The sequence below is a fragment of the Balaenoptera musculus genome, chromosome 1 (assembly GCF_009873245.2).
Source record: "Balaenoptera musculus isolate JJ_BM4_2016_0621 chromosome 1, mBalMus1.pri.v3, whole genome shotgun sequence".
Taxonomy (NCBI): Eukaryota; Metazoa; Chordata; class Mammalia; order Artiodactyla; family Balaenopteridae; genus Balaenoptera; species Balaenoptera musculus.
Genome location: NC_045785.1, coordinates 76,147,126 through 76,219,214, shown reverse-complemented (window position 1 = coordinate 76,219,214; position 72,089 = coordinate 76,147,126). Strand labels below are relative to the sequence as shown.

Here is a 72,089-nt window from a genome sequence, read left to right as displayed (position 1 = left end):
TCCTACTTGTGATGCCTAGTAAATTATATCAGGCAAAAAGTTTGAGTATTAAGACAAACACAGTGAAGCCCATTCTCCAATAGAAATAGTGAAAGCCCTCTGATAATTAAAAAAAAAAACCCAGCTTTACTGAATTGACATACAATAAATTGAACATGGTTAAAGTATACAAGTTTTGACATATGTATATGCTTGTGAAAATCCATCACCACCATTAGGGTCGTCACCTCCAATAGCTTCTTCCTATCTCTCTGTAAGCCCTCCTTTCCATGGCCAGCCCTTCCCCACTCCATTTTCCCTATCCCCATGTGACCATAGCTGTTTTCTGTCACTAAAGTTTATTTTAGATTTTCTAGAGTTTTATGTAAGTGGACTTACATACTCTTTTTTATCTGGCTTCCTTCACTCAGAATGTTATCCATGTTGTTGTGTGTACCAGTAGTTCATTCTTTTTTTTTTTTTTTTTTATAACAGGCATCTTCTTTTTTTTTTTTTTTTTAAGGAATTCCTTTATTTATTTATTTTTTATTATTTATTTATTTATTTATTTATTTTTGGCTGTCTTGGGTCTTCGTTTCTGTGCAAGGGCTTTCTCTAGTTGCGGCAAGCGGGGGCCACTCTTCATCGCGGTGCGCGGGCCTCTCACTATCGCGGCCTCTCTTGTTGCGGAGCACAAGCTCCAGATGCGCAGGCTCAGTAGTTGTGGCTCATGGGCCCAGTTGCTCCTTGGCATGTGGGATCTTCCCAGACCAGGACTCGAACCCGTGTCCCCTGCATTAGCAGGCAGATTCTCAACCACTGCGCCACCAGGGAAGCCCCTCATTCTTTTTATTGCTGAGTAGTATTCCATTTGTGGCTAGACCACAATTTGCTTATTCACCTATTGATAGACATTTGGGTTGCTTCCATTTTGGGGTTATTACAAATAAAGCTACTATGGACATTTATGTACCAGCCTTAGTATGGACATATACTTTAATTTATCTTGAATACCTAGGCGTGCAATGGTTAAATTATATGGTTTAGATTTAACTTTTAAAGACACTGCCAAACTGCTTTCCAGAGGGGTTGCACTATTTCACATCCCTGCCCCCCAACAGTGTATGAGGGTCCCAGTTCTTCTACATCCTCATCAACAATTGGTATGGTCGGTCTTTTTGATTTTGAACATACTAAAAGATAGGCATGCACTTATCTTTTAAATTCTACGTGTGAATTAAAAGTGATTTATGGCCCACCATGACAGAACTCTAATATTCTGTATTTGTCTGTACATTAACCTTTACCAGAGAACTTTATATTTTCCTATGCTTTCATGCTGCTGTCTGTCTAGCATCCTTTTGTTTCAACTTGAAGGACTCCCTTTAGCAATTCTTGTAAAGGAAGGTCTAGTGATGATGAACCCCTTAGCTTTTGTTTATCTAGGACAATATTTTTCCTTTATTTTATTTTTTAAAAATATTTATTTATTTATTTGGCTGCATCGTGTCTCAGTTGCGGCACATGGGATCTTCGTTGCAGCATGCGGGCTTCTCTCTAGTTGTGGCATGCAGGCTCCAGAGCGTACGGGCTCAGTAGTTGTGGAGTGCAGGCTTAGTTGCCCCACAGCATGTGGGATCTTAGTTCCCCGACCAGGGATTGAACCTGCGTCCCCTGCATTGGAAGATGGATTCTTAACCACTGGACCACCAGGGAAGTCCCCCTCCTTTATTTTTGAAGGACAGTTTTGTCAGATATAGTATTCTTGGTTGGCAGTTGTTTTTAATTTCAGCACTTTGGATATATCATTCCACTCACTTCTGGCCTGGAATATTTCTGCCTAAGAAATCTGCTCATGATCTTATGGGAGCTCCCTTATAGGTGATGAGTTACTTTCTCAAGAAGCAAATCATCATGTACAAGGGAGCTTCCCGGATAAACGAAAGCTGAGGGGGTTTATCATCATTAGACCCATTGATGCAGTTGCAATGAAACAGCTTTTTTTACTCATTTCAATGTGACTGTTCTTGGCTTTGAACTTGCCTTGGGTACTATGAGTTCCAAACTGGTTTCTGGAGTTTTCATAAAGGCTTTTTTACTGTATATTGTTATTTACTCAATATCTCTATTGGGGAACAAAGTCTGTGGCTTCCTATTCTGTCATTTTGCTTATGTCACTTCATAACCTATGCAGTATTTTTGCTAAAAATGTTTAACCTGAATCTAAATATGAGGAAAGAAACAAATCCAGGGACAATCTGAAAACAACTAGCATGAATATTTCAAAAACAGTAATGTCATGAAAGTCCCCCTCCCACCCCCTGCAAGAAAAAAGCAGAGAGAGTGCTTAAAGAGGACAAAAGAGGTATGATAGTCAATGAAGTGCACTAAGCTTGATGGATTCTGAATTTTTTAAAAAGCCATAAAAATCATTTTGGGTATAATGAGGAAATTTGGATATGTACTGCTTATTTAAAATCAATGGTAAATGTCTTAGGTGTGATAATGGTATGGTGAGTATATAGAAGAATGTCCTTGCTCCTAGGAGATGTATGCTGAAATATTTAAGAGGAAAATGTTATGATGTCTGCAACACGCACACAAACACACACACAATGAGCAAATATATGACAAAGTGTTAACTGTTGGTGAATCTATACGAAGGTTATAAAAGTATTCTTTAAACTTCTCATAGATTTAATTTTCAAAATAAAAAGTTGGGGGAGAACCCTATGAGACATTATTCTCATCATCCCCACTTTACAGATAAGAAAACTGAGGTTCACAGTGGTTAAGGAGCTTACTCTAGGTCACACAGTAGCAAAGCTGGGAATTCAACCTGAGTAGGTTCACACACATTTTATATTTTATTAAAGTGAATCCATAGCACTTAAGGTAGGAATTGTTGCCGTTTTTTATAGAGAAGGAATCTGAGGCCCAGTGATGAGGTGGAACCACCAGGGTCAAGGGGTATAGGAGGCTGAGCCAGAGCATCAGCTGAGGGTTTTCTCTGGGGTTTGGTGCTCATTCCATTATGTGTTGCTGAAAGAGTGAGAGGGAGAGAGAGGAATTGATTGAATGATTGATTGGACAGGGGCTAAAAGCCTTAAATTTCCTCTCCCTGATAAACTCCCCATCCTTTACTCTGGCAGTATTTTAGTAAGATCTGGGATGGGGCCAGTCACGAGATATGGCAACTCTCAGCTCAGTTTACAGTCTGATGAATCCTACGCATGTGCTGTTCTCTTTGCCTGCCCTCCTCTCCTCCCTCCCCTTGCCCCCACCTCTTTAATATTCTCTCTCTCTCTCTCTGTCTCTGTGTGTCTCTGTCTCTCTGTTTCTCTCTCTCATGCGCTCATCTTTTAGGTCTCATTTTAAACTCCATTATTTCAGGAAAATTTTCTTAACCCTCACAGGCCCCTACCCCACACCCATCCCCAGAGGTTAAGATCCCATTTCTTTCAGAGCTCCCTATTTTCATGGTTAATATTTACTGGGCACAAATTATGAGCACTTAACATGCATAAACTCATTTAGTCCTCAAAACCTAAATATATCATCCATAGCAATATATCATCCCTATTTTATGGCAAAGAAATCAAGACGTAGAAAGGTTAATTAACTTCCCTAAGATCACACCACTCGTATAAATTCAAACACAGGTATCTGGTTCAGAGCCTAACTTTTAACCACTATGTGGTAACTGTTTTTCTTAGCAGCAGTTGCAAGTATTTGTTTACTGTCTGTCTCCCCTGTGTAACTGAAAGCCCCACAGCTTGCTCACTAGTATATCCTGGCACTGAGCCTGGGGCCTGGTATCACCAGGGCCCAATAAATATTTGTTGAATGAACAGTAACGCAGGTAGGGTGATGGGGAGAGCAAGGCTTCAGGAGTCAGACTAGAGTTTATCCCTTGACCACTTACCAGTGAGGTGCTTTTGGATAGGTCAGTTGACTTTGCAGTGCAGTAGTTTTTACATCTGGAAAAATGGGAATTAAATTATTGTGTGAATTTATGGTGACTGTGTGGGGAAGTGTGTTATGAACTGCATCCCTGCATAAATGTCCGTTCTGATGGTTTATTGTACCTAATAGGTAATAGGAGCTTGGTTCTTTCCACTTCCAAAGGAGAAACAAGGGAGAGGCTGTGTCCTGAAAAAAGTCACTCCCTGTCTATGCCAAGCAGGCCTCCAGGATAGACCTGAAATTCTAAGTTAGGCCACAGGATCCTGCCCAAAGAAGCCTGATGGGGGAGTTGGCTGAAGTGCCCACCTAGGCTCTTCTCTTTGTGAGCTCTGCTTAGGGTCTGTGTGGAACTGAGGGCTGAACCGGGGGATGAAGCAGTGCATGGGAACAGTGCTGGGCAGAATCCAGGAGGAGGAATGGAGGAATCGTGAAACCCCGTCCCCGCTCACCTACACAGCTACCCAACCCCAGGGGAGGACTTTGACGGACAGACCAAGGACTCCGCAGACGAGAATGTTGTGGGCACGGTGAACTCTGTTCCCTACACATGGCCTGTTTTAACTGCCCATGAGCCACTGCCTTACCTTCAGCCACAGGGGTAAGCCCAGGGGAAGCAGGCAACTGTGAGGAGTGATGTGATTAGGCCCATCTTGAATGCTGCTGGGGAAATAAGTAAAGCAAAGTAAAGAAGTCCCAGGAAAACCTGGGCTCAATTGTATAAAACCTAGAAGTAAAACTAATTTTTGTTTTTGTTTCATGGGTTTTTTTTTTTTTTTTTGGTCACACCACGTGGCATTCAGGATCTTAGTTCCCTGACCAGGGATCAAACCCGCACCCTGCATTGGAAGCACGGAGTCTTGACCACTGGACTATTAGTCCCTAAAGCTAGTTCTTAAAACATTTTTCTTAGGTGTCTATGTCTATGAGTCTTAGGTTACTTATAAGTTTGGCAGAATCCCAGAACGATGATTAAACGGAAGTTTTGTGAAGACCAAGAAAAGAAAGTGGCACCGCTCTGAGCCAGGATGAATGTGGCAGGAACAAATGATGCCTTTATTATTATTATTATTTTTTTGGCTATGTCAGGTCTTAGTTGCAGCATGCGGGATCTTTCGTTGTGGTGTGCAGGCTTCTCTCTAGTTGTGTTGCGCGGGCTTAGTTGCTCCGCAACATGTAGGATCTTAGTTCCCTGACCAGGGATCAAATTGGTGTTCCCTGCATTGCAAGATCAATTCTTAACCACTGTACCACCAGGGAAGTCCCTGAAATGATGCCTTTATTAAAGAGGTTGGCTACAGACCATGGGAAGGTGCAGACTTCCAAGTAAACTGGGATTTCAGAGTGTTGGACAAGACTTCAGGGAGAGACACAGGGAGAGAAATGTGGATTGGATACAACTGTTTGCCAGACCCTGGGCTAGACGATAGGAATATAAAGATGCATAAGCACAGTTGTTGCCCTCAAGGAGCTCTCAGTTCAGTGGATTTTTATTTAGATTAATTCTAAGCAGTCAAAAATGTCACAAGGTGGGTGGATTAATGAAGAATTAACTGGATTTCTATTTCTAATGTAGTGCTATCACTTTAAAAAATCAAAGGTATGGAGACACAGAAGTCATGACAATCGAATTTTTAGGTGACAAAAATTTGGGAGTGGTAACTAAAAGGTTGGATATCTGAATCAATACCTTTAAAAAGTTCTAACAGGTCTATTTTTAGTTTTTTGACTCTCCTTATAATTTTAACAAGTGTCAGAATAATTCTTTAACACCACGCCCCATAAGTGTGGGTATTATTTTGAATGTTGTCATCTGCCTCTTTCTCCTCCCTTTCTCCTTGAGAATTCATCTATTCCTGTGGTTTAAAACCTCTTACTTCTGTTAACCTAGAAATCTGCAGTTGCATCTTGGGTCTCTCCTTTGAACTCGAGTGCTGTGTTGCAACTAATTAGAAACAAAGGGGCACAGGATAAGAGAGTCAAAATTTATTGATCACTGCTTTGCCTATGTTATCCCATTTAATTCCCACAAGACCCTGTTTTGTTTGGGTATGACCATATTCATTTTTCTGATGTGGACATGGAGGCTCAGAGAGCCGAGTGAAACTTTTATAGAATGACAGCTTGGTGATTTGCACCATCTTTTGGATCCTCTTTCTGGGCTTCTCCCACCATAGCACGAATGCGTCTCTTTTAGAACGTGTGGTCTGTATTTGGCATTTGTTCGTTCACTCCATACATTTACTTAGGCACAAACATTGCATGCCTACAGGAGCTACACTAGGGACTGAGGATAAAGAAATGAATGGGATACAGCCCTTTCTTTTTGAAGCTGACAGTCTAGTAGAGGGGACTGAAAAGGCAGATGATGGTACAAGGTGACAAAGGCTTTGATCTGTTAAGGAATGAACAGTTTACCTTAGATACCCAAGGAGGCAGTCAGGAAGGGACGTTGGTGAGGTTCTGGACGAGGAGTAGAAATTTGAATTCCCATTCTAATACAGTCATGCCTTTATTTCACTTCTCATGTTTATACGTCGTCTTCCTCCCCATTACATATACGGGCATAGTAGGCCCTCAAATTGTTGATAAAGGAAAGCTTTAAACAGGACTGTGGCTGGAATGTGGTTAAGTAGCCACACTTGATTCTGACCTTAAATATCTCAGTGCATCAAACAGTAGGTTGTTCGTTACCCATACCAGACTACTTATCAGTGTAACACGTTTCCTTTCTATGTTGTAAGGGAAGAAATTATGTAGCAGTGAAGTTTAGTGACTTAGTTTAGTAAGGTCACACAGCATTCAGTGCCAAAACTCCAAGTGGGGTCTGTTCCCTGGGCTCCCAATCCCTGGGTACTCACCTGTGTAACAGTCGACATCTGAATGTGTGCATCTCTTCAAGGAACAGTGGGAGATAAAGCCTGAGCAAGAACAGACGTGTGTTTCATCACTGTTGGTGAGAGAAGGGTCCACAAAAGTGCATCCAACGTAGAGATGCTAATGGCTTATTAGGATCTCGCAATTCAGGCGATTTCTTACCACCTGGACGTTAATGGTTGTACTTAGTTATCCACCATGGCCTGACCCTCGGAAAATCTGCCAGGTGCTGTCTTGCCCTACAGAAACCACTTTGCTGCCAAAGAGAAAAGGCCATTCCTTGCCACTGAATTCATAGAGAGGGAAGCAATTCTTTCTAATAGGTCTGGAATCTGAACTTTCATAAAAGGCACCTTATCTCCCCAACTTTCTCATATGTCTTCATCTGTTCCATTGACTCTCTTTGATGGAATTTACCAGCAGGCACCACAAAGTGCTTTTTAATACCTTAGTAAACAGTTGAGAGAAGAACCTCATTACAGATAAAGTGAGAAGTGAAGTTGGACAGCCCATTTATCTTACTCAACATGAAATAAGGGCTATTGTTCAATTAGGCTAAAATAAAATCTCTCATATTTCCTTCCTAATGTCTTGTTTGGAGACAGCGGTATGGGGGTGGGGGAAGTGAGTGGCAGGATGAGTGAGTTTCTGAAATATTGCCCAAGAATGTGACAACAGAAAAATATCCTCTTTTGAGGAGGGGTGATGGGCTTTGGAGGGAGGGGAACGGGCCTTGGCAGCTGCTCCTACAGAAGTTGCTTTGCTTTAGTTTCGGCCAGCGTGGCCAATTAGGAAGCAGGGGCTTGAGATAGTTAGGGATCCATCGGGAGAGAGCCTGCTCAAGTCCTTCTTCAATGCTGGCCGTGGAACTTTAATTAGCATGCCTCAGAGAGGAAAAGGGAGGAGCGGGGCGGATGGCCAAGGACTATTGTTGGGGCTTTAAGAAGGAGGACTTGAGAGTCTATTTGATCCTAACCTAAAATGTAAGAAGACTGTACAACTGTTCTCCTTTAGCCATTAACCATAGCAATTTTTTTTTTTTTTTGCTGATTTTTAATGGGGATGCGGGGGCAAAAGTGTTGGGTTGGAGGGTGGTGTGCAGGCACCGGGAAAGGATGATAGTTGGAGAGAATTAAAGCTTGGCTTGTCGGCCACAGCTTGCACATGACTTTCTCAGCTGCTGTGCTGATTAAGAGAATGCTTTCCTTATCTTTTCCCCCTCAGATTCATGTTTAGTCTCAAAAACTGGAGGAAAAATCCTATTTTTGCTTTCAGACTGTTTATCTGGTGGAAGGCTAAGATCACTGCTGGGAGATACCTCTCCCACATCCTACATTCCCCACTCCTGACTTTTTCTACTTTGCTCGAATCAGATCAAATCTAGTCTGAGATATCTATTACATTAAAAAAAAAAAAAAAAAAGGCAGCCAGAATGAAGGTACAAGATCTGGGTCATTCATTGGATGTTTCAGACTTTCCAGGTACAAATATCCCCCTCCTGCCCTCAGCACTAATCTTGTTTTAATATGATATGCAGGGTCATAAATACCGGTACTCAATTAGCAGACATTTTGTCCTGTCCAAAATGTCCATGAAGGTGTTTGGTCCACGCCAAAATGACTTTGATATTTGGTCCTGTCCAAAACCAACTGGCATGGACCAAATATGCTTATGACATTTTGGATAGGACCAAATTTCAAAGACCTTTGGCATGGACCAAATGCATTATGGATCAAATGTCTTATGGACATTCGGAGAGGACCAAATGTCCTGCAAGGCTGGTATTCTACTCTTTGTACTATGACTCCAGTGGTTTTTGTTTGTTTTTAAAATTTATCTAGATAAAAAAATACAAACTGTTCACCTGTTTCTTCAAGATTTTCTTGTTAGCCTTAGAGAGTCATGCATGAATGTATTGCCAAATGGTGTTTTGATTCAGTTCCCAATTAGGTTCTTAAAATAAGAGGATTTCACTTCCTCAAGCCTTCCTCCCTTTCAAAGGATAACCAAGCACCCCTGGTTGGAAGGACAGCAGCCTCCCTGTCAGTTGGCAGTTGCCACAGGACAGTGACAACAAAAGCAACTATTACCACATCAAAACCCAAGTCCAGGTCACCTCCCTGTCCCAGAAGCTCCAGAACCCTGTCCCAAAGCTGCCTCTCTCAAGTCTTCAGGAAGAAGAAAATGCTTCAGAAATCACTTGGTATACTTTACCCATCATGTATAATAGAGGAGGATGAAAAATATGGACTTGGCTTATAGAATGGTAAAGAAATAGTAAGCTGTTTTCAGGATAGATTAGAGTTTAATTTACCAGGAATGTGCTATGAAGTAACACTAAGAGGCAGCTGTGAAGTCCTTCAATGGAGTAATCAGCTTTTGAAGGGAAAATTCAACTACTCGGCTGTCTGTTGGGGTGGGTAGACCTGGGCAAGAACCAGACAAGACCCAGAGAGTGGAGTCAAGTGGCCAACACACAGTGCCTCTTGAAAACCACTTTTAATTTTAGAAAATTTTACCATCTTGGGAAGGTGGGTAGAGTAGCAGCCATTATAACTGCAATTGTGTGTATGGATCTCAGCCTTACCTACAAACTATGAGCTTCTTGAGAGTAGAAATCCTGTCTCTTTCATTTATTTAGTAGGTGCACAGAATGTAATAAATGTGGCTGAACTGAAGTGAACTCACTGGATGGCTTGACATGTCCCACTGCTGTTGACTATAGCAGATACAGCACTTTCTACTTTTCTAGCAAGTCCAGTAGGAAAACTTCATAAAATGGAAGGCTGAAAATCACCCTGGAACAAGGAGCATATTTTCCCGTAAAGAGTCCTATCTCTATAGAGGGGCATATGGTCTGTGTTGTGGCAGCAAAAGTTACTCAGGCTTTTCCACACTGCATCAAATAACTTCAGATTCATAAGTTATTTGACCATCCTTCGTAAGGAAGACAACCCAACTACAACTTCAGTTTCCATGCTCACCAACTCACCCTTAGATTGCCAGGGTGGTTTTCCAGACAACTTTCAACCAGTAAGGAGATGCCCCCATGAGGATTTTCTTTTTCAAGGGGAGAAAAGGTGAAGCTAAAATAATGTTTCACCAGCTCTTTATTCAAGAAGTTTAGAGCTCCTTTCAGGAAACAAAATGAAAATAAGTCACAGTTAATGGGCAACAGAAAACTGAGGAATTAAGCACATAACTGTGAGAGTTTCCTAAAACTAAGATGTGGATAAGAAAGCTCTAATACACCCAAGTTCATGTGTTGAATTAGACTTTGGGCCTCCTCGTAGAAACTCAGGATGGTGGCATACAACCCAGGAAATGCCTACCCATTGTAGAACAAGTGATTTTACATGAGGCCCTTAAATTAACTTTAAGGGTATCAATTTCTAGATCCTCAATTTCCAACTGTACTCTTTCCTAAAATTGACCTGCCCAGTCTGTGGTCTGCTGCTTCTTCTTACCTCTCCTTCTAAATCCCTTTCTTTAAATAAGGTCAAACCTCTCACTCATCCTAAATCTTACAAAAGTGCATTGCCTCAGGGCACCAAACAAGGGGACCATTCCAGGATGCCTTGTTCTTTTGGGGAATCCTATGAGTGCCAGCAAGAAATATTGAAGGGAGCAGTCCCTTATTTCATCTAAGAGACAAACTCCTGAATGAGACAAACTCAGAGCAAGGCTCCATCCATCCATCCATCCATCCATCCAACCATCCATCCAGCCATCTATCCATCCATCTTTTAGTTAGAATTCAAAAGTGAGATGGTTGTCACAGGAGTGAGCACTAACATGCTTATTTGAATTGAAAAGTGAAGTAAGACCTTTTCTGACTGAAAGTGATTCTGATTGGGATGATTGATTTGACAATAAGAACTGAGTTTGCCAAGTTATGTGGTAGATATTGTCTACAAATTGAATCATATAAGTATGCAGCTTCAAGATTTTGACAAAAAAAATAGACTCAGATCCCACAGGCATCATAGAATATGTTGGAATATAAACATATGATGAAAATTTTTTGATTATCAACTCATACATGTTTTTCAAAAAATTGTAAGGGAATATGCAAGAAAATTTGAAGGCAACTGCTCTGGGGATTCAGTAGGGAATAGGCTAGGCTGGAGCCATTGGAGGAGTTTTGTTAAACTGGAACTGGGCTGGCTGTTAGAGTGTGCTAGGATGGCTCAACGTCAAAAGCAGGGAAAGGATGTCTGGTCATTTGTTCATTGTTGAGAGCATGTGTAAGGACTTCGAAGTTGTACTAAATGTGTCCAGGGGTGGGATGGTAATATGACCAGCCTCCACTTCAGGCCAGGAACCAATGGAATGGCAGGGACAACAACTTTGGTCACCTGTCTCAGCCTGAAAATATTTAATACCTTTCTTGCTGGGGAGCAGAAGGAGAGTAGACCAGACACGTGAATGGGCAATAAGGCAGTTGGGAAAAGGGTTTGAAAGCCTCATGAAGGAATCTGGATTTTAAGCCACATGAACAAAGAAGGATTTAATCAATGTTCATCTCTCCACTTTTCTAAGCAGGGTATGTTGCTCTTCTGAATTCCCATAAAATTATTTCCATTCTCCTATTATATGATGTCTCCCTTGTCATGGCAATGGTTTGTTTACACATTGGTCTCCTCCATGATTAGTCTGTGAACTCTTAACAACATGGATTGTATCTCATGTATCTTGGTAACCCCAGTGCCTAGCGCATCTTCCCTCAAGTGACAGGATCTTAGTAAACTGTTTTTTAAATAAATGAAATAATGAACAAAAGAAATCCAAAAGGAAAGTGAAGAGGGATGAGATAGGAGAAGAGGACTAATACTGCGATGTAGTCCTATATACTAGGGACTGTGCTCGTCCTCCTAAATCCCACAGCTGGAAGTAAACACTTTCTCCTCTGAGCAGCTATTGTGCTCTGTCCACAGCTTTGCAATTTTGACTTGATGCATGATCACTTATTTGTCCCTGATTACCACTGCGTTGCTGCATATATAAAGTCTAACATGTAATTCACACATAGATGACATGAAGTAGTTAAAAAGCAACACTTTAAGGAAACAACTAAGTTTAAAAACTGTTTTTCTTTTAACGATTGGGTCACTGTAGCCGACAAAGAACATCTGAAAGCACAGTCCTAGAACTAATAATTTGTTTCTTTTATTTAGTACTTAAATTATTTCCATGCTAAGAGTCCATACTATCTATGACATCCTTCATGATAGACACTACTTGTTGCATACCCAGTACCCACTCCTTGCTTCCTTGCTATGAGAACCCTGCTTTCCTTTTCAGGTATCTACTCTTCCCCTGTATTACTTAGCAGATTGCATCCTCAGCTTCTAGAAATATCTTACTGGATCCTAAGCTAATTATGATAATCCCATTCCACTCGCTGGTGCCTGGGTTATAAGTGACCGGAGAAAGTTGAAACAGAAGTGTCCTTGTAAAATGAGACTTACTGCAGAAATGATGGAATCTCTTTAATCTAAATACAATTTTAAGGGAAGGGAGAAGATCTTCTTTAGGGCACTGACCAGACATTAGGTAAAAGCAGAGATTTTTTTTTTTAAGCCAGTGAGGTCAGCAAGGATCTTAATTTATTTCTCACGCTTTGCTTAGACAAGATAATGCACTTAGTACTGCTTGGTTGGTCTCAAATGCTTGGCTGGCTCTCAAAGAGCATTTGATTTGGGGAAAGGATAGAACAGGGCGTTCCCAGCCAGCCTTATCAGGACCAGACAGTACTTAGAACTGCAGCCTCAATTGTGTGTGTGCCCTTTGGTGAAACCTTTAAAAGACTGGATCTGCTTACAGAGCCATTAACTACAGGGTCCCAAAAGTCACCTTACAGGGATGGCTGCTATTCCTCTCCTAAGTGTACACCAGTCATTAAGCAGGACCCTTTCATTCTTAACCATTTCCACCCTATAACATACTTAATAGATGTAGGGAGAGTTACCAAAACTGTGTGGAAATTAAATGTTCTGTTAATTTTGCTAACATATTGTTAACCCTGAAATGGGATGGTCAGAGGAGGAAACTTAAAGGAAGTGAGAATTTTCATCCATTCATTCTCTCATGCACTCAGATTTTCTCAACCAGCGTTCCTCATTTGAACCACAGCACACAAAAAGTGCTTTGAGTGACTGTTTTCTCAAATACTTTCTCATTCCAAGAATGGTACATAGCTAGTGCCATTCTTGATGCATGGGAGAGAAATTAATTCATAGAGTGGATGGTGGGCCATTAGGATCTAATCCTCTTATGGAACTGCAGTTCATTTACTCAGTATATTTATTGTGTGCCTACTATGTGCCAAGTATCACTCTTATAGGTGTTGGTTATACAGCAGTGAACAAAGCAAAGTCCCTGCCCTCATGGAGCTTCCACTCTAGTGGAGGATTCAGATTCAGGATAGATGTAGATATAGGTATAGATATAGATATAGATATATAATGTATATGCTATATACCTGGGTCTTGAAAAAAAGATGGACTCTGAAGAGTAGAAGGGAAGGGGAGGTCATTTTACATGGCCAGGGGAAGCCAGGCCATTTTGAAATGAGTTCAGCGATCTCTTCCTCCAATAGAAAGGGCTAAAAAGGCAGGCTGTCCCCAACTCTGACCACTGAACGTCATAATTCTTAAGCCTTCTTGTCCTCAGGACCATGGTCAGACTGCACTTTTAAGGGGGCAGATGGTCCTGGAGTCCGGTGTCACTTAGGATCAATCCCTGCATAACTAAGACATATCCATTTTTTTGCTATATCACTAATAGCTCGGTTTCTTAATTTAAGTTTCTCCAAAAGCATAGCCCAAATCAAACATTTATAGAGAATGTAGTTATTTGGGAAGTGATTCTAAATAATTCCCTGAGGGGACAGGGAGTGTGCACTGGGAGAAGGAAACAGTCAATAGTGTGCATTGTTGAAGTCACTGCTTTAGGCAACAGGGGCTCAACTCCACAGCGACCAGCCGTTCTGTAGGAACGGCTTCCAGAATTGTCCATCCATTAGATAGGAGGTTAGGACATCTGTCCAATGGCTCCCATTCCCCTTTAGTTGAGAGTTGTCCCTGGGGGCTTAAACTACTCCTTCTTCCAGGAGAAACTGTGTGTGGGCTGAGTGGGCTCCTGTGGTTTTAGAGAAAGCCTTGAGATGGAAGAACAGAGAAAGGCAGGGGTACACCTGAGGTGAGACTGTCCATCACAGGGGCAGCTGTGGCTTAGAGGATGTAATGTTATGGAGACAAATTTCTATCACTTGCAACCCTGAGTTCTGACTAACCTAATAGTTTAGGATGAGTCAAGGGGCTTGGGCTCCACAGTTTTAGTCTTGGCACTGCGTGATCTTGGGCAGGACCCTTCAGATCTCCTCCTCTGATGGATGAGAGAGGTGGACCACACAAGTTCTGAAGAGTCCCCTAGTGAATATTCTATGACTTGACCCCAACTTTCTATTTACCATGATAATACTGAGTATGAGTTTCAGCATCAGCCACGTTGCTATCCATTCCCTCCCCTTTTTAAACAGCTCCTCGAAGGCCACACAGATGGTAAGGGTGGCCAACCCTTTCTGCCCCTATTCTTCTATTTCTAGCTGGGGACTTATATGGCAGGTTGTATTTTCCAAAGATAGCCGTAAAAGATCTCTCACTCCACTTGCTCTTCTTATAATGTGACTCTGACACTCCTTTCACTCCTCTCATCAAGAGTTGGAGACTTTGCTCCTTCCCTCTGAATCTGGGTGGGTTTATGACATTGGAAAAAATGATGTTATTTGACTTCTGAGGCTAAGTCATAAAAGGTGATGCAGCAAGTAGGGACTCTGACAGATATCTGCACACCCATGTTCATACCAGCATTCTTCAAAATAGCCAGGAGGTGGGAACAACCCAAGTGTCCATCAACTAAGGAATGGATAAACAAAATGTGGTACATTTACATTTATATGATGGAATATTATTCAGCCTTAAAAAGGAAGGACTTACATGAAGCACCTAGAATAGTCAAATTCATAGGATAGGTTGTCAGGGGCTGCAGGGAGGAGAAAATGGGGAGTTCTTTAATGAGTGTAGAGTTTTAGTTATGCAAGATGAAGATGTTCTGGAGATTGTTTGTACAGCAATGTGAATATACTTAACACTACCGAACTGTACACTCAAAAATGGTTAAGATGAAAAATTTTAATTTTTTTTTTACTATAATTGAAAAGGTGATACAGCTTCTGCCTTGCTTGCTGGAAAACTTGTACTAGAGTCCTGAGCCACCATGGAAGTGGTCCAACTACCCTGAGGCCACCAAGCTGTAAGGAAGCCCAGACCTATGTATGTAGAGGTACCACATGAACAAACCTGATACTACATGAACAAAGAAAGTTACCTGGCCAGCCTCAGCTACTCCAGCCAGCCACCATCTGACTACAACCTCATGAGAGATGCTGAATCAGATCTGCCTAGCCAGGCTCTCTCCAAATTCCTGACCCACACAGCCCGCCGCTGCCATCTTGAATTGAGGTGTGGAGCATGGCTTCTGCACACGGCCTACCCAGCTGAGGTGTCGGCACAGCCATTTTGCACCAGGAACTCTGGTCTGAAGTGTGAAGTGCAAGCCCTCTGCACACGGCCCTCTATGAGCAAGTGAAACTAGACTAAGCACAGAGGAAACAAAGGTACTATGCTAAGTGCTTGATGTGTATTACCTCAGAAAATCCGTCCACAGGACATCTATATGAGAAATGACTGGTTCAAGATGGCGGAGTAGGAGGACATGCGCTCACTACCTCGTGCAAGAGCACCAGAATCACAACTAACTTCTGAACAATCATCAACAGGAAGACACTGGAACTCACCAAAAAAGACACCCGACATCCAAGACAAAGGAGAAGCCACAATGAGACGGTAGGAGGGGCACAATCACAGTAAAGTCAAATCCCATAACTGCTGGGTGGGTGACTCACAAACTGGAGAACACTTATACCACAGAAGTCCACCCACTGGAGTGAAGGTTCTCAGCCCCATGTCAGGTTTCCTAACCTGGGGGTCCGGCAACAGGAGGAGGAATTCCTAGAGAATCAGACTTTGAAGGCTAGCGGGATTTGATTGCAGGACTTCGACAGGACTGGGGGAAACAGAGACTCTACTCTTGGAGGGCACAGACAAAGTAGTGTGCACATCGGGACCCAGGGGAAGGAGCAGTGACCCCATAGGAGACTGAACCAGACCTACCTGCTAGTGTTGGGGGGTCTCCTGCAGAGGCGGGGCGTGGCTGTGGCTCACTGTGAGGACAAGGACACTGGCAGCGGAAGTTCTGGGAAGTATTCCTTGGCATGAGCCCTCCCGGAGTCCGCCATTACCCCACCAAAGAGCCGGGTAGGCTCCAGTGTTGGGTCGCCTCAGGCCAAACAACCAACAGGGAGGGAACCCAGCCCCACCCATCAGCAGACAAGCGGATTAAAGTTTTACTGAGCTCTGCCCACCAGAGCAACACCCAGCTCTACCTACCACCAGTCCCTCCCATCAGGAAACTTGCACAAGCCTCTTAGATAGCCTCAACCACCAGAGGGCACAGCAGAAGCAAGAAGAGCTACAATCCTGCAGCCTGTGGAACAAAAACCACATTCACAGAAAGATAGCCAAGATGAAAAGGCAGAGGACTATGTACCAGATGAAGGAACAAGATAAAACCCCAGAAAAACAACTAAATGAAATGGAGATAGGAAATCTTCCAGAAAAAGAATTCAGAATAATGATAGTGAAGATGAGCCAGGACCTCAGAAAAAGAATGGAGGCAAAGATTGAGAAGATGCAAGAAGTGTTTAACAAAGACCTAGAAGAATTAAAGAACAAACACCTAGAAGAATTAAAGAACAAACAAACAGAGATGAACAATAAAATAACTGAAATGAAAAATACACTAGAAGGAATCAATAGCAGAATAACTGAGGCAGAAGAACAGATAAGTGACCTGGAAGACAGAATGGTGGAATTCACTGCTGTGGAACACAATAAAGAAAAAAGAATGAAAAGAAATGAAGACAGCCTAAGAGACCTCTGGGACAACATGAAACGCAACAATATTTGCATTATAGGGGTCCCAGAAGGAGGAGAGAGAGAGAAAGGACCCGAGAAAATATTTGAAGAGATTATAGTCGAAAACTTCCCTAACATGGGAAAGGAAATAGCCACCCAAGTCCAGGAAGCACAGAGAGTCCCAGGCAGGATAAACCCAAGGAGAAACACACCGAGACACATAGTAATCAAATTGACAAAAATTAAAGACAAAGAAAAATTATTGAAAGCAACAAGGGAAAAATGACAAATAACATACACGGGAACTCCCATAAGGTTAACAGCTGATGTCTCAGCAGAAACTCTACAAGCCAGAAGGGAGTGGCATGATATACTTAAAGTGATGAAAGGGAAGCACCTACAACCAAGATTACTCTACCCAGCAAGGATCTCATTCATATTCGATGGAGAAATCAAAAGCTTTACAGACAAGCAAAAGCTAAGAGAATTCAGCACCACCAAACCAGCTCTACAACAAATGCTAAAGGAACTTCTCTAAGTGGGAAACACAGGAGAAGAAAAGGACCTACAAAAACAAACCCATAACAATTAAGAAAACGGTAATAGGAACATACATATTGATAATGACCTTAAACGTGAATGGATTAAATGCTCCAACCGAAAGACACAGGCTCGCTGAATGGTTACAAAAACAAGACCCATATATATGCTGTCTACAAATTCCTGACCCAAAGGAACCTTGAAAGAAAATAAAATAATTGCTCTTTTAAGCCGCTAAATTTTGGCATAATTTGTTACACAGCAAGAGCTAACTAGACTTCTTGCCTCAATCTCTCAATCTGACCACAGGCAGAAAGGGATAAAGCTCTAGCCCATTACTGTGCAATGGCTGATGGCACGGCCATGCAGATTCAAAGCCCCTGTGAGTGAGGAGCGCCCTGTGTTCATCACTGTGGTACTTATAGCCCCATCCCCCAGGACAGTGCTTAGTATATTTCACCTCACAAATACTTACAAAGTACCCACTCTATGCTAGGGACTGTGCTAGAACTAAGTGTCTAAGGTGTGCTTAGACATCATTGCTCTTGCTCTTAAGAAATGTAAGAAGAGACAAACATTACACAAATAAATTGTGGTAAGTTCAATGAAGGAAAATAACCAGGTACATTTAGGGAGAATTTAACAGAGGGACATAATTTAGATTGGAGGAGAGTCAGGGCAGGGGTCTCTGAGAAAGCGACATGTAAGTTGAGACTGGAAGGATGAGACGGCATCAGCTTTCCACTGGAAGAACACAGGGAAGAGCAATTCAGGCACAGGAGATAGCACCTGTGGAGGCCTTGAAGCCCCAAAGAACTTGCTATGAATAATATACTCACACACTGTTTGCCTGCCTCGTTTTGCTCAGTGCTGTAGGTGTTGGTCCACCGGTCTCTCGACCTGTTTGAACTAGTGCCACCCCAGCAGGCTCTCCTCCTTCTGCCTGGCAGAAAGCCCAACTGTGCAAACACATCACAGCCCCTGCTTACGTGCCTGCTAGCATCCCATTGGACAAAGCAGGTCACATGGTGAAGCCCAACTCAGTGGGGGTAGAGGAATACACTCCTCCCAAGGAGATGAGGGGAAGGGGTACACACACTTTTGGGAACAATCCTTTGTGTCGGTCAAATGCCCTGTGTCCTCAACTAGTACGACTATTGCCTGGGCTCCCTCCTTTTATCTACGCTAGCACCATTGTAGATGGTACTGACACCAGCTAAACTGTTCTTGCTGACACTTTCAGCTCTGATATGCCCCCTCGCCTGGTCCCTCCAACCTTCCACGTCCATCAACCCTCCCAACCCAACGCCTTGTTTGATTCTCCGTCCTCATCAGTCTGCCCCGTTCCACAGCACTTAACTGCCTGTGCCAGCTGTATCCGGCTATGACAAGGAAATCTGATGAAAATCTAGGGTGCTGGCGAAAAACATTTCATGGAGATAAATTAAAATTGCCTAGGCTGATTAAAGCGCTGAAGAAGAATTGAATTGGAACGGAATAATAAAACTCACTTATCTTATAGAGATGCCATGAAAATTAGCTAGTCAGTATTCATGGTTTGAACACAAAAGAAAAATTGTTATTGATTTACATATAATGTGTCCATTGTGTCTTCCAAAAGCCTCCTCAACTAATATATAACAGGGGATGGCAAAACCAAACGTTAAGTTTAGGATTCATCCATCTTGGCTTTACTTTATATATATATTTTTGCCAGTCAAAGAATAACATCGGTGGTGGCAAAGATAGCAACACCTCTCCCGGCAACAGGAAGGAAAGAAGCAGAAAGAGCTGGCTCTGGACCGAGACATGTTAAAGCATTGCGGGGTAGATCATAAAACACCATTGCATTCATAAAGTATGGTTCATTAGATTTTTGATGGAACGCTTCAAAGGGCGTCTGTTTTCCCTTCTCTTCTCCCCCTCCCCCCGCCCCCAAGCCCATCACCATTAGAGACCGTTTCAGGGTAAATTATGGCCTGTTCTCCAGCTGATTATTCCGGGCCTATTTGGCATGGCTGCCTTCTTCCTCCTGCTAACCGGCGTTCCTCCATCTCTCTGCTTTTTAAGCCCTGACCTCTGAGAGCACAGGGGCGGAAACCAAGAGGAGGGACTCAAGCCGAAGCACTGTGCCTCTCGGCGGTGGTGCTGGTAGGAGATTTGCGGGGAAGGAGAGCGGAGTTCCGGCCCCCTTAGCGGAGGCGGGTGAAGGTGCAAGGGCCTGCAACTGCTGCTCAGCACCATGTCACGTTTAGGGACAAAACCTCCTTGCCCTCAAGCCTGCCTTTGCAATGTTACTGAGAAGGGCTTTCCAGTGGGTTTGGAGATTTTTCAGAGTTAAACGATATCATGCTGTAATAATAATGGTCATAATCATAAGAGGATACGTTCAGTGAGTGCGTGCTAGGCACTGTGCAGAGTTCTTCGGTGAATGTTCTCATTTAATTTCCACAAAGACCCTAGAGGTGGGAACTGTTACAGTGCGTAGTTTACAGAGCAGTAACGAACTTGCCCAGGGTCACGGCGCAGAGCAGCAGCAGACAGTGTGGAGAGAAGAGCGACGTGTTCTCCGTCACCTCTTGGGGCTGCCGCATCGACCCCTCCTCCCCCGGGGCACAGAAGCTCGTGTGCTTGTCCTGATCACCCTCTTTCCCACCTCTGTGGAGGGATTCACCAGGGCTCCCTGCCAGTCACTCCCCACCTGCTTGCTTGTGCAGTTTCCCTGCGCCTATCATGGCAGCTGCCTACACAGCAGAGCCATACTTAGCCTCTCTCCAGCCCTCAGACAGCAAATAAAGGCCCCCTGAAGTAACACAGCACACTGGTTAGTCACACTGGTTTTGGATCCACACTGTCTGGGCTCTGTTCTTGCTCCTATTGCTTATGTCCTCTGTGACCTTGGGAAGTCACTCAGCTTCTCTGTGCCTCAGTTTCTTGAGGCTAATAATCATGCCTACTGTCTAAAGCCGCTGTGGAGGTCAAATGAGAAAATGCATTTGGAGCAGCGTTAGACACTTGTTAAATGCTCAATAAATACTAGCTATTATCAGCTGCATAGCACAGGGAGATCAGCTCGGTGCTTTGTGACCACCTAGAGGGGTGGGATAAGGAGGGTGGGAAGGAGACGCAAGAGGGAGGGGATATGGGGATATACGTATGCATATAGCTGATTCACTTTGTTATTCAGCAGAAACTAACACAACATTGTAAAGCAATTATACCCAATAAAGATGTTAGAAAAAAATACTAGCTATTATTATTTCCTACTGCATACGTGCCACTGTCCTGGGACTAAAGGGGCGCGAAAAAGCCCAGGATCAAAGAAATTTGGGGGTCTCCAGCAACCCTATACTGTTCTGGGGTGCTCTAACCATCAATACTATTTCAGGCACTTATATTTAGGCTAAAGAGATTTTGGCACACTAACTTGGGACCCTCATCACCATTTACAACATATACTGTGTTCTGAGTTTCAAAAACCTTTTGGAAAGCCCAGTTACTGAGGTGAGCTGAGTAGTCTGGGGACAGAATAGGAGAGGCACTCATTTCTTCCACTAATGATGAGACTAGCAAGGGCCCCTACTTACCCTGAGAGAGGGGCTTTCTCAGCCCGTTGGAAGTACCAAAATGGCGGGCACCACATGAAGTTAAGGAACAGGAAGAAAGGGAAAGCACTCACTGGGCAGGAACCACCAAGCTGTGCTTGATTAGTTTGTCCAGCTGCATTTGAGAAGTTGCTTTCTATCTTGGTAAAAGAAAGGATAAGCCTCTGTTCCTATCCATTTAAAATATTGGTTAGGCTAAATGGTCTCATAGTTCATTGGGGGAACACTCAAGGTGGAAATCGAGAGCAAGGCTTTTGGAATTAGGGAGCCCTGGGTGAAAGACCAGGCTCTGCCACTCTATCAGCTGTGTGATTTAAGAGCCTTCATTTTTCCTTCTGTAAAATGGAGATAAGAGTGGTACCTACCTCACAGGTTGTTAGAATGAGACATGGGTGTAAATCACTTTCAGCACAGTGCCTGGCATGCAGGAAGTTCTTAAATCATGACAGCTATTATTATATCATTTTTTGGTAAAGTTGCAAGGTCTCTGCTGATAGGACTTTTGGGAGAGAGGAAGCTGGGAAAGGGATGGGGAAGACCAGCAAAGCAATCCACCTGCCCATGACCCTGGTTTATGTGATCAGTGATGTGAAGCTACCTCAATGAAGCAAGTGACCGCAAATGGAAAGGGGTCTTTCCACTGCAGCCAGGTGGGTTTCTAAGGTAAACACATGGGGACTTCCCTGGTCGTCCAGCAGTTAAGACTCCGTGCTTCTAATGCAGGGGTCACGGGTTCAATCCCTGGTCAGGGGACTAAGATCCCACATGCCGTGTGGTGCTGCCAAACAAACAAACAAAAAATTTAGTAAGGTAGACACATGGCTGCTAAGAGCTGAACAAGTTTCTGAGTCAGTACCAATATTTGTCCATTACCAAACTAAGGGAAAATTTTTTTGCTTTTTTGCATTGAAATGCATGCACCATCGGTGGATATATATTCTCTATTTTAGGGAATTACAGATATGACCCGTCGTTCCCCCAACTCTGAAGTAGTGAGCAGACAACTGAGCTACGTGTTCAGCAAACTCTGAAGTATAGCATTGTCACAGCAGTAAAGGAGTCACTGTTCTAACAAAACAATACACCAAGTTAACCCAACCCATTTAGTAATTTGCATGCCAGTTTTGCTATCTGGCAGTGAAGCAGCTATGATAAGCTGCTTATACAAATGACCATACTTTTCCTGAGTTCCCTACTGGCCAGAAATATTTTTAATTGTTCGCTTTGCTAGTTGTTTAGTATCTCTCTGTTCAGTATCACTGTTGACACATTTCCCCATGTTCTGTTAAGTCATGCCTTCTCCTCCTGCTGTTCTTCCTTTCACCCCGCCGGGGGCGTGGGGCGGGGTGGTGGCATTCCTCGCCCTCCAGCCTCCATGGGCCCTTAAGTCTCAGCAGCCCTCTTAGGTCAGCTGTCTGGGAGTTGAAGGGCTAGAGTTTACAGAAATTGGGCTTAAAATTAGCCACAGTGGGCACTGTGTGGGAGTTAAAGGAAAAGTGGGAATGGGCTGAGAAAGAAGGCCTAGGGCACTGGTTTCCTGTTTCTGACAGTCTTAGGAGTAAAGGAAAGGATTAGTGTTAGAGCAGAGGGAGAGGAAAAGGGGATACACCTTAGGGAGTTCACTGTCTCTAGAGACTCCAGGACCTTAAAATGAGCATAGCAGGTTCACAACTTTACCTAAGCTTTGGTTTTCCCATCTGCAGAGTGAAGACAACCATCTCCACCTCATAGTGTTGTTACAAGAGCGAAATTAGAGAATGTGTGTAAAATGCTCGATACAGCGACTGGCTTATTGTAAATGCTAATGAATGACACTTTTTTTTTTTTTTATTGGTGTGCTCTTGTCCTGCCAAACAGGGTATATAAGCTCTTCAGAGGAAACCAAGACTCTGCTAGAAAGAACAATAAAGATTGTACAGATTTGTTACCTCGATAAGAGACACATTTGTAGAGCATATTCCCTTATGGCTGAATTTTGGAATAAGCTCTTCCAATCCATGGGCTCTTTCCCTTATTCCTGGCAAAATGATACTCTAAACATTTTCACTTGTTCACCAAATTACTCATTAGTAATGGCCTACTTAACTGAAAAGAGTCAGTAAAATGGTATTGTATTTCAGCTTAATTTAATAGCTTGCAGTAATATTTTGAGGACTGCCATTATTCTCTTTTATGGTTACTGCAGATGAGTCAGCTTTAAAGTGAAAGACAACAAGGTAGTTTTACTCTCTCTGCTTTATTTAAACATGCGCATCAGAATCACCTGGAGAGCTTGTTGAAGCACAAGATGGCTGGGTCCCACCCCCAGAGATTCTGGGGGCTGCACTTTGAGAACCTCTTATGTAAGCCAAAGCTGATTTCTCTGCACTTTCGGCTGTGACGGTAGCAGGGCTGAAAGATCCCCACTTGGCCTGATAAACTTTGTAGATTTTTTTTTTTTTAGTTGCTTAAGCAGTGATTTATAGCTACTTTATGTTAGGAACATTTTTTTTTTTTTTTCTGCCCCAAGAAAAGTTACACAGAAGGAGTATAGGAAATAATGGGACATTGACCATATTTGGGGGGCACATATAAAAAAATTGGTGTCTGTGTTACACACGGATTAAGAGCTTGGGCTTTGGAGTTGGGAAGACAAGGAATCAGATCAGGCTCTGCCACTTTCTGGCTCAGTGGCTCTCTAAACTGTTTTCCCATCTGTGAAATGGGGTAAAAAAATACCTATGTTCCTGACAGGTTTAAAGAAGGAAATGCACATAAACTACTTAATAAATGTTAGCAATTTTTTCCAAAGGGATGTAAAATCTCAATAGTGCTTAAGACTGTGAGTGCCACTGTTCATATTTGTTCATTAGAACCCTTCAGAGAGTCTGAGCATAAGTGGATCCTTTCCCTCTGAGGTCTAGGTCAGTTAGTCTGTCAGTCCAGGTAGAGAGATTTCTAAAGGAATCTCTCACAAGTTTTCATTCAGTCTTTTCTAGAAAATTCAGACTGAAGAGTTTTGTTCTCTACAATTAAACAAACAACAAACTCATTGCCTACCTGCCAATAGATTGTGTCATTTAAGTTAACTAATAATTTGGGGTTTGTCGTTAGTTACTATTAAAACATGAGCAACTTTGCCTTGTTTAGACCATCTTAGGATGCAAGAGCTTGAAGGACTTTGGAGATCAGTTGGTTTAATCCTTTCATTTTACAGATGAGAAATCTGTGGGCTTTCGAGGTTAAGTGAATAATTTGCCCGAGGACATAACCACAAATTTAATTTCTACTGCTATCTAAATGCTCTCAGAAAGAATGGCTTATGATGAACTATTCTAAAACCACAATTGTTTTAGTCTCCTGCAACATGTAATTGGTTTATATCTAAACACCCTACTGGAAGGTAAATTAATTTAGTTTCCAAGGGTTACATTATGAAACAAATTTCTCTTGAGGCACTCATCAGAAAATTCCATGGAATAAAATTAGACATTTTGTAAGTGCATGATTGAAACTGTTTCATAACCACAACATGCAATTGGTAGCAAATGCTTTGAAAACTTTCAGGTCAAAATGATCACGGAGTTTCAATGTCTCATTTCTCCAGATATAAGCATACACAACTGTTTTCTGAGGAAAATCTTGACCCTTTCTCCAAGTGCTCCTTTTCGCGGAGATAGAGTCACTTTCTCTACAGATTTCAACTGGTTAATTTTTGGTAAAAATAAGTTCAACTCATTTTTTATGTGATTGGTTAAAGTATAGGGATTTGTACTCCACATTCTCATCAGAGAGCTTAACTTCTAACCTCCAGCTGCCAACCTCTTATGAAAAGCTTGATAATGAGAAATATATATGGAACTTTGCCTGAAGGGTATGAAGTTCATTCATTACTTTAGAAATACCGATAGTGATGATGATGATGATGATGATGGTGGTGGTGGTGACAATAATAATAATGATAGAAACTAGATGTGCATTTTCTGATCTTGCTGTCCAAAGGGGGCAATGTTTCTTAGGGCAAACACACGTAACAGCACCAAGTCTGAATCATTAAAGATCGTTTATAGATATCAGAATGCTGTTAGCAGCTGCGAGGGTTGCTGAAACTCAGCTTTAGGTGTGCTAAGAGTTAGGGGACACAAAGTCCCTGTCCTTGAGCTCAGCTAGGTTAGCAAGTAATTGCAATTCAAGGCAATAAATGCCACAGTTGAGTTACATTTATCTATGTGAATAATTAATTCTGCCTGAGGGAATCCAGAATATCTTCGTAGCAGAAGGAGCTTTTGAACTTACTCTTAATAAGTGAGGGTCTTCAGGTAGAGCTGAGTAAACTATATACCAAAGGCAAACAAGTATCAAAGCATATGGTTGCTGGGGTTACCTATTATACCTTGTTTCATACGACTTCACTACAACATGGGACTAGGCAGAAACATGTACCCTCAACCCTAGGGCATCAGGCTTTCAGAAGAGTTGCTGAGAGTTGTAGCCCATCTTCTTTCACCTCATAATTATTCATTTAATTTGTTTTGTTCTCACAAACCTAAAGCTTCCTGTAAAGCCTTCCTTCCTTACACCCCCTCTTTTAAGTTCTCTTACTACTCACTTTTTAATGGCTGAGTAGTTCTGAGTTATAATCAACAAACTAGATGCTAATTTCAATGTATCTGGTTCCTCCAAATTTGAAAATGGGTTGATCTCTGGGAAGCTGTCTGCTATGATTACTGGAGATGTTACCTCCGGGACATCTATCTTTTGGAAATATTGCTGAGCAACTTTTAGAAATCAGATACTTCTCTAAATAAATTTACTTCATTATCAATGAATCAATTGTGTGTTCTCTCATCCTGGAGATGCTATTGAGACTTAACTGATTATCATTACCTTTATTGAGCTGAGCCCTCCGTGTCAGGTTCTCACAGGTGGAAGGCAAGCCACCCAAAGCACAAAGATCAGCTGTAGGCCAAAGGTGGCGTTTCAGTCAGAAGGGGAAGTTTGGCATGGCTGATGTGTCCAGCTCACCATTTTAGAATATGATTACCATTTTAGAATAATATGATTATCACTTTGATACACTGCCATAAAAGCATAGCAGTTGAAATGTTCCACTAGCTACCTGTCTGGGAGTTTTATCTGGTTAGGTTACTTGTGTGGAAAAAATGAGACATCCTTTAAAAGCTAGATTTTGTAGGTAGGATGTACAAGGCAATGTCCATTTATTGTGACACCTTTCAAGGAAGATTCTATTTGGCAATGGCAGTGATATTTACTCCACTGAGATAGATAATAGCAACTGCTCTAACCTACTTAGGTGGAAATTCTATTATTATCTACTAGGTGCCAGGCACTTTGCCCATAATATGATTAATTCTTTCAACCCTACAAGGTAGGTTTATATTATTCTCATTCCTGCAGATGGGCAAACAGGCTCAAAGAGGTTGACTGACACAAAACCAGGCAACCAAGTGGGAGAGCCAATGTTCTGCCTACCTTCCAAAGTTTCTACTTTCCCTATTATGTCCATGCTCCCTAAATGCAACAATAAGCCTGCATCAAAATTATCACAAGATTCCAGTCTGTTTAGGATTGTTCTCCTACCATTTCGGCAGAAGTCAGGAAAGTCAGTGCTTCCAGGAGACTGAATAAAAGCAAGGGGAAAGCCAGTACTACAAACATTCCCAAAGTATCGCAAAATACATAACAGAAGGTAGAACAGTAAATGATGTCATGTCAGAATAATTTAAGACTGATCTTGGATTTAATTTTGCAGGGTCTTTTTATCTTCCTTTTACCCTTTATTTTTAAACTGAAGGTTCTAAGAACATTCACTTGGAAGTCCTCCAAAAAGAAATAGTATACTTTCTTATACTGCCGATAAAGTGTAAGCCGATAAGTTTTCTAGGGGGCAAAGTGGCAGCGACAAAAGCTTTTATAAACTGGCATACTCTACACTAGCAATTCTACTTCCAAATATTCACCTTAAGGAAATATTAAGAACACATAAAAGATTTAACAACACAATGTTCTTTAAAGCAGTTTATTAGCGAAAAATTGGAAACAACCTGAAAACAGTAGTTTAATAAAATGTGGCACATAAGATGAAATACCATGCAGCCATTAAAAAAAGATATAGAAACATATTTGACATGGCAGGATAGTCATGGTATTGTCAAGTGAAAAAGTTACAAAACAGTATGTACAACTTGATCCCATTTAAAAAAATCTATAAAAGCACAGACGAATCTGGAAGTCTATGCACCTAAGTAACAGTAGTTCTCCCTGGATGGTGGAATTATGTGATTTTTATCTTTAAACTATATATTCTTTTTTTCCTTTTTTTACCAATGCATCTATGACTTGTGGTATTAAAAAAAAGCATTAACAATTCTTAAAAAGTCTCCTTTGAAGTAGGGAGAGCGGAGTTCGCAACCTGAGCACCGGGGTGTACACGTTAGTCTGATGTAACTTTAATGGTTTGTCAGGGCGCTTTGATGTCAAATTTTGACTGTGCTGAGTGGAAATGTGGGTGGTGGTAGTGCTTACCCTTCTTCAGACTAAGGGATCCATCCCTAGAAACCCTCCACAGCAACCAAGTACTGGCATTCCAAGCAATATTTCCCTTTCGTACACTAAGCATACCGTATACCTTCACACCCACTTGTAATACAGCCCAGCAAGGTTCCTCTACACTCGAGAGCAGTGTTGTTGGTATACAGAAGGCAGGGAGAATTTTCAAGCGATGTCACATAGCACATCTGAAGGTAAAAGGCACGAATTCTTTATTCTACTGAAGTGGGTCTCAAACTTGAGAGTGTAACAATCACCTAAATGGCTTGTAAAAACAGAATGCTGGGCCCTACCCCAAGAGTTTGATTCAGTAGAGCTTGGATAAGACTTAAGAATTGCATTTTTTCTTTCTTTGACAAATACTGAGTACATACTATATGCTAGGTCTCCTGCTAAGAGTTGGGAATTTAACTGTGATCAAAAGAATTAATAGTCTCAATCTCAGGGAGCCTACACTCTAGAGTGAACAGATATATACTAAACAAATAAATTATTAAAAGTAACTATATAATTACGATTAGTGCTAGAACACAGTAAAGAAGATCAGAATTCAGTTTTTGTCTTGAAATATTTTTTAAAGTGTTACATGGAAGAACTAAGACTAGTTTTATAGCCCCTTGAAGACAACAAATAAGTACAAAAAAAAGGTACTTGGAGATACGAATTAACATTTTTAACAAGTTCCTAGGTGATGCTGACATTGCCTGTCTTGGGGGGTCCCACACTGAGAACCACTGCCCTGCTGAGCAGACTTTCTCGTTAGGATAATGTGGGAGAAAGGGCAGTTGTGCTGTGGACAACCACCAGAAAGACCCCCATTGGAGTCTCACCATGAGTTAAGAGCCACTTAATCATCTGGAGAAGGGGTTGAGGCAAACCTGGCTGTAGGTCAAATTGCAAAGTCTCCTATCTATTATCATGGCTTCTCACCCAGACTTGAAGTGCCACATACTAGGGCAACATATTTCAAACTTTCAGGTGTTCGGGAGCTAGGGAAGATATTTTTAAGGAATACTGTCAGCAAAGCATGAAAGTAAGCCAGGCCTCTCTGGGTACACAAAGATGCTGATTTTTGTCCTGTGGTCCTTCATCTTCTGCATGTCCTCCCAGCACCAGCTCCTCCATTCACACTCTGTTCCTTTGTTCTGGTGAGGATAACAGCAGACTATGAGGATGGACTCTATCCCACTAGTGACCCTGGACCCAGGTTTCGTATTTCTTACATTACTCAGAGTGAGGCTCATTCCCATTTCTGGGACCCAGTCTCCTACAATTTGAATTTTTCTGATTAGCACCATAAAAAACAATTTAATGCAATGATCTTTTAGGTTAATTACCTTCAGGACAAATACAGAAACAATCCAATCACTTTTTTTCTGTTTGTAAAAGGAGCCTACAATTATTTCCAAGTTTACTATTTCATTCATAAATGCATCCTTCACATTACTATCCCTTTAGATTAAGCTCAGGGGCACAGAGATTATTTAAATAATTCTGAATTGCACCATGAATTAAGAGGCTTCCCAAGCTCTTCTTCCATGCCTAAGAACCTATGGGCCTTTACCTGAGTAAAAATTAAACCTGTGACTTTATAAAATAAGCCCAAACCGAAATAAAACAAACCAAAAACCCCCCAACCAACCAATCAAACAAAACCCCACTAAAATAAAAAACAATAAACATAAGAATGAGCCCACATATTGTGGCAAATTTGTGGTGGACAAAGGCACAAAATAACCTTCGAACCCTCACATTACTGAAGGCTACTGTACATTATTAGGTTACTATAATCAACATTCATTTGATGGAAAGCAGAAGGTTCTGATAAAAATGTACACTGACTATGGTGAGGTTAAACCTAGATCTGGGTCTGATTTAAAGAGGGTGGAGGACAGAATTGATAAGGAGTAGAACAGAGCATGGCAACAGAAGATGTCTGTCTGGTACATAGTCATAAACAAGGCCGACCGTCTGGATAGCTCAGGAAGCTACAGGGGCTAACAAGGGAAAACATATTCACAGCATGTTTCTACTGTGCCAAGCCTTTCCCTAAAAATTATCTAACATACAAGATAGTTAGAAATCTATAGTTACAGATTTTATAGTTACTTTATAACTGCTTTAAAAACTATTTTTTGCTATAAAATCCTCACAATAACCTTAAGGTGGCATAATTATTATCCCCATTTTGCTAACAAGGAAATGGCAGTTTATATGACATCTGAGTCGAAGCTCAAAGAGCACAGTATGTGAGGAAGACTGAATTTGAATCCAGGACAATTTCACTCCAGTACCCATACTCTTTCCCTTTTACTACTCTACTTGTCATAAACCTAATTTATAGTTGCTATTAAAGTTGACCTGATTTTTTTATATGATCTTTTAAAGCCTAAATCTTGATTTATATAACATAATAGATGGTACTCTAGGCTGGCCACAGAGCTTCCTTTCTGGGGGAAAAAGCTTCACGCAAGTGGTTCTAAGCTAACTAACCAGCTTGAGCAGCTTTGGGGGTTAACAGTATGGCAACTCACAGTGTGAATCAAAGCATCTTGTGTAACTATAAAACTGCAGAGGAATTTGTCTCACAGCACAGAAATGTAACAACTACTGTTAAAATTTGAACTGTAAATTAAATTATCAACATGTTTACCAAGCTCTTATTAGGAACTCTTAAACACCATTTTAAAATATCCTTTTGTGCTAAGTGTTCATTTTTTAAAGTACCAGAAAAATATCATTTTGACACATTAACACTTCCTGAAGAAATTAACTTCACCTTTACACTTCATGCATAAGCCAGCCTGAACTACTTTTAGCTTTAAGAATGTGCTACATTCTCTTAGCTCCAGGCCTGTCACAACTTCTTCCTCTGCCTAGAACACTTCCTCTCCAAACCATCTCCCACTCCCCAAATCTGAATTAGGTGACTCCCAAAGCTCTGAAACACACTAACCCTATATTTCTTCTATCATCATGACACCGATTCTGTTATATGACCATTGCTTACTTATTTTTCTGTATCCTCCACCAGTCTTTTAAGATCTGTAGGGGGAAGAACTGTGTGCATCTTGTTCAGGGTTGTATTCCCAGTTGATCAGCATAGTGCCTGGCCCCCAACAAATGTCTGACTAAAGAATGAATGAATGAAGATGAGAGCAGAAGTCCTGACATGGAAATAATCTGCTGATTCATAACAGTGGTCCAAATAGCAATTTTCTGATTCCAAGTATATCACTAATCATTTCATTAGTGTGTGTTTCATAACTAGAGAGCCTGATCAAGATAACCTAAGTTCATTAGTAAATTTTCAAAATTTTATTTGTAGGCTCAAAGTAACCAAAAGTGTATTGTTTGCATACAATTTACTCTATAATGAACACAGTTGTGCTAATCCATTTTTATAAGGATTTGTTGTTCAATAAGAACAAATTCTCTTTACTGCAGTATCTTCTTAACAGATCCAATTCTGATTATGGATTAAACAGTACCAATTGAACAATCTTAAAAACATTATTTAGTGAATTGAATTTGTCCCAGATGTTTTAGAACCTTAAACGCAAATGTACTAGAGAAATACGGTAATACTTCTCAAGGACTAGTTACGCTTAAGAAATCATTCAGTAGTGTTTAATAAAACAAAAAACCCTCAGAATAACTCACTGAACTAGAATATTGTAATCATTCCATGTCTGCTGGAAAACAAGGTAAACATGGTATAACTGCATTTCTGTTTATGAAAACATTCAGAAACATTATATTTTTTACAAAAGAGGTTTACATCCTAGAGCTCTTTTTAGACCAACAGTTAAAAACAAATTTTAACTTTATTCTTTGGCTATTACTTATACCTAATAAATGAGTCACGTATCAATTCACAATAAATTTATTTTACGTAAAAGAAAAAGCTTGCCATTAATGAAAAATTCAGTAGAAAAGAGTTCTGCTTTAAGTTGGGGCTCAAAAGTAGAAGCTACTTATTAGTGAAACCTCAGTAGAAAGAGAATTTTGTAAGAAAACATTCTTGGCATGAAAGCTTTAACATAAATTCTGTAATGAAATATTTACCATGCAATTTTCTTGGCAGAAAGGCCAGTTTGATGGCTAGTATTTTCTTTTCAGTCTCTTAAGACATTAACATGGAAGATACTTAAACCTGCTTTATTAAGAGTTAATTGTATATAAATACGGTGTATCTTTTCATAGTCCACCTATTTAATTGAGCAGTTCTAAGTAGGTAATTGGCACCCTGCCCTTCTGGTTTCCCCTTTCCCCCATTAGCCAGTCTGAATCCATTCCAACGACACTGAAAACAGTGATTACCTACAAAATAAAACATTTCCAGTTATTAACTATGTTAAGAAATAAACACACAGAAAACTAATCAGACTTAATTTGTTTAAAGTATAAATTATTCACTATCAAAGAATTTAAACATTATTATCAATTTGGTGAAAGATAAAGGATTTTATTAGAGATAGTTTTAGAAATCTAGTTATTTAGCAGTTAAAGGCTTTAAATATTTCTGTGATGTTCTATTTTGTTAAAAAATAGTAGTTAAAAAATTATAAAATGTTAATATAACCCGCCTCAATCTAAGAAAACATTCATAATAAACTATTTCCAAATAAGTAATGAGGAATTTGCATTTTGTTATACTGGAAGGTAAGTCAATCTATGATATAGTTTTCTTTTTATACCCGCATTACTCACCTCATCTGCCAGAAGTGATAATTCAGTACTGTTTGCAGCATCATAATCATACAGAACCCTGGCCTTCCTGCTGCCACTGCATTCCTTAAGGTCAGTGAGGTTGGAAGGAGAGGTGATTACTAGGCCACTTGTTGAAGTCAAGGCAGAAGAACCAATCACGTTTGATGAAGCAGATGGTATAGGTGCCACAGAAGTCTGGTTGTTGTTACAATGATAAATGGATGGAAAACTGTTGAAAAGAAAATGGCCAATTATCTACTTGCAAGTGACCAAAGTTCCTGTATACCACCACTTGGGGGCAGTGTTTACCTTCTACCAACCTTCACTTTGGCTAAAGATTTGAGGATGCTAATATTTTAATGACAAAGTGCGCTATCCAGCTCACCCCTCTAGGGTCAATTACATTAGAGAAAATGCAGGTTGTTTTTAAATATAAAATCCTTGAAAGTCTGTTTCAAAGCCATCTTTACAAGTATAAACTTAAAAAAGTTTTTAAAAAACACAATGGTTTTCTTTTTCCAGAAAAATGAGTTTATGATATTTCCAACAACCTTCTATAAGTATGTTCTATTAATCTTTTCCTCCCTTTATGAATTGTTAAATAAAAATACCAATGAAAAACTTACTTAAATGTTAGATACTACTACAAGAGCGAAGTTTTCTCAAGTTAATTCTTTGAGAAATATTTAAATAATTGAACTCTTTTTCATAAAATTGATCCAATCACATTTTCCTGTTCATTCAAGTATTTATTGAGTATCTACATGTCCAACATCACCACCACAAGCTGAGATATAAACATGAAACAATACCATTCCTTTATGGACATGTAGACAAGTGAGGGGATGGACATTCAAATAATATGTTATGACTGATAATTAACATAATGAAGACTCAATGGGAGAATAGGGCAGATGTCACAAGTTCATTTTGTCTTCTATTTTTTAGGGGAAAAATAAAAGTTTTATTAGGAATTAGTGAAATCCCTGTGATCAATGTGCTTATAAATAGTTTAAAGATAATTTTCCATTTATTGTAAGCCTACTGTTTCTCCAATAATACTCAATGGAAAACAGCATAAGATGGCTGGCCTATCATCATTCTAATCCAACCACTTCTAAGGTTGAAAAAAATCCTATGAAAATTCATATTTAAGTTTAAATAAATCCATTAGTTAAAATATAAAATGCTTCATCTGGTAGGGTAGGTGAAATTAATCCCTTCATAAAATAGTTTTCATGACTCCTGTGCCATCTGGAAATGAGTCAGCCAGCAGCAAAATTCCCTTTATCCTTAACCTCTTCTCTAACCCTTCCATTCACCTCCTGATGCTTGTGTTTAATCTCCCACACTCCCTTCATCATTGAGCCTAGAGGTGGATGTTGAAGGAGTTGCACGTTCCTCATTACCATTCCTATACTCCTCTCCCTAACCAATCCTACCTAATCTTTGAATTTCATGTTATTCAGCTATATACTACCTACCATCTCTTGTTGCAATCATCTACAGGTGTCTCATTCTTTTCCCTTTATTTCTGGATTTTAGCTCCTGGCTCACTAACAGTGTATCTTAATTCTCGGTGGTTCTAATATCCATGTAGACAATTATTTGAACTTTGGCCTGTCAGATCCGGTGAGCTCTTCTCTTCCAGTGATTCTGGGCTGACCCTAGTTCAGTCACCCACTCCCATGCCTCATCTAGACCTTACCCAATTCCAAAAACTATAACCTTTACAATAATCATAATTTCCAACATCCCATTCTCTGACCATCATCTTGTTTCCCCTCGCACTCTCATTTCAACAAGGCTATCCTGGATCTACAGTCCCTCCACAGACCTACCGTCTATCATCCTACCAACCTGCCCTTCGTGTCCAAGGTAAATTATTATAATCACCTCCTGCGTACGACTTCATATCCTATGCACTTACTTCATACTACTCGTTTGGTAAAAAATCTAATTATCTACTCAGTATCCATGTTATGTACTATGACAGTAAAAACTACAAAACCATGTTGTCTGGTCTCACACTCAATGAATGAGTAGGAACCTAAAGCGGGTCCACAATGCTGCCTGGCAACTACACTACATTTTCTCTAGTCTACCCACTTTAAACATTCTGCTGATGACTATTTCATACCCCTTCATCCATCCTCAAAATTCCAGCAATTCTCCCCTAACCTTTATAATCAGCTGATAAGTTGCTTCCCTTTTTTAACTGAGAGGAGAAAAACCAATCAGGAAACATCCATGCTTTGGTCAACTCTCCTACTACAGATGAGCTATCTATGCTCTTAAGATTAATTTTTTTAAGGTTAAGTTTTCCACCTGTGTACAAAATCTCCTCTCAAGGATATCACACTACCAATCCTTCCCTTTCTTTCTAATATTATATTTTCTCCATTTACTGTATCATTCTTATCAGATTACAATCATGCTCTTATTTCTCCTATCTTAAAAAAAACCCACAAAAATGTGCTAGACTCCACTTTTTCCTCTGGCTAGTGCTTCATTTCTGTTTCTCTTTACACTAGAGCTCCTTGAAAGACTTATCTAAACTTACTGTCACAGTTCTTTTCCTTCATTCCTTTACATTAACAACAAGCTTTTGCTCCTACTGTTCCACTAACTAAACTACTCGTCAAGGTCAAGCAATGTTCAAAATCCAATGGTCCACTAACAGTTCTCTTTCACTTGACCTATCTAGTGGTCACAGTGGACCACCTCCCCTCACTTTTTACAGCTTATTCCAAGGCCACACTTGGGTTTACATCTTACCTCAGTGCTCATTCCTTACCATCTTCCTTAGCTGGTTCCTCAACTCTTTGTTGGAGTACTTCAGGGCTCAGCCCTTGGTTCTCTGTTTTTCTCTACCTGTACTTAACTCCCTGGTAATTTCATCTAGTCTCACAGATTTGAATATCCTTGATATGCTGACAACTCTCTAATTTATACCTCTAATTCACCCCCCACCCCCAATTTCCAGACTTGTATATCCTAAAATGGATATCTCACTCAGATGTTCATATCTCAAACTTAAACATGTCCAAAACTGGGCTCCTGATATACCTCACATGCCTTCCCCACCCCAACCTGCTCCTCCTGGGGGCATTCCCCATTTTAATTAACCAAAACTCCATTCTTTCAGTTGCTCAGGCCAAACACTGCAGTAGTAAATTTCTTGACAGCTCTAAGCCTCATATACAGAAAGTGTGTCAGCAAACCCTGCTGGCTTTACCTTTATTAAAACACACCCAGGGTTGAGCACTTCTACCACATCTATCACAATCACCCCGATCCAAGAAGCCACCGGTCATCTCCTGACTGGATTATTGACAAGTTATTGCAACAGGCTCCAAACAGGTCTGTCAGCTTATACTCATGACCTCTAACATCTATCCTCAACAGAGCAGCAGGAATGATCTTGTTAAAGGTTAAAATCAAATCATGTCACTCCTCAGCTCAAAATCCTCCAGACTTCCTCATCTCTGAGTACAGCCCAAAGTCCAAAGAGTGGCTTCCAAAGCCCTACATATCTTAGCTCTCTGTTTCCTGGATTAATCTCCAGCTAAGCTCTCCTTGTTGTTGCCTGAACATACAGCTATGTTCCTGCTTTAGAGTTTTTGTACTTCCTCTCTGGAGCATCTCTAAGATGCCTGCGTGCTTTGTTTCCTCACATCTTTCCAATCTGTCTTTCCTGACTACTGTAAACCTCTACTCTAACCAAGGTACTTCCCTGCTGTATTTTTCTCCATAGCATTTATCACCTTCTAATAGACTATGTAATTCATAGACATTGATTTTCTACTCCCTTCTACCCCTAAATAGAATGCAGCGATCCATGAAGGCAGGGATATGGTTATTTTGTTTACATTGTATCCTTGATGCCTAGAATAAGGCACTTGTAAAAATTAAAAGCAAATGTTCCTCTGATGGGTAAAAGGGTTCTAATGATAAAAAGAAATAATTTCTAATTCAAGTTTCACTCTAAAGTTAAGAACACATTTCCTAGCATCCCTTCCTCAGTGAACTCGGCAGTGATTAAATATATACATTTCTGAAGAGAAAAAAAAAGATAAGCTCTCTCTCCCTACATATGTTTGTGTACACACACACGATTTTTAAAGTCTTTAACCATGGACTTTACTTTCAAATTTACTAGTATAATTAGCTTTTGTTTAGCCACTGAGGTCTACCTATGTCAACTTTGGGAAATTAATGGTAAAAAGAAAAACAACGAAACACCAAACCAAACAAAAAAACCCTGAAAGGCCATCTTCACCTTCTAAGAACTTTTACTGATAACTTTAAAAAACTCTAGACTTCCTGCCACTGTAGCTCAATATGTTAAACTTTCCAATTATTTAAAAATAAAACACAATTACTAATCTTATAACTAGCTCTTCTGTTTCCTTATCTGTATGTGGATAATAACAGTACCTACCTCAGCACATCAATGACTAGATTTTGTGTGAATGGCTGAGTTCCAAGCATTTGTATGGCCTTAAGCAGAATGCAAGAATGAATGGTTTCAACAGCAACCCCTCTGCTGCACTGTGAGAGTATCAGGACAAAGTGCACAGGAAGTACTAAGGCTTCTTCGGCTTAAAATACTTGTAATGATGTGGGGATAGAGTAGTGTTCTGATTTCAGATATTAATACCAGTAACAAAACTTCAAATATATAGAAGTGTAAATACTTCGGTAAATCCTATTAGAATAACCAGTGGTATTAGACTACAACTCATTTTCAAGATCCAAAATTGGTTTTGTGGATGTGCCTAATTTTGTTCTAAGTCTAGTTTTGAAGGATTAATATGCAGAAAGGAAGAACAAAGTGATGGGGTTTTTTTTTTCTCCTTATTCCTTGAAATAACTTCTCTTGATATTCCTCCTTCAAATATTATATATCACTCCCCTGCTTTAATGGTTCCTCACTATGTAAATTCCAAACTCCTTATCATTACTTATTTTAAAGGGCATTCATGACATGACCTGGCTTCATTATTCTAGCCACATCTACTATCCCATTTGAAATTTGAACACTATGATCCAACCAGAATGAACTATTGTCAGTTTCCTGAACTTGCCACACTCTTTTTCCTCTGGCCCTTTCATATACATATTCCTCCTCTGCCTGGAATATTTGTCCCTGCCTCTTTCTTCATCTAGATTATTCCTACTAAAATAATTTCATCTGTGAATCTTTGCTAGACTCACTTGAGTCACAGTTAGATGTCCCTTACAGTAATCTGAACTTCTCTTTCCACTTATCACATGGCCTGTCCACCTATGGCCTGTACTTCTACCTAGACTTTAAGTGTTCATTGTGAGAGCAGAGACCATGTTTGTCCTGTACATCTTTTATTTTCAGTGTCACCTTACAACGTTAGCTCCATAAAGGTAAGCAATTTTGCCTGTTCTGCTTGCTGATATAATCCCAGAGTATAGAACAGTGCTTGGATACGAGAGGTGTTCAATAAATATTTGAGAACGAATGATTGAGCTGTGCTGCTTTACATATGTGCTGTAAAGTATATTACCACACTCAAAATAATAACATCAATGGGCTTGAGGTCTTACAGAATATTCTAAAATCTTTTTAACAGTGAACAAGTAATGAATAAGTACAAATTAGTTTACCTCTAAGGGCAACTAAGTGTCAATATAACTATATCTCCCTCAACCACCTGCAAAGGTATTCAAGAGAAAAGTGAACTTCAAACGCTTTTAAGCTTTCTTTACACAGCACTAAAAAGGTATTCACTTAAATTATCTTCCCATCCCTGTTAACATTTTTCTGTGCCAGAAGAGCTCAAAATGTCTTTGTTACCTCAGAAGTGTGATAATCACTTTCCTTAAAAAAAAAAAAAAAAAACTGATTCTAAGCAATCTAATAAAAGCCTTTAATTCTTCCATTTTTCACCTCTATTACTAGTTCATATGGAAAAATCTGAATTTCTTCTCTTATCAGGAGTTTCATGTATGAAAAGGAAATTGCCACCTTCCCAGTTGCTTTTGGAGGTCTAACATGTACTGGTAACATTGTGCGTAGTAAGTCATCTGGGCTTCTACAAAGTCATTCAGACAGCGGAGATGATGGGCCTGTAAAGGAAAATTAGAGTCACTTCTTAGCTCTATAATCTACTTAAAGTGGCACACGCTAAGGGAAGACAGAGCACGACACTGTACTCGGGGTAAATCATCAGTATCTATCATTTTACTACAATTTACAACAACAAACTGTTTAGCCAAAAAAACCCAAAAAACAAAAAACATCAAATGGACTTGATGATGGCGGGAGAACTATCTCATCAGGTGATGAGGTGTAAACAAAAATTTAAAATATTTCTTCATGTACCTTGAAAAGTGCTACAATTTAAATATCTTGATAAATGACTGAAAAGGAAGTTCAGTTTTTCCTCCAAGAATTTCCCTAAGACTATCAAAGTCTTTTGTTCCAAATGAATTTCCAATGAATGAACACTCACGTGTGTACTGCTGATTCCCTCTAGCAGAAGTCTGGTAATCTCTGCTTGACGATCAAATTCACTTTGAGTTATTCTTAATTCCTGTTCAGACTTAAATTGGAACACAGTTTTAGAATCTCATTAGAGGACTTAGTCCATTTTATGTACATTCATTTAGACAGTTAAAAAATCCCCCAAACAGAAGCAGCCACATAGCACAGGGAGATCAGCTCAGTGCTTTGTGACCACCTTAAGGGGTGGGATAGGGAGGGTGGGAGGGAGACCCAAGAGGGAGGAGATATGGGGATATATGTATATGTATAACTGATTCACTTTGTTATAAAGCAGAAATTAACACACCACTGTAAAGCAATTATACTCCAATAAAGATGTTTAAAAAAAAAAATCCCCCAAACAAACCCCAAATGATAATCTGGCAATTCCCTGATTCTGCTTTGTATCTAAACCGGTCCCTGGTTTCTAGAACTTAGCTTTTCTATGTTACTTAATCTAGACAGAACTGACTCCTTACTGGTACTTAAAAGAATCTATTAATGCCAAAGCTTAATGACATAAACATAAAAGCCTAGGAAAACTACTATGGGGCAGTCAATCTATTTTCATACATTTTCTAGTATCAATTTTGCTAATTTTTAACATTTTATGAAACCTTAAGATTACCAGTTTACTTGTATAAATTATTTCAAAAAATTCTCAATTATTACTGTAGCTACTTTACTTTGAAGTTATATAGGCTTCAATCTCAAATGAAACAACTTCAGAGTGAAGCTAGGACTTTAACCTCATGGGTTTAGTTATCAAGCATATACTTGTTTCTAGGGACATAGTTCTTAGGTTCCCTCAAAGGATTCTTTATCCTACATAAATGTCTTTTTTAGTTTTCTTTCCAAACTTTGCATAGAATATGTCTTAAGCAGAAATATTATCTATAAGATATGCTAGGGTTTTTCTGCAAGTTATGGGTGACCTTTAATCAATGGTGTGCTGGTAAACTGGCTCTCCAGGGGAAAAAAAAGCTCTAATGTGCTGAGTTTCAATGGTATAAATACTCCTACCACAGCTGATTTCAAGTTACCAAGGTGAAGTCACTGACCTCAGAGCTAGAAAGAGATGTGCGTAATAGCACACCACTACTAGCTTCAACTATCTGATATAGGTTTAGTGCTAGGACAAAACAGTTTACCAAAAAAAAAAAAAAAATCTAAAAATAGTTACGTACTGGCAAAAAAACATCCTCACAAACCTTTAGTCAGAGTTGCTTGGTAGTAAGGAGGAAAAAATAAAATCTCACAGGTCATTCAAAATAGTTAGTTTATCCCCCACTGGGAACTAGTATTGGTGATAATATCACTATAATGATATTTCCCACTACCTCTCCAGGATAAATTGCTCCCGCGCCATCCAAATAATTACAGTATTTCCAAGACTGTAGTAAGTATATAAACAAGGTGTGAACTTTTTCCTTTCATACCCCTTCTCCCTCTCCTTCACCCTTTGGTGACAATAGCTAACCCAGTGAAATAGTCAACAATGAGGTAGCAGCAAAAGAGACAATCAGTTGCTATAATCATTCTCATACCATTGGCAAAAGATATGGCAGGGAGGACTAAGACTTGACCACTAGACTGGATTTATGGAAATAAGCTTGAATTATTCAACAAGTCAAGAGTTAAAATTAAATTTACTTGATCAAAATAAGAATACATGGTGTTTTGATAACAGGGCTGAAGTAATAAGCTTCATCTGGAAGCTAGTATGTAGTAGAAAAAAGTCACAGGAGAATAAGAGAATCAATGTTCTTCCTAAAAAAGTATTAAGGAAAACCAATCACTTCAGTGTTACATTTGCACTATTTACCGTTCTGCTTGGTTGAAAGGTTTTGATTGATAGAGGTAACAACAGCAAACCAAAAATAAACGCACTTCAAAAACAAATGAGGCTAATTCCATATAGGTTTGATTGTGAAAGTACAACTTGATTTAACAGCCTTTAGTAGAAATGGCAGGAAAGTCTACTAAATGGCAATATTTCTGTACAAGGTGTAAGTAAGTAAGCTAGGTAGCAGATTAAAAGTGACTAGGAAGCTTGAGACTGAAATGGAAATAATGTTTTAAAGCTAAAAACACTGAATAGCAACTAAGCCCGTGCACCACAACTACTGAGCCTGAGCCTAGAGCTCGTGAGCCACAACTACTGAGCCCTCGTGCCACAACTACTGAAGCCCGCGCGTCTAGAGCCCGTGCTCTGCAACGAGAAGCCCGTGCAATGCAACGAAGAGTAGCCCCAGCTCGCTGCAACTAGAGAAAGCCCGTGTGCAGCAACGAAGACACAACACAGCCAAAAATTTAAAAAAATAAAATAAAATAAATAAATTTGCTTCCATGTCCTGGCTATTGTAAATAGAGCTGCAATGAACATTGTGGTACATGACTCTTAGAATCATCAAAAAATCTACAAACAATAAATGCTGGAGAGGGTGTGGAGAAAAGGGAACCCTCCCCTCTTGCATTGTTGGTGGGAATCTAAATTGATACAGCCACTATGGAGAACAGTATGGAGGTTCCTTAAAAAACTAAAAATAGAACTACCATATGGCCCAGCAATCCAACTACTGGGCATATACCCTGAAAAAACCATAATTCAAAAAGAGCCATGTATGACAATGTTCACTGCAGCACTATTTACAATAGCCAGGACTTGGAATCAACCTAAATGTCCATCACCAGATGAATGGATAAAGATGTGGCACATATATACAATGGAATATTACTCAGCCATAAAAAGAAATGAAATTGAGTTATTTGTAGTGAGGTGGATGGACCTAGAGACTGTCATACAGAGTTAAGTAAGTCAGAAAGAGAAAAACAAATACCGTATGCTAACACATATATATGGAATCTAAAAAAAAAAAAAAAAGGTTCTGAAGAAACCTAGGGTCAGGACAGGAATAAAGATGCAGACGTAGAGAATGACTTGAGGACACGGGGAGGGGGGAAGGGTAAGCTGGGACGAAGTGAGAGAATGGCACTGACATATATACACTACCAAATGTAAAATAGATAGCTAGTGGGAAGCAGCCTCATAGCACAGGGAGATCAGCTCGTTGCTTTGTGACCACCTAGTGGGGTGGGATAGGGAGGGTGGGAGGGAGATGCAAGATGGAGGAGATATGGGGATATATGTATATGTATAGCTGATTCACTTTGTTATTAAGCAGAAACTAACACACCATTGTAAAGCAATTATACTCCAATAAAGATGTTAAAAAAATAAATTTATAAAACAAATAAAAACACTGAATAAAAAATATAAAATGATCTCATTAAGGACAAAGGATCAGTCTTCTATGTTTGAGCAAAATTTATTTAACTGTGAAGAAAGCACCATAATACAAAGCCTAGGAAGTCATTCTTTTGTACAATCTAGACTTTATATTTAGAAAAGGTAAATGACAGGAAGGAAACAAATCTTGTTTCTTGAACAAGTTTCAGTGTGTTTGGGATGGCTGCAAACAGTCTAATGTCCCAAACCACCTCTACTTCTGACACATGTAATTCATCATAATAATTAACCTGAGAGGCTGAGGTAACTGAAATTAGGTTCAGCATAAGTAATTTGCTTAGGAAGAAAATAATCCATTTTAGAAAGAAAGATAAAAAGGGTTTAAAGAAAGACAATGAATTTAAAGAGTTTTTATTCAGTCCTCCAGAAGATCTCATTCCCCAACTTAATTTTACAATTAAGACACAGAGTTCTAGGCAAAAGATCTTCTACTGCTTAGAACTACTGTTACTGTGCTAACTGATCTAGAGCACAGCTTGGGTTAGAGAAGCAAGAAGAGTTCTTTTAGGATGTAAGCTGGAAAAAGGGCAAGAATGTGTTGGTTTGTTTTATCAGGACTGGGCAACTTATTTTAAGCCAGAAATTTTGGTCAAGCTTCTGAGGCATTTGCTATGACAATCTAGGTCAGTGTTAACTACTTTTTCTAGGGGCTTAAATCTTAAAATATTCCAGGAATATGTAGTTTTTAAATTATACATTTTTAAATTATAAAAATGACAGAAGTGAGAATAGAGGGAAAATATATCCAGAAACCCATTTTGCTATATTTTAAGCTTTTTTCACATATACAAACATAATAATGTTTCATGAGTTTCTTGCCATTATATCAACTATTTCCCAAATTTGTAGAGACTGCAGAATCAAATCAGAAATTTTTTGGTGTACCTGCATGCTAACCAAAGTGGAAGAGACCCTGGCTTTCTTGATCAACCTTTTTTCTCTTCTATGTTACTCTGCCCCCTTTTCACGCTAGACATTCAGGAAGAAATCAGAGGCCAGGGTGTAACCATAACTAAGTTGATGAATGGATTCCACAAAGGGGGGGTGAGAGCGTAAGTCAAGAATTTCACATTAGATTTCCAAGTTATGCTCCACAACCTATGCATGAAACAAGACTGTATAGTCAGCAATCCTACAAAGTCAGAAAATAAGAAGTTGAAGTTTGTAAAACTACTTAATATTCAGGGGCCCAATTAACACCTGCCCTCAATCCCCAGCACTGTCCTCAACTCAAGGTCAGATTCTGAACATGAGAAGTAAATGAAAAATGCTTCTGAAGACCTCAAATAGCACTTGAAACAAATCTGCACTGAAGTCATAATTTTATTCCTTATTCCTTGCTTTAGTTATTCTCCCAGCCAAGAACAGATTAGAAATGGTAGCACAGGCAGACAGACTGGCAGTAGCAGTAATATGGACAGCTTCTGAAAGGGACAGTCTGACATTGAGGGAGGAGACAACATACTTCAAAAACAACGGATCCAACTGTTGCACAGTACAATAACGGATGTTCATAATAATGACTCTAACTGTAATGAAGTTAAATATATGCTATCCTGTATTTAATTTTTTGCAAATATTTTCAACTAAAATGACAGAAATATTAGCTTTGGTGCTGTAGAGAACAAGCTTCAGTTACCCTGAAAATTCATTTGTGTGACATGATATATATTCACTTCTCTGAGGATACAGGACATCGTGTTAACTATATTTTATATAATTATCATATGAATAAACCAAGTCAAGTATTTAAAACTGTCTTCTGACAAGGCGTTGTAAGGATTACACTTAATATAACAGCTATCTAGTATTTATTAGAGTGTGTGCAAACCACATCTCTGCAGCATTGTTCTATTACTCTGTGGAACTACTACTAGCCAAACAGATCTGAGCTTTCAATAATAATTTTCAGATTTTATAAGATACAGTAACAAAGACTGTGATTGGCCCCATAGTTGTTGCCCAATAAAGATTTACTGAATGAATGACAATTAAATTCTTGTTTCATAATTCTGTAGTTTAACGATTTACTTACTTTTGTCACTTCCTCTGCCCAAATCTAGCCAGCATTAAAAATTAGAGAAAAATATAGAGCATGAAAGTTGGAATTTAACATTTTCTACAAACTTACTATAGAAAAATGTAAATATTTTAATTACATGGCATACTCTCTTTTCCAGAATCACATTAACAGATTAAACACAGTAATAATTAAATCAGTAGAGCTTAATATACTGTGAAAGTATGCCTTCATATGTATCAATACTATTGATGTTTGAACCTTATACTAATCTATAACTTAATAACAGTTTTCCAAAACTGGAATATTTAATGCCTCAGTTCTAGTATTCTCATCAGTAAAATGAGAGGTTTAGAGTATATGATTTCTAATTTCTCATTTAGGTCCCAAAATTCTGCAATTTTAGTAAGTTATAATAAAGCAAGGATAATGGACACTAAATGTTGATATAGCCATGGTGGGGGGCACAATGAACTTGAGATATAATGAACTTAAAATTACCAGAGTTAAATACATCTTACTGTAAGTAGATAGCAAATGTCTAATAAATGAAACAAAGTCTTGCTGTTTAGGGTATTTTTACCTAAGATTAAAAAAATATATGATTTATATGCTAAATTACCAATGACTGAAACAGTCTCACAATTCTCATTTACCTACATACAGATAGGACAATGGAAATAAATGAATGCATTCTCTTGCTATCTAAGGAAAGCTCTAATTTAGCCAGGGCTTCAATAATTATAGTAGTTTAAAAAAACAAATGCATTCTACATATTCTGTACAATAATCTTTTCTATTACATGTTTTTTTCCCCTCCTTTTAGTTCAGTGCTAGTGAAATAAAAGTAGTCAATTGATTTAACAAATAAGAACTGCCAATTATTTATTACTTATACGGCAGAGTCTATGCTACTTCTATGCAGTAATACACCCAGGAGTATTATACCAAACACTGTATCTATAAATCTTTATTGGCTAACATTTATGAATTTTGGGACTATGTTCAGATTTCTATCTTGTTAAAAAATTAAAAACACTTAACATCTCAAAAATTGCCTCAAATCAAGCTCAATAATATACAAAGGATATTACAGAATAATTCTCATTCCCAATTCAAAGCTATCACTATTCTGCAACTCTCCTAAGTGAATTAACACTGGACAGGTTTCAACATTACAGAAATACCTCAACTACTGGGGTTTGTCTTGGCCTGGAATTGCAGAAGAAATTAATTCTATGCTGAATTTGGGTGAAAATTAAGGTAAACACTGAAGGTACTGTGAAGCAAAGTAAATCTGTATATCTTATACATTTCTTTATGTAAATTTTGTTAATTTCCTTTGCCAACAGTGAAAATATGAAGTGCCAGCTAAATTAAACATCTTTTATTATGTATAAAAGGTACTATATATTTATGTGTAGTATAAATACATGTAAATATTTATGTATTTGTGTACAAATTCAGACTCTGAAATCTTAATTTGGCACAGCTGAATTTGGCAATTAGAACACAATTTCTTTTCTTCAAGTTCCAATATTTCTTCAGCTAGTATTCTCTGCATTTTCTGTTAGACTAATGAATGCATGGCTTCAACTACTTTAGACTTTACATGTAGATAATAGCAAGAGAAGGCACTTTATTCAAGATGTAGAAAACATGGTAGGCCAACAAACCTTCAGCCATTTTACATGCAGGAAGTTGAGCATGTAAGAGAAATTTACCATAATGTTATCTCCTTCAAGGCGTGCTGAGTTTAGTTGCTTAAGTGCATAGGTAAGAGACAAAGAACACATTATACCAATGAACACAGTAAAACAAGTTACTTCTGCACACTAAAGAACACACAAACAAGTATTAAGAACTGATAAAATGGTCTTCTACTTAAAAAAAAAATCCAACTACGGAATTTCATATAATGGTACCTGTTCAATTTTTTCAAAAGAGTCAATTTTCGAAGATAAAAACATGGTTGATGCTTGATTTTAAATTAGAATTATTTAGGGAAATGCATCACTTTAAAAACTGCCACAATTTCCTAAATTTTTATTAAATTTTCACCTATGAAAGCCATTCTGCCTACCCACAATTTCCCTATTCAAAGATCATTTCTATTTATTAATGTATGATGCCTTCAACCAAGTTCTCTTTCAATCAGCCTCACAGGTCTTAGCATACCCTGAAGAAATATATGAAAGGCATGTCAATCCTTGTATTTTTAATAAACTTTAAATTCTAATATATGTACATAAAGTTAGGTTATATGATGGTGCTATAAATTCACTCAGTTTGCAGATTAAAGACATAGACTGCTGTGGAAATGCTTAAGTGGGCAGAGGGACATACTTGTTATGTTACTTGAAAATGTATTTTCCATCATGTTTGGATACCCAAAAGTAACAGACATCTAAACCTCTCAATATCAGAGAGCTTTGAAACCAGATGATTTTTTTCTTCCCATTAACAACATTCTAAAATGATTTTTTAAAAAGTTTATATAGACCTAAGTTAGGTTAACAAATGTCAGTGCCTATAACTTAAATGCAGAAGTTATATTTTGTTTTTGCCTTCTCTGATGTAAGTCTTTATACTATTTTCAAAGCTTGTACTTTGTTCATTGTGTAAAATATTCAGGGAGGTTTTTCTCTTTTCTGATCAATGGTATATTTTGAGAAATGGTCTTTGATGTTGCTTTACCATTCTTCAACACATTAACTAATAAAACAGATTAGTAAAGTAGCAATATTGAATATAGCAGAAATATTTTACTGGTATGGCAAAATCACCAAAAAATTCAATCTACTATACCAGATGTAAAACTGAGGCAGCAGAGGTTTGTACTATCTAATATGAACTCCTTCCTCAGCAAACGCACCTTGTACAAAATTAGCATTCAGTAAATCTAGAATTAAAACAGGTCACAAGAAACTAGTAAACAAATTTTTAAAAAGTGCTGACATGCACAGGTCCCAAATCTTCCTTAAGAGAGGAACAACTAGTCACAAAACAATCCGAGGAATTTACAAAGAGTAGTAAAAGCAAAGAAAGTCTGAGGTTAGAGTAACCTCCTCAGCCACCAACTAGGAGCAGGAAATGGTCAAAGAAGAAAAAAAAAGGAAAAACAAACTCCTAGTGGTTTCAATTTTTCTGTATTCTCAAGTAAACGGAAGAGAAATACAGAGAAAGGAAAAAAATCACAAAATATAGGCATGCCTCAAGGCTTTATGTGATAACAAACTAAGAGGACTTTTCCTTTCCAAAGTATTTCAGACTTACTGCTATAAAGTTTGAAGAAAAACAAGTTGGTTATCTAGAGGCAAAGAACACAACTAAAATCAGGAAATGTGAATTTTTGTCTAGACTAATATTTTTAATATTTGGCTACAGTTAAATTTTGTTTTATGCAATATATAAATTCTGGAAAAGCTGTGTACAAACAATTATTGAAAATTCATTTGTATAGTCTTTTTATTTTTAAATGTAAATTCTCATGGAAAAAATTTTGTCCTCAATAATACACAGCACAGAAAACTGTCAACATCTTTTCTGGATATATCAAAAGGAAATATCTCTCAAAATTTGTCTTACTATTATATTTGGTTCCTACACATTTTTAATAGCAGTGGTAAAATATTAGAATAATCAGAGAACCTGGTATACTGTTAAATTTATGAACTCTCTGGCACTTTTCCAAGTAAAAAGTAGCCTATCATTATTCTGTAATAGTGCTTGTTAAAGAAAGTTTTGTATTCTTATTCCATAATCACTGGGCACATATAGACATTTCAAATAAAGATATTCTGTTCTAACATTTATTTCCAAATGATCCTTATTTAACATTTTTTCTGATTATGAAATTTGTATCTTAAAAACCAATTCATATTTTACTATATAAGTTTACTGTTAGCAACTTAGAAATTAATATCCTAATTTAGAGTCTCTTGCCATCTATGGTATTCATCTGTAAAGTTCTAATTCTGCAAAAAGCTTGTTTAGGGAAGTCAGGCTGTTCTTTATGATGATGTCATCATGAATTCTGAGGTGAACTAGCCAGTGATTTTGATAGTAATGTCTTGTCAAAGATAGCTCTTCTCCAGCAGTTGCTAATACAGAATCTCCAAAAGGAGAACTGTCTAGAAGAAAATAATTTATTCTGCTCATATAAGGTGTTGGGTAATCTCATAAGACATCACTGTCCAACACCAAGTTACCAGTTTTAAATTTCACTCTAAACCAAGTCTCAACCTTTTCTTTCCCAAAACAAGAGAGCCACAATAGACTTCTACCAGCACCATGGTAATATGCTCCTAAGGCAATGATTCTTGACGATAGTAGTGGTAGTGAGTTGGGAACAGAAGGCAGTGGGAATGTCATGTCTCTTAACAAAACATATCCCTTAGCTCAAGTTAAGAATGAACTTGTTAGCTTCATGTAATAAATTCATACTTGTTTATATTGTACTATCTTAAAGGTGCTCCAATTCAAGTCTGATTAATCTCTTCAAACTTTGGAAAAAAGACATAAACTATATGAATATTAGATTAAATCAGAAGCTTATAAATAAAATCTTTAAAGTTATTAAAGTTATATATATATCCTCACATATACATATATATAAAATCATTGAACTACTATATTTAATATATACCCACTTAGTCTTAAAAGACTACTCTGAGATTGATTTTTATGAAAAATATACCAGAACTTATTTATCCAAACAGGTTTCCTCCCCTTCAAAACAGCCACCTGGGACTCCATGTTGCCGCTGTCTGAATAGTTTTGGAACTATTCTTGGTGACAACTCCTTCGGTCAGTTTGAGTCCCATGTTGAAAGGGAGTCACATCTAATTTTTAAGCTATACACAAGCATTCTCAAACTTGATTCATTCTCATCTTAATTACTATCTGTTTTTCTATTTCAAATATAATAAATCTATCTCCAGAAGACTTATTTTCCATCACCACTGAGGTTATTCAAAAAATATGACAAAGCTTTAGGGCTCTTATAATTTTTGTTTTTTAGCAACAAGTATATCACTAAAATAAGAATATTGCCTCTTGATATGACTACTTTTCACTGATTTGAATGTATTAAGTTCTGAAAAGTTTGTTTAAAAACACAAAAACAATACCCTAAAGTCATATTCTAGTCTTAATGATAGATTACAGCTTGCATGTTATATGAGTGAAATCTTTTACAAGTCTTAAAGTTATTAACCTAAAATATTGTTCTATTAAAAAAAACACTACTTACTGATGCTCTAGTTTCTGCAGCTTTTGCCTTTTTTAGTCTGGTTTTTGCAGCATCCAAATCCAGTCTCTTATTTTGTAATAGTTTCCTTTCTTTCTATAAATATAGGAAAGAAAAAAAAAAAGCCTAATGAGGCTAAAAATCCAGTAAGAGCATACATATTTAAAGTATTATTCTCCATTAAATACATGAATCATCTGATAAAGATCTATGATTACAAAATTGGCTCTAAAGTGACGATTCAGGTATCTGACTCCATTTTCTCACTATTTCCAATTTCAAAATGATAGACATTCTAGATATCTGGGAAAGATGGCAGGTGATGGTAGAAACAAAGGAATATTAGTTTTAATATTTTGTGGTTTTGCCCCTCCAGGGAACATTTGGCAGTATCTTCTTGGTTGTCACAATGGGGGGAGGGACGTTACTAGCATCTACTGGGTAGAAGCCAGGGATGCTGCTACACATCTTATAATGCAGTATAGCTCCCACAACAAAGAATTATTCAACAGATAATCTAGGAAGTGCCTATGGTGAAGAAGGTAGAGGGCCCAGGGCAAAGCTCCTTGAAACCCTGTGCCACAGCACCAAAAGCAACTCTATTACTCCGACAACAGAATTTCAAATTTATAGAATGAATAATGAACAAACATTAGTATGATATCTTAGAATTAGTATGATATCTTAGAATTCCTCATGGGAACATCAAGCTTCTTTATAATAGGTAAGTTTATAAGAATTCACTGTTTGCTTTATTAGTTCTTATAATTCATATATCAAATATCATCCTATTGACAATCTAATATCTTTTCAATCGTATTTCATCTTTGTGGTTTTTCCTTTGTCTCAGGCCCAACACTTTTTATTCACAAATTCATTGTAAACATATTGAGTTTCAATAATATTTTGTAATAAGAAATCTTCAAATTAAGTTTGAAGTAGTATTTACAATAAAGAGCAGTCTTGCAAAAATCTTAGGAAAAAGATATCCACCTAGAACTCCACTCTCCATCACTTAAAAAACAAATTAAACCAAAAAAATAATAGATTAACAGATTAGGTTTGGGAAAGTGGTATTTTTTTCTTTATTTCAGCAATAAAACACAGCTGTGTGAAAAGAAGATAATAGACTTCTAGGGATACAAAAAGACAGAAAGGCTAATAGCCAGAAATATAGCTTCCAGTAATTGGGATTCTGGCTCCCAGTTTAAATGAACAGCTATATGGCTATACTGTGGTGATAAATTGTGCCGTATTTTAATAATCATTCCAGGAACTTCTCTATAGATTTTAGTGCTGGTAACGAACAAGAATGGATGTAAAGACACCTCAATAACACTACAGGGACACAAAAGTGGAGTCTGTATCATTAATAGTCCTTTATTTTGGTTAGTTTTGTGTTCTGTTGGAATACGCATCTAACTAGATTATTTAATTTTTCTAATCTGCTACATCTACAAAATCATTAAGAGGGCAAATTATTCATTAAAAACTGTAAGTATATACCTAAATTATTTTACTAAAAAAATGAACATTTTCCAACTCACAGCAATTGTTTTGTAATCTCCTTCTATAAAGTTTCTTAAAGGAGTGAGAAAATTTAAGGCTGATGTTTGAATCAGCTCTCTGTCTGCTGTTCCAATTCGTTTTTGTGTTTCTCCACATTTAATAAGGGCATTACCTGCAAAGGAAAAAAGTTTGGTTTTTTTTTTTTTTTTTTTTTTTTTTTTACCATTGTCTGGTAATGTCAGAAAATCATGTTAAGATAAATCAGCAATTTGATCTGCCTTAAAGTCAGTTGTTACTTGTTTACTTAAGTAAAAATCAAATAAAATTAACTGTAGTTAAGGTAGTTTTATTTTGAAAGTAAATTTAAGATTATAAATATCAAAATGAAAATGACAAAGATGAACTCCTTATCATATCATAGTTAATTGTACCAACTCTACCAATGGGACAAAAGAGGACAGATACACTAAAAAATACTTATGGTCACAGCTCAAATAGTGTAGATATATTTATAAAAGTATAATTCTTAAAATATTTTAATAAGTAGATCAAGTCAAAATTCTTCTGTTTCTGTATTTATGCACTATCTCCTGTCTATAACTAAGAGTATATATTTGTATCTTAAGTTAAAAAAAAAAACCTATGTTTTGTAGCACATATACCCTAATATTTAAATAGGACAAATTCAGTAGAAAATAGAGAAAAAGAAAGAGAACCACAAGATTGGTTCTACTTCCAGTTCTACCTCTAATAAGCTTTAGTTCTGTGGATCTTAATTCCTTCATGCTCAGATAAAATTAGATCTGATTGATAAGGAAGGTAATAATATAACGTAGTTAAGAGCTCGATTTCTGGATACAGATCTACATTTGAATTACTAGTGTGGATGAACTATGTAACATCCTAAGCCTCAGTTTCCCTAGCTCTACACAGAGATAACAAGGAATTTACAAGTAGATATAGTGAGGATTTACCAATACATCTATTGTACAGTGCTTAGCCCAATTCCTGAAATATTCAATTACTAATACTAATTTATTACTAATACTACTCATCTATTACTAATACTATTATCAATTACTAATAAATAGATTCACAAAGCCCTACTTCCAATATCAGGGACATTCAATGGAATTATTAGAAGTTGCAAACAGATTAAGCAGGGTAAAAGGAAAAAATTTAGAAGCTTTCTGAATGTTCATGCTCCACTAGGTCTTCAGCTTGGTGAAGGAAAGGGCTGGGTTTTCATGTACCTTTATGACCCCAGCATCTAACTGAGTCTGGCACAAGAAGGCAGTAACAAATCTGATCGATATATAAAGTTTTTATAAAATTTATAGTTAAAATTTAGAAGTAAAACTACAGAAATTTTAAGCATTTTCAGACTTCTGAAAGAATTATATTTTGAAGAACACAATGTAATAGTCTCAAAGTTGTACAGCTATAAGCCAGTTAATGGATTAATAACATTCATTACACAGTACTTAGGTTATTTCCATCTGACATAAATACTACTAAAACTAAGTTAATTTAGTCCCAGAATTTATGTGCTATTTCATAAATCAGGACTATATACGTAGAAAATCACTTAAGTTACCTATCATTTCATATCCATAAGGACAAATTTCTTGCACAAGTCTTAATAAAAAGAATTATTAGCCATGAATAACAGGAAAAAAGTTATAGAAATCTGAAATAATCTTATGTTCTGAGAAAATTAGATTTGAGGGGTAATGATATATAACTGAGCTTCAGAGTTATACATTAAAAAAGTCACTACAGCAACTAAAAAAAGCTGGCATAACTGTAAAACATAATAGAAAATTTAAAGTATATGAGGAAAATAGAAATAAAATGTCATCCAAACATCGAGAGAGAACCATTGTTAATATTTTTGTGGTACTGACATTACTTGGGTAACGAAAGCAGTAGTTCAAATACTTAGTATGTGCCAGGTACTTTATTATAGAAATAAATCCTCAAGAAAGCTTAAAAAAGAAAAATCAACTAGAGGAGACATATATAAACAGAGACTGCAATATATCACAAGAAGTACAACAAAGGTGCTGCAAGATTCAATGGGAATACCTATTTAGACCTAAAAAGATGTGAATTCTCAGAATATATGCTTAAATATATTAAATACTAAGTTACACTGATATATTTAGTGATCACCTACATTTGTCACTTCATCCAAAATTTTAAAACAAAAAATTTGAAGTTAAAATTGATTCTACTAATATTAGGTAAATGTTAATGATGTCTCTAAGTAGTAAAAACCTAAGAGTAAAGATATCTCTTAGCGGACCTTTTGCCTTTCACTTACCATAAGCTGTTCCAGGGCCAAACTCAGTCCCTGCATCAATCATATATTGTCCCAAAAGTTCTGGTTGTTTATACGACTTGGAGCTTTCTATCCAGTTTCTCATAAACAAATTCTTCTATCCTGGCATCTAGGAAAAAGGTTTAAAATTACCAATGATTTCAAAAAGCTAAGCTATTTGAAAGATTGTTTTGTTCCCCTACTAGCCATTTATCACCTTGTAAAATAAACATGAAATTAGTATGCTTTCAAGTACATATCTTAATATATAATTTTCATTTGCATGTAAGAGTATTACATAACTCTAAGAAACTTATATTTTAAAAATCTGATATTTTGGCACAAAATATTTAAAATAAAGTAAAACTATTATGAGTATTTTATAGGATTTTAACTTCCAGAAAGGGTTGGTATTCCTTTAATATCTAGTGAAGTTGCCTTTGCCCCATTCATATACTGTCTAACTTTTAACTTTGAATATATGTACACAATTTTAAGATCAGGGATTTCCAGTTATAAAATACAGATATAAGGTACCTAGAAAAAACCAAAGAGTCACATACTTCTGCCACTATTATTTTGCTTTAGTTTGCTCATATGCTCAATCTCCCTCTTAGAGGCTAAATATTGGGAGTTTAAGGAATGGAACAATCAGATTTGGAATAGTCTACAGAGATCAGCAATATGATTCCTTGGCTTAATTTTATTTAATTATGTTTAAAGTATATAAATATCTGAGCACTCAAAAGATTTCATCATTAAAAATAAGTTTAAAATACAAAAGGCTAAAAGCAATAATAGGAATTAGCATAAATGAAAAGGAAAAAACATCTGTAAGATCTGAATAAACACTTGGTTATCATAATATTTAAGAAATTCACATTTACACTGCTGCCCAACAGTGAGATATTTCAGAGACAAATAAGAAAAAAGTCAAAGATTCAGACTTTTTAGAAACAATGATTAAACATAAAATTACAATCCAAAAAGAATCTCAGTTAAATAGGTTCCTTCTAAGGACCTCACATAACTCCTCCACAAGTGGAAGTGTCACACAGTGCACTGAAAATTTCAAAAGTAAGCTGAACCAGTAATAGAAACACTTCAGGAGTTGGCAAAAGTGTTAATTTTAATACATAAAACAGGCTGTTGGAACAATACTCGCTTTTGTGGTACATTCTGGTGCAGCCTCAGAAGAGTTTTTAAGCAGAAATTTAAAAACCTTTAAATTAGTTAAAATGAGTCAGTTCAAAACATAACCACTGAGAAGATGTTAACTAAATTGCAGAACTTCATTTTCTGACATGAGAGTGATTCTTATCTTTGCCATCTGTCTATCTATTTGGTCAAAAGTTTAAAGTTGAATCCCATGTTGATTTCATTCAGTTAAAAAAAACTGGTATATTTTAAATAAATGTTTCATTTCAATAGAGCATTAAAAGGTCATCATAAAACCTTAACAAAAAATGCAGGCAATTCTGCTATAATACAATGTATATTTCTGAAAAATCCTAGGTTCTGAAACATCATGCACTAAAAGTAACATGGCTTACAGGAAAAAGAAGGTTGGGTCTGACTACTCAAAATCTGTGTAACTTTATAATGAGAGCATAAATAAAAACACACAAAAAATTCTGTTACTACTTTAGACTTAAAACACTAATGTAAAAGTGTATTATATGAGCCATTGTAACTTCCTTCTACCGACATCATTCCCGTTTACCAGTTGAGTGTGAGCTTATTTGCCAATCACAAAAACATGTTGCAGAACAGACTATATATTTGAGGAACTATGGATAGAGCAAGGAACAAGAGGAAAAACGTCTACTACTTTCTTTTCTCTTTCTTTCTTTTTTATAAGGTGCCATGGTATATTATTTAAGTAGCCTTAAATGAGTAAGAAATAACACATGGTGTCCAAAGACAACAGGTCTCACTCAAAGTGTAAAAGGACTATTTTAAAAAGTCACCACAATTTAACTAAAATGGCACAGTATTACTAATATTTTGTATAGTGCTTGAGGTTTACGTAATAGCAACAAAGTCTAAAGCTTGGAACTTTAAGTTAGTAACTTAAAGTAAGTTTATGGCATTTCACAACATGGTCACAATAACACTGGGGAAAAGGGGAAGGAAAGCAGGAATTGTTATTGTTGCTTTTGTCCTTCAGTTTTGATCTGTAAAACTCAGGGTGTCAGTACACCTGGTTCTAGTTCAAGTTCCACTTCTAATTAGCTATATGCTACACTGAACAAAATGCTAACTTGTGAGTTTCAATTAAAACAATTATTATGCACCTTATTTGCGACGTTATTGACTTAGGTGATCTGAAAAGCTTTATGGTGTTCTCTGAAAATCAAACGGAATAATTTGTGTAAAAATGTAAAACTTAACATAAACATAAATAGTTGGTAACTACTTAAGTTTCTATATATTTTTCCTTAATTACTAGGGACAGTTCTCCCCTGGATGAGAAAGGAAGATTAATTTATCTACACAGGCTTTCGTAACTCTTAAAATTCAAACTCGCTGCCTGAAATTGAGTTTTCAAGAGGATTCTATAGAGGCCTGAAAAATGTTACTTGTCAATTTGTTAGAGGGTATACAATGAAGTGTTTATCACCCTCTTCTTCACCAAAAGCACACACACAAAATAATTATAGACCCCAAAGCCATAACCAAAAAATGTTTTCCAACAGCCATTAAAACTTTTTTTAAAAAACATTAAAAAAAACCTATTAACAGTACCTTTTAATAAGATTAGTCAATAATGGAGACAAAAGGTAAAAATTTCTTACTTGGATTTGGCTGCAATAACACTTCAGTTTGTTTCATTATTTTTTCTGTCCATACTTTGGTACATTCAGCTTTGCTAAGGAGGTTCTCTAAGTGAGCATCCAATTCTGTCTTCTCTGCCTGGCCAAGCTTTTCTTCTGTGAACTGTTATTGATCATACAGTTAAAAAAAAAAGTTAAATATACCCCAAATACATTTTAGGAATCTATATCAATAATTAAAAAGAAAACTCAAATCCAAACAATCCCAGGCATACAAATAATTGTCTGTAAACTGTTGTATATGAATGCTCCTTTTTGCCCCTCTGGTAATTTATCCATACCTCTTTTGTGGCACTTAGGATAATCCTATTCCATAGTTAATACATATCCTTAGTTCTGCTGAAATGTATGGTGTGAATGCTATAGAAAATCTAGCATACTGTCCTGTATATAAAGTATATAAATATTTCTTACATTATAAAGGTAGGATAACATAGTGGTAAGGAATAAAAGTTTTGAGCCAGCTGGATCTGAATTCAAATCCTGACTGCACTGCTAACTGTGTGACTTGAGCAAGATTTTGAATATTTTTTCCTTAGGTATCTTCCATCGCAAAAGAGAGACAATACATATATTACGGTGTTTTAAGAATTAAGTAAGGGTATGTATGTAAATCACTTTGTTCAGTGCCTGATAATTATTATTTTGAATTTAAAAAGAGCTATTTATGTTTAATATGGCTTTTTATCATTGGCACTTTAATCACACCTAGTTAGACAGGCTTTTATGGGATGTTCTGGGAAACTATCATTTAAGTTGTTTTTTCAAAATATGTTCCAGCAATTGATTTATGGACTAACTTTTGGAACATATCCTATTCATACTACTGAGGCATCTTTTAAATATCATAAAATGTAGTTAAATATACTCACAACATATCAGTTTTTATTATCCTTAGTGGTTTTTGAGGAAAGGCAGCATTGCCCATACAATAACAAAGAGGTAAAAGTATTTCTGTGTAGATTTTATAGAGACTTCCGGACTTTTAATTAAATACTAGAAGCAATGACTCAGGCTGTTTATCATGCATAATTTTCCTCTAGAATATGTGGTTTCCCATCATAACAGAGGTATATCACTAGCACTAATTCTATACTCATTAGTCATGACTCATTTCTGGATAACAAAATAGAATGTGAACCTTTAAAATATCTTCTGCAGCTCCATTTTTCTGAATTTTATTATCTGTTTCTTTCAGCATCCTTCTTGGTCTAATACTTTCAATTGATTATCAGTTAGCACTTTTAGCTTTTAGAATGTTTTTCTTAGACTTCTGGTACACCCCCCCTAAAGGTTTTATTCAAGGCCTAGAAATAGCTTCAATAGCTTTTGTAAAGCTTTAGGTCTTTTAAAGACTGGCCTGTAGCCAAACCCTGACCCAATGGGTGGAACTGAGAATAGTAGTTCCAAAGCTATTGCCTAAGCCTGTAAACTTGCAGTGTACTGTAACCAAGAATAGGAGAGGCACTGGGAAAAAGATCAAAACTTTGACCCCAAGGTCAGCTGGGTAACTATGCAATCTAATTCTTAAGAGAGAATGCTGATATTCTTTACAGATCCCTGAAGATTCTAAGCTGTAGACCTGCCAAAGGTATCCATTAGAATTTTACAGGTTCCAAGTCTACCTCCCTTGGTTAAATAGATTATTTCCCAGATAATGCAACGAGTAGTTCAATACCAAGCACCTAGGAGGTACCCAAGTGAACATCATCTATAAAGGATGATCTACCAGTAGAGAAAAATTCTCCACTTAGCTCCTTAGTAAGCAAGTATATCTATTTTGTTTGTTCATTCCATTCATTCCAACAAATATTTCTTAAGCACCTACATATGTGCTAGGCATTATTCTAAGCACATGGATTTCAGAAGCCAAAAAACAGACAAGGTTTCTGCTCTAAGGAAGCTTACATATTAATGGAGAAGGCAGACAACAAACAAGTAATTTGAAAATAAGGATACAAAGATAAAAAGATGGTGGACAGAGGACCAACACAGATGGTCCTATTGTTTCTTGATCCAGTGACTGAATGATTAACTGAGTGAATTTATGGAACCCTTAAGTATGAGTGAGATAGTTTGATTATAGAAAGCCTGTTCAGAAAATAGAAGTTCTGTAGGAAGAACCACATGAGCAATGTATTTAAGTACCAGTAATAAATTCTGATGTTTACTTGCATTTTCTGAGAGTGAAAAACAGTTGCTGTGCATTTTGTATCATGTACTCAAAAACATCTTGTTACACAGGTAAGAATCATAAATTTAGTGATGAAGAAATTGAGGCTCAGGATGGTTTAAAATTTTGCCCTAAGATGTCAGTGTTGGGATTCAATCTTGTATCTGTTTGAATCATAGTCTTATTATATACTATGCTACCCTTCAAGTAAAATACTTGCTGATTTCAAGCAGTTAATATTTTCTATCACCATTACCTAAACACACCTTGTGCTTCTCTGTCCCTGTTTCTTTGTTCATAGCACTCTGGTGAGCTGTATCCTACAGCCCACCTCTGCTTCCTACCTGATATTCAATCATCATCAAATTAAGGATAATAACTTCAATCCTATCTAAAATAAACAATAAAAGGGTGGGAGGCGACATAAGAACATTGCTAATGTTATCATATATTTAAGTTGAAATCATAAATTTAAATTTTATTATTTCAATGTGTAATTATAAAAGACATATTCCCCATGATTTTATCACTGTGGGGATTTAAGGATTTTTTCCATTGTTAATCACAAGGTATGACATATTAAGATAACAAACTAGTACAACACTTAATACATAAATTGTCCTCTAAAACATTTTTAAGAATACATCAACTACAGAAAATGATGAGTTATATCAACTAAATTAAGAAGAATTATTAATCAAAGATATTTGTGGAGAATACATACTTTTTCTTCAACTGTATGTGAGATATATATTTAGCATATGACATGGTTCTTGCCCTCAAGGATTTTATGATCTTAACAATATTGCTTAAACACAAACATAAAATTATGATATCTTTGTCAGAAGGACAAAAGACTTACTCTTTCTTTAAGAAAAAAAGACCCCTTTCCTAATTGCCAAAAATTTTAAATTTTACCCTGAAAATTTTAGTTTTCAACATCTTTAAGTCCAAAGTCATTACTGACTTTGTAGTCAATTAGTGCTGATAGTTGTTCATTATAAACTACATTTGATTTTAAGCATGTATTTTAATGCATGTATAGCACTACCATTTAATAATTAAAAACTTCTGTGAAAACAAGCTACAATGAATGTCAGACTGCAAAAAAGTCATAGAAATCCAAACCCAATGTTCTCTAAAATGTAATTTAATGTGCTATTCTTTCATAATATTTCATTAGTAACCCAGTAAAATGACCTGAGAAAAGAAAGGTTAATCCACTCTTTATATATTTTCTCTAAACATTGCTTTAAGAAAAGGATTGTCTTTGAGTCAGCCACATTATGCCAGGCACTGCAATCCTTCCTTTACTACAGGATAGACATATAGGTTACAGTATGAAATAAGAAGCCTGGATTCCATGCCCTGATTTACTAGAGAGAATGAAGGACTACAAGTAAAAAGTCTGTGTGATCAAAGACATCTATTTAATATAAACTCTAACCATCAATTCTTTGACTGGGTAAAGTAATAGTTTAAAAGTATTCTAAACTTCTTGGGGGCAAATGTATAACACAAACTCTGAATATATTAGTAAACTGTAAAGTAGATTCTCCTCAACTGGTTCTCAATTTTGGCTGCTCTTCGGAATTGGGGGAGCTTTCAAAAACACTGATGCTGAATCCAATTCCAAGGATTCTAATTTAACTGGACTGAGGAGCAGCCTGTAAAGATTCCTCGGGTAATTTTAAGTGTAGCTAAGACTGAGAACTTCTGTTCTAAGCTCATACACAATTATTTTAATATCAGGTTAACAAAACATGTTCTATCTAGTTGTTTACTAAATTAATGCCAACAGCACCAAAGGATGTGAACACAGTTTTGGGTAACACTAAACGCGAAGAGTTTTTACAGAATGAGAAAATGTATGGCCTTTGAATGGGATATATTTATTAGAATTTCAGAGACATGGTGAAGTTACTGCAATTTAAATTCTACAAAAGAAATGGAATTTCAGGAGGACCTGAGAGAGAGTGGAATTGCATCCAGACAGGATCTGACAGGAGCTGGTGGAGGCCAGCATCATAATTCATCTTTACATCTCCAGCTTAGATACACTATTGTGCTTGCTAAATTAAATGGGAGATAAAGGCCAAACTTGCAACTAAAGTTTAAAGACCTCTTTCCCCTCAGAAAATAGCTGGTGTTCATGAAGTTCATAGTGTAACTTTAGTAGTCAGTTCAAAGAAAATGTTAGAAAATTAAAATGAACCCCCTTCCCTCAGTAATTTAGTTTGAAAATTTTTTTTTAGAGAGTATACATCATTTTAACGATGGTGAGCAAAGTTTTGCTTCAATATCAATTCTGAATTAAAAATGCGCCCGCTTGAAAGATTTATCAAATGAAGAACAGTAATTCACAAAATGGATATTTACTACAAAGAATATTTAATTATGATAAATTGAGAGTAGATTATGAAGTCCTTGAGGGCAGCAACTGGGTCTCATTCATTTTTGTATCCTTCAATACCAAGCACCTAGGAGGTACTCAATAAATATAGGTTCAATTAATGAGTTTGTTTCAGACTAGCATTAATCAACTTCAAGGTCAGCAGATATAATGTTAGAAAAATACTCATAAAAATAATTATTTAACGGGCTTCCCTGGTGGCGCAGTGGTTGGGAGTCTGCCTGCCGATGCAGGGGACACGGGTTCGAGCCCTGGTCTGGGAAGATCCCACATGCCACGGAGCAACTGGGCCCGTGAGCCACAATTACTGAGCCTGCGCGTCTGGAGCCTGTGCTCCGCAACAAGAGAGGCCACGATGGTGAGAGGCCCGCGCACCGCGATGAAGAGTGGTCCCCACTTGCCACAACTAGAGAAAGCCCTCGCACAGAAACGAAGACCCAACACAGTCATAAATAAATAAATAAATAAATAAAAGAACGTGAATTTCTAAAAAAAAAAAAAAAATAATTATTTAACATGCTAAATGATTCAAAGAGTAAACTTTGCATACGGATACTACTTTCTTGGCTAAAACGACATAAAAATTAAAACAAAAAACGAACAGAAAACCATATTGGATATTGTGAGAGGGGAATAAGAAAGAGAGTTGGGGACCTCCCTGGTGGCACAGTGGTAGAGAATCCACCTGCCAATGCAGGGGACATGGGTTCGAGCCCTGGTCCGGGAAGATCTCACATGCCTCGTAGCAACTAAGTTGTGCGCCACAACTTCTGAGCCTGTGCTCTAGAGCCCACAGGCCACAACTACTGAAGCCCGCGTGCCTAGAGCCCGTGCTCCACAACAAGAGAAGCCACCACAGTGAGAAACACGCGCACCGCAAGGAAGAGTAGCTCCCACTCGCCGCCACTAGAGGAAGCCCGCGCGCAGCGACGAAGACCCAACGCAGCCAAAAATAAATAAATAATAAATTTATTAAAAAAGAGAGAGTTGATTCCTTTAGACATACAATCTTATTAATGATGCGAAAGCCACAGAGTGACAGAATTTCAGAGTTCTAAGAGACCTTACATAATAATTCATTACAAGAGAAATGCCACATGATCATACAAAATTGAAAAATGACACAGGAATTGACATAGGAATTCATATCAAGATTCTGTGGTTTGAGATGGACTTGAAGTTATATCTTGAGGTAAGGAAAGGCCACAGAAAGGGAGCAGAGAGCATTCAAGATGAGTTTAACTGTATGAACAAAAATCTAGAGTTAGAAAAGTACAAGATATTTTTGAAATTAAAAAAATAATTTGATAGGAATACAGTATTTATATATGAGTGAGAGAAAAGACAAGGCTGGAAGGGAGTACTTAATTCTCAATTAAGGAATCTGGACTGAAAAGGTAGGATTTGAATGGTTTTTAAGACATTAATAAAGTTAACAATTTATCAAGGATATATTACCTGATCCTTTTGTGTTCTACTGAAGGCATCACGAACAACAGAAACACCCAAATGGATTGTTAGGGAATGAATACTCCTATTCATTTATACATTTTACCTTAATATTCTTTTTAAAGTACCGAGGTATATAAACACATTTTATATGAGTGAGAGTGGAGTAATGGGACTCATTTATATGATTTAGTAGTTTGATTTTACTTTTTTTTAAAACAGGGAACATGTTTAATTTTTAAGTAAAATGAAAAAATGTATAGCAGCTGTCTAACCAGAGAATGGCCTATTCCTTAAGGTATAATTTGATTTGAATAGAATTATTTAGAAATATCAAAGCTAAATTCCATTCCTACTGTTTTTATTGCTTATAATGAGTAACTGGCATAGCTCTTATACTATTCTTAGCATGAAACTTGGCACTTTGGCACTACACTGATGTCAAGTCAATTTAGAGTAGGAACTCAGTTATCGACTAAATACAGAAATGAGAAAGCGGTGTTCTGTTGAAAATTACCACACAGCATTCCAAATTTCACATTACATTTTGGAACCATCCTTTTTTTCCTTACATATTTTATTTTAAAGAATTGTGGTGACTTCCCTGGTGGCGCAGTGGTTAAGAATCCGACTGCCAATGCAGGGGACATGTGTTCGAGCCCTGGTCCGGGAAGATCCCACATGCCGCGGAGCAACTAAGCCTGTGCGCCACAACTACTGCCTGTGAGCCACAACTACAGAGCCCGTGTGCCACAACTACTGAAACCTCCTGCGCACCTAGAGTCCGTGCTCCGCAACAAGAGAAGCCACCGCAATGAGAAGCCCCTGCTCGCCGCAACTAGAGATAGCCCACGCGCAGCAACAAAGACCCAATGCAGCCAAAAATAAAATAAATAAATTTATTTAAAAAAATTGTGGAGGGCTTCCCTGGTGGCGCAGTGGTTGAGAATCTGCCTGCCAATGCAGGGGACACGGGTTCGAGCCCTGGTCTGGGAAGATCCCACATGCCACGGAGCAACTGGGCCCGTGAGCCACAATTACTGAGCCTGCGCGTCTGGAGCCTGTGCTCCGCAACAAGAGAGGCCGCGATGGTGAGAGGTCCGCGCACCGCGATGAGGAGTGGTCCCTGCTTGCCGCAACTAGAGAAAGCCCTCGCACAGAAACGAAGACCCAACACAGCCATAAATAAATAAATAAAAGAACATGAATTTCTTAAAAAAAAAAAATTGTGGAAAATGTCAAACATAAACAAAAGTATAATAGTATAATAAAACCTCATAAACCCATAACCCAGCATCAGCAAGTATCAACCTTCTGCCAATGTTGTTTCAACTACCCATCTTTCTTTCTTCTAAAATATTTTTAAAGCAATTCTCAGACATGATATAGTTTATACATAAATATTTCAAAATGTACCTCTAACAGATACAGACTTAATATAAAAAGTCACATTAAAGAGCCTGTTCATCCTGAAATTTTTCCCTTCTTAGTAAATGGTTCAAGCCAAAACCTCGGAGTCATCCTTGACTCATCTTTCTCTCATACTCCGGAGCCAATATGACATGCAATACTGGTTAGATTCTGAACCTCCCCTGCTATGCTATCATTATTTAAGTCATAACACCTTTTGCCTGTCCTATGGCCACAGCTCCCTAACTGGTCTCCCTAGCACCCCTGCAACCTCAGATTCTGCACTTGTTGCCTCTGCCTGAAATGCTTTTCCTCCAAAAAAAACTGGGAACTGTCACTTCCTTGAGGTCTTTTCGAATTTGATCCTATCAGAAAGGCTTGCCCTTACCATCATGTCTATACAACATGGCAACAACCATCACCCCTGCCCTTAACCTATCCCTTTTGGCCATCTTCTCCATCACCACCTGATGTATTTACTAGTTTGTCTTATCCTGTTAGATTGTAAGCTTCAGGAGGGCATTGTGTTGATTTTATTCACTGCTGTATCACTAGTGTCCAAAATTGTAGTGACACACAGACATGGAGTAGGCACTTAAGTATTTAAGACTGAAAATTATTTGATAACTAACAGATTATAATTTTAAAACTTTTTCCTAGAGAATTTGAAACAATGAGTAATTGAAATTCATTCGGGAAGTACATCTTGAGAGCTTTGTCAGATTTTTTAAATCAAGTCTATCAATTATTTAAATCAATTTGTAATATATGTGTCCTATTTAAGCAGTGCAGATTATGCACCTTGAAAACATATCTAGATGTTTGTATGTATGTATTTATTTTTATTTACTTACTTATGGTCCCGCCGCGTGGCATGCGGGATCTTAGTTCCCCCACCAGGGATCTAACTTCTGCAGTGGAAGCCAGGAGTCTTAACCACTGGACCACCAGGTAAGTCCCTCTAGCTGTATTTAAGAGTGGCATTACTTAGTGTCAAATCTGCATTCAGCATCTAGAATCACATGGAATCAGCACTGAAACAACACCAAAGCTCACAATATAGGCAGCCATTATCTTGCTCTAGTTCTATGATTCTTTGCCAAAAATAGTGCAATGTAAGATCAACTATGCCAATAAAACCGGGGTAAAGGAGATAAGAAGAGCAGTGATGCATATAAATGATTTATTTCAGTATCAATTTGGTATGTTATATTAGAAAACTATTTTTGTTTTCTCTTTACAAAAGAGAATGTTGTTGCTACTGTGACTATGTCATCAACTTAAACACCAGACTGTTTACAACCCATGCTGTGGTGAAATTTACATCTGTTCGTAGATTTAACTGAGTTGGCATAATGTGGGTGATGACTGTAGAAAACTGTCCAAGTTCCCTAGTACTGACACTTCCTTGATTTCTGAATACCGCGAGACGGTCAACTTTTCCCCTTAAAGTGTATTTGAAAAATGTCCCTGTGACTAGAAGCACAACATGAATCTTCCCTTTCTCTCGCACTGCCCTACTGTCAGTGCTTCCCATTTCGAAAATGAGTGGGAACCCCCCAAACTCAGTGGCCCTGGCAAAGTCTGGACGCCAACTGGCGATCTCCATTTCTCCCGCGGATTGCCAAGCCCAGGGACCGTCCTCTCGGGGTGAGAGAGGACTGCAGGGAACTGTGCTGGCAGCTCTCTGGGTTGAGAGGCAGGAAAAGGAAACTTCCTTCTTGGACTCGGCGAGGAGAGTGAGAGAGACGAAATGAAAGGGTGGAGGTGGTTCAAGAACGGTCTGTTACGCCGCGGACTCGCAAGGCCTCCGCCAGCCCCGGGAGAGAGGTCACACGAGCACCGGCGTCGTGAGGTCAGAAAGGCGGATGGTGCTGTGCCTCGGCCCGAAGCCAAAATCAAGGCGACCTCCAGAGGAGGGAGGAAGCTCCGGGCCCCGTCCCCACTCCGCCTCGCTTCACCGGGAGCTGCGGTTGGGCAGGAGCAGGGAGGAAAACGGCCGCCGGGCCCAGAGGGGCACCAGGCCGCGCCCATAACCCGGGCCTCCGGCCGCAGCAGGCCCGCCGGGCGGTCGGCGAAGCCGGGTGCGGAGGGCGCGGCCGCCTCGGGTGAACCCTCCCTGGCCCCTTCGGGAGTCGCCACCCCTTCTTCCCGCCGCGGTACCTGCACTGCACGACTGAGGAAGGTGCCCGCGTCGGCCGCCAGCTTCTTCACGTTGAAGTCCATGATGTTCATCCTGGGAGGCAGCCGGGCGGAGCTGCCGGCTGACCTAGCGGGGAGGCTGAGGCGCCGCGGCCGGGCTGGGGCGCCGGGCGAGTGGCGGGGGCAGACGTGGTAGGTGGAGGGAGGCGGCGCCAGTCCCGCCGCCGCAGCTGTTGTTTCCGTGAAGGGGGAGAGAGAGGGTGGGGCGAGGGGAGAGAACTAGCGCCTCGGAGCCGGCCGCGCGCCCAGGCGGCGGCGGCGGCCGAGACACAGGGCCTGCCCCTCCGGTAGTGCTGCCACTAACGTCGGCAGGGGCAGCGGTGGGCCTGCAGAGGACAACCGGGCAACCCAGCCGTAAAAGTCCGGGTCCCCAACGGAGGAAGAGAGCGCGGGCCGCGGGGCGGAGCCTTTGTAGAGGTTATCGCGGGAACAGCGACCCCTTCAGGATCGCCGCGGGGCGCGCTGGGAGCTTGGCCAGTTCCGCCTCGGGGAGGGTCATGTTCGTTGTCAGGGGCGCGCCGCGGGGCAGCCGTGGCGCTGCGTGTTTGCAAGTAAGCCCCTGAGAACCAAGAGCAGAGACAACCCAAATCCCCCCTTTTTGTTTTAAGTGAAAATATGGAAGTTGTAGCATAAAATTACAGTATCTGTGGAATTAGAACCACCAACTCCCTGTCATCATGTAGCACCCGCGCCCCGCTGGTCCCTGATGTCCCTGCCCTCAGGAAGCTCTCAGTTCGGTTACTTGACAACCTTCAGAGACACCCCCCACCGCCTGCTCCAGTTCTGTTTCTATTTGCTGCCACAAGGATTTTGTGACTGCCTAACGTGCTGGATTACAAGATCAACACTAGGTGCATACTTGGTGCAAAATACGGTGCCCAGGACACCAAATGCCGGGTGGAGAACGTATAAGATGGTGAGTGAGATAGGATAACCCTTAACTATTCAGCGAGGCGAATTTTAATAACTAATGAAAATATGATGTGAATTTTAATAACTAATGAGAATATGATGTGAAATCTGTTCAAAACCCGGTAATTCCGAATGGCCTCTAAAGCAGTCTTCAGGATACAGCCTATGTTTGAACTAATTTAAAACAGGTGCAAGAACGGAGGGAGAGACCTTAGTATTTCAAGAGTAAAAAAAAGCTCTATGTATTTTTTTGTGTCTCTGTGTCCTTGTGTTACAATAGGACTGGAAAAATGCAGGCCCGGCAGGCAATGAAATGAGCTCACATTCATGCTTCAGTGTTGTACTGAAGCAGCGGTCACAGCAGTAGGAGCTATGTTAAAGGCACAAAGATTAGTTCCTAAGGGTATTATAAGGAACAGCAGATAACATAAATATTTGTGTTCTTTGTGGTGGTGACAGAAACAACCACTTCTTTCTAAGGTAACTACGAAAGAAAGAGTCAACTCCATCTATCTTTCTTCTCATTTTTCCAGAAATATGGAAAAGGAAATATGTAATCAGGAATCTTGTTCTTTACTGTCCATTTTAGATTTTTATGTGGAAAACATTTTCTCTCTCTCCAGATGTCTGTCTTCACAAGTATATTTGTCATAATCTATGTCTGTTTCTACAAAAGGAACACAACACCGCCTTCACCATTAGAGGAAAAAACTCTGGATCCTCTTCCTCAAACTTGTAGATCTCCTAATTTGAAAAAAAATCTTCACTTGTTCTTGTTGAGCCCTCTATAGCTATAAAACTGATTCTCTTGTTTCACTGACGAATTCATAAGACTAGTGTGTTGTCTCTATTTCCTTACCATCCTTACCATCTTAGAATTTCCTGCCTAGTTCCATGCAGTTGATTTCCACTTCTGTTAACTATACCTAAACAGCATTCCTGAGGTTGCCAGTTATCTTCCTGATAAATCAAACGGCCTTTTCTCAGACTTCCACAGTGACTCTACCCAGCTCCTTCCCACAACACACCTCTTTCCCGGGCCTTATTGTTTCCTGGTTTCCCTGCTACCTCCTGGACTCTCTCACTCTATTTTGCTGGCACTTCTGATGGCTTTACCGTAAGTATTCCTTAAAGCTCAATGTTTAGTACTTATTTATTGTTGTTGTTTTCTTTGATTAGTTTCTTAATTGAAACTTCAGTTATACTACTTCATTCTTTCATTCATTCATTTAGCAAATATTTTTTGAACATCTGTGTGCCACATGGCATTGTTCTTATGACTGGGAATATAGCAGGCAACAAGGCAGACGGCGCTTGCTCTCATGGGAGTTTATAACTAATCCCATAAAACAGAAATTGAATAAGTAGTCATAAGTATGATAAAATGCCTAGGGGAGTCCAGAGTGCTCTTAAACGTTCACCTCCAGCCTGTACCTAGTAATCTGAATTTTAATTTGGAGGCTTGGTCTTTTTGTAAGTGTTCCAGATCACCTTTTAATGCTTTCTTTTTCTGTCCGCCATACTAACTTCTTATTCCAATAGTTCAAGGTATTAGGAAAGCAATCTTTTAAAGTTCATATAAAGTGCTGAATATCTGAAATTATCCCCAAAGCTTTTAGCTTAAAAAATAAACAAAATTTTTATAAAAATGGCATTTTAGGTAGTATATATTTTAATGCTTTTTTTTTTGTGGTGGCTGACAAAGTGTTCATTACCTTATGTTTAGACCAATGACATCGAAAGTGGAGGTCTGTATACTTCATGGGGTGTGCAAGATGATACACTGGGGCGCATTAAGATATCTTAGAAGTTTGGCTTGCGTTTACTTTTATCTAATAAATAGAAAATTTTGTTTCATTAATTTTTTAAAAATACGGATTGACACTGGTGTCCCCACCTTGTGTTTATCAGATAGACACACATCACAAACAAACAGTAAATGAAGTATCCTAAGGGAAGAGTTGGAATTCCACAACTTGGAAGAGTTGAAATTAGTACTTTACTTTGATTATGTGCTTCAGCATATGGTTACATAATACATTGTGACTGGTTCCATGTCTTTGTAGATTATATTATCTATCTAGTTTTAACTGAATAAAACTTCACAGTAATGGACAGGTAACCTAAAGAGTTTTCCCCAAATAAATCATCATTAAAAGTGTTGATACAAGCATAAGCAAACAAGAAATGCCAGAATCGATACTTCTACTTGCTGCATTTATCAGGAAGATTGTTGAAATATGGATTAAAAGATGATAATACTTGGTCCCAGCTTTTAGGGAACTCAGAATCTAGTAGGGGAAACAAACTTGTTAAGTAAAGCAGTGTGTGAACGGTACCTGTAAGAGCTTGTTTAAGATTGGGCAAGGGTGAGAAAGTGTAGAGGAGGTGGGTATTAACTTATCAGAATAGGGGAGGTGATAATTAAGACTTCTTGAGCTGGCTTTTTTTTTTTTTAACATCTTTATTGGAGTATAATTACTTTACAATGGTGTGTTAGTTTCTGCTTTATAACAAAGTGAATCAGTTATACATATACATATGTCCCCATATCTCTTCCCTCTTGCGTCTCCCTCCCTCCCACCCTCCCTATCCCACCCCTCTAGGTGGTCGCAAAGCACCAAGCTGATCTCCCTGTCTTGAGCTGGCTTTTGATGGAGTTCATCTGGCAGATTGAGGCATGAGGGTGGGGAGATATGATCACACTTTCAACTTAGAAATATCAGGTTTTGGGCAGTGTGGATAATGGGTTGGAGAGGGGCAAAGACAGGTAGCAAGAGTGATTAGGTACCTATTGCCATACTCACCCTGTACTCTGCTATCTTGAAATCTTGGATTTGGAAACTTTGTTTTGACCAAAATTCCCCCTCCTTTGATCTCTGACTTCTTTACTCATTTGAGTGTGTTCTCATCATCATCAAGGCCTGCAATCCCATGCCTTGTTTTTATTTGTCCTATTTTTAACTTTCACCAGCACTCTCAGTTCCCTTTATCCTTCTGACCTATCAATCTACCTTCCTGGTTGAATGTTTTCTCTGTGTGTGCTCTCAAACTGCCAAGCATCATTAGGGAGAATTGTACAACCTTGTAGATGGATGCTCGTATCAATGCATGATTGCTAACTTCCATTGAACCTTTATAACTACCTAAAATGCTTCTGCTTCTTCCTAATTAACTCTTTTTCACACACTCTGCAGAGCCTACTGCAAAATTTTGCCACTCTCCTAAGATGCCTGCCTTATTCTCATATACTCTTATTTTTAGCCTTCGATATGTTTTCTCTGCAGAGAAACTATGAATCATCAAGCTATATGGAGGGAGCTCCTTCAATAAAATTCTCTTATTTCTACCTCTTATCCTTCTCCACACTCCTCCCCCAAATACTGCCAAATATTTCAAAGGAAGTGTCCTAGGTGTTCTCTTCTGATTTGAGCTACTGCTTTCTTAATCTTGGCTGCATATTGGCATCACCTGGAGAGTTTAAGCATCCACTGATGCCTAGATCACAACCCCAGAGCATGGACTGGGCATTGGGGTGGTCAGAAGTTCCCACAGGTGATTCTAATGTGTGGCTGAGGTTGAGAATGTACGTATCATCCTCTGAGAACTTGGTCTGCCAGTCTCTACCCTCTGCCTACAGATACATTACGTTTTCATCTTCTGGGCAGCAACCATTTCTTGTTCATTTTTATATTTTTATGGTCTACGTTCCTGGCAACATAGCGTATTCTCAAATACTCTTGTTAAATGAATAAAGTAATCAAATAAAGCTGCATACAGTTCTTTTGTGACTCCTCCTCCCCTTTCCAACTACAGATTCAGTATTTCCAGTGCTGAGCCTGTTGTAGTTTACTCTTTCTGAAAGTTACTTTTCTTTTTGGGTTTCCTATAACTTTAAGTTGAATTATATGCACCAAGTCACCTAAGCTAGAAAACGGATCCCCTTTGATTATTTCCTCTTATTTCCCATGTCTGATTGATCGAGTCCTGGCAGTTTTTTTCCTCTGAACTGTTTCTTGTCTTTATCCTCTTTTTTAAAAAATTGAGGTATAATTGACATTTAACATTATATTAGTTTTAAGTGTACAATGTAAAGATACGCTATTTGTATACATTGTGAAATGATCACCACGATTATTCTAGTTAACATTAGTCACCTTACATAGTTAAAAAAAATTTTTTTCTTGTGATGAGAACTTCTAAGATCTACTCTCTTAGCAACTTTCAAATATTGAATACAGCATTAGTGACTATAGTCACCAGACTGTATATTACATCCCCAGGACGTGTTTATTTTATCACTGAAGGTTTATATATTTTGACTCCCGTCACCTATTTCTTCTTTTCCCCTTCCCCCTCTGGCAACCACCAATCAGTTCTTTGTATCTATGAGCTAGTTTCTTTTGTTTTTATTTCTGTTTAGATTCCACATGTAAGTGAGATCATATACTATTTGTCTTTGTCTGACTTACTTCACTTAGCATAATACCCTCAAGATCCATCCATGTTGTTGCAAATGGCAAGATTTCATTCTTTTTATGGCTACATAATAGTCCATTGTGTGTATATACCACATTTTCTTTATCCTTTCATCCGTTGATGGACACTTAGGTTGTTTCTATATCTTGGCTATGGTAAATAATGCTGTAATGAACATGGGGGTGCAGATATCTTTTTGAGTTAGTGTTTTTGTTTTCTTCAGATAAATACTGAGAGGTGGAATTGCTAGGTCATATGGTAATTCTATTTTTAATTTTTTGAGGAATCTCCTTACTGTTTTCCATAGTGACTGCACCAATTTACATTCCCACTAACAGTGCATGTCCCTTTTTTCCACATCCTCACCAATACCTGTTATTTGTTGTCTTTTTGATAATAGCCATTCTGACATATGTGAGGTAATATTTCACTGTGATTTTGATTTGAATTTCCCTGATGATTAGTGATGTTGAGCATCTTTTCATGTACCTGATGGCCATCTGTATGTCTTCTTTGGAAAAATGTCTATTCAGATCTTCAGCCCATTTAAAAAATAGGATTTTCTTTTTTTTTGCTATTGAGTAGTATGAATTCTTTATATATTTTAGATATTAATCCCTCATCAGATATATTACTTGAAAATATTTTCTCCCACTCAGTAGGTTGCCTTTTCATGTTGTTGGTGTGGTGGTTTCCTTTGCTGTGCAAATGAGTTTTAGTTTTATGTAGTTCCACTTGTTTATTTTTGCTTTTGTCGCGTTTGCTTTTGGTGTCAGATTAAAAAAAAATCTCTGGGTATATGCCCAGTAGTGGGATTGCTGGGTCATATGGTAGTTCTATTTTTAGTTTTTTAAGGAACCTCCATACTGTTCTCCATAGTGGCTGTATCAGTTTACATTCCCACCAACAGTGCAAGAGGGTTCCCTTTTCTCCACACCCTCTCCAGCATTTATTGTTTGTAGATTTTTTGATGATTCAAAGAGTCATGTACCACAATGTTCATTGTAGCTCT

General features: G+C 38.3%; 1 protein-coding gene across 1 annotated transcript; it reads right to left on the bottom strand.

Moving 5' to 3' along the window:
* Positions 1-30,856: 30,856 nt before the first annotated feature.
* On the bottom strand, positions 30,857-66,077 carry SH3GLB1 (SH3 domain containing GRB2 like, endophilin B1). Its single transcript, XM_036858979.1, is given in 12 exon segments — positions 30,857-31,876; positions 32,267-32,495; positions 38,271-38,371; positions 38,758-38,847; positions 44,135-44,158; positions 45,844-45,882; positions 49,374-49,466; positions 50,918-51,051; positions 53,206-53,288; positions 53,290-53,332; positions 56,001-56,142; positions 65,648-66,077. Coding segments are annotated over 12 exon segments (1,158 nt in total). The 5' UTR covers positions 65,720-66,077; the 3' UTR covers positions 30,857-31,768.
* Between the last annotated feature and the right edge of the window lie 6,012 nt (positions 66,078-72,089).